General features: G+C 38.7%; 1 protein-coding gene across 1 annotated transcript; it reads right to left on the reverse strand.

The window, feature by feature from the left end:
* Positions 1 to 15,014: 15,014 nt before the first annotated feature.
* VPS4B (vacuolar protein sorting 4 homolog B) lies at positions 15,015 to 46,269 on the reverse strand. Its single transcript, XM_036876719.2, has 11 exons — positions 46,035 to 46,269; positions 36,864 to 36,975; positions 33,280 to 33,436; positions 30,517 to 30,584; positions 27,143 to 27,262; positions 23,631 to 23,787; positions 23,146 to 23,294; positions 22,559 to 22,640; positions 20,975 to 21,194; positions 18,495 to 18,635; positions 15,015 to 17,068 (listed from the first exon to the last, which is right to left on the reverse strand). Exons 1-11 carry the CDS (start codon positions 46,059 to 46,061, stop codon positions 16,967 to 16,969), a joined length of 1,335 nt encoding a protein of 444 aa, XP_036732614.1. The 5' UTR covers positions 46,062 to 46,269; the 3' UTR covers positions 15,015 to 16,966.
* Between the last annotated feature and the right edge of the window lie 14,679 nt (positions 46,270 to 60,948).

Raw genomic sequence — 60,948 nt, forward strand, 5'->3', positions numbered from 1 at the left:
CGGCCTCAGAGCGGGGCGCTTTTCCGCACCGTCCCCCGGAGCCTCCCGGGCGCAGGCGCGTGGCCCCACGGCGCCACCTGCAGCCCCTGTGGCAGGCGCCCCGTGCTGGCGCGGGTGCTGCTTAGGACCGCGGGGCGCAGGTTTCCAGCCCTGCCCGGCCGCACGCGGGGCTTGGGGCCTGCGAGTCCGGCTGGTCGCCGCGCGGCCGCCGGAGCTGTCGGGAGCATCCGGGGGCGCCGCCATCGCTGGTGCGGGCGCCCCAACCCTGCTGCAGGGTGGAGGGCCCAGGGTCGGGCTCTGAAATGCCGGGCTCGGGAAACGGTCACGGCCTAGCCTCGCTTTTCAGAACACCGGGAAAGCCTTACGTGGAGTTTTAAGAAAATCACTCGAGTAATTTAATTTCGTGGAGTTCGAAGTTCATCTTTACCACGGCATAGTTTTTTGTTTCTTTTTTTTAACCGCTTTACTGAGATCTAATGCATAGCCCATACAATTCATTGATTTAAAATGCATAATTGGTTTTTGGTAGTCACAGAATTGTGCTACCATCACCACATTTAAAACATTTTGTTATCCTCCCCACCCTCCCAAAAAAATCCTGTAGCGATTAGCAGTTACTCCCCTTTCTTCTCCACGTGCCTCCCCGCATCCGCAAGCCCTAGGCAATTACCTATCCTATCTCTAGGGACCTGCATATTGTGGGTGTCTCATATAAACAGAATTATACAAAAGTAACCTTTTGTTTGGCTTCTTTCATTTGCATAATGTTTTCAAGGTTCGTGCTGTGCAGGTGTATTAGTACTTCATTCTTTTTATCACCAAGTTATATTCTACTGTGGATATACCACATTTCATGTATGGATTCTTCAATTGATGGACATTTAGGTTATTTCCATTTTGCAGCTGTTAAGAAGTATGCTGCTGTGAACATTCATGTACAAGGTTTTGTGAGGACATATGTTTTCATTTCTTAGGTATGTACCTATGAGTGGAATTGCTGGATCTTAGAGTAACTATGTTTAACCGTAACTGCCAAACTGTTTTGGCAAAGCAGCTGCACCATTTTACATTCCCACCAACCATGTATGCTCTCCACACCTTCACCAACATTTATCACCAGCTTTTTAATGATAGCCCTTTTGTGGGTGTGAATGACATTTCATTGTGGTTTTCATTTGCACAAGGTACATTTTTTTTTTCTGTGTTTCCTTTTTGTTGTGTTTTTAGAAATACTAAAGAGCTTGGAGCAAAGGAATTGATCCAAGTTCTTCTTCTTTCTTAACTTATAGCCCAGAATTAGCCCAATGGGGAAGCTTCGAGGGCATAGTCCCCAAGACTTCTGGCACTAGTTGCAAGTTTGAGAGACTCCCAAACCACCGTCAGTTTTGATAATTCTCTAGAAGGGACTCACAGAACTCAACTGAGTGTCATTATACTCATGGCTATGGTTTAAGGCCAAGTCAGCTCAGGGAAAATGTAAGTAGGGCAAAGTCTGGAGGGCTCCTAACACAAAGCCACTGTTGTTGTCTCCCATGGAGTCAGGACGTGCGGCCCTCTGTGACAGTATTCATTGAGTATTGCCAACCCGGGAAGTTCACCAGGGAATCTCATCTGACCTTCAGAGTTTTTGCTGGGACTCCATTATATAGGCATGATTGATTGACTGCTCATGTGGGCGAAGTCTGTCTCCAGGTCAGCTGATAATGCATGTTACAAAATTTTCACCTAAATCACCTGGTTGGTCTTTCTGGCACGGCCAGCCCCCACCTTAAAATCCAGTCTGGCCAGCCCTCATCTAAACAAAAACACCCCTAACATAGATGACTTCCCATAAGACCAAACCTTCTCTTTGGGCAAGACCAAATTCTTTACTCCACAGGCCACCACCTGGCCTCTATCCAAAGCTCTCCAACAGCAAAACAAACATATACCTAACATCTGGAGGAGGAAATGTGGGGTAAGGCTCTTGACTCAATTTTCCAATACTTTGGCCCATCAATATCAGCACTGCAGTTCTACCAACAAGACAATGCCAGTATCACACCATTTTGTATATGGGTAGCAGACATCACTGGAAAATGAGGGGTCAAAAGACAGTGGCTCATTACTAGAGTTTCACTCAGTCATCAACCAGCTCATCATCATACCATAAAACCAAAATGTCTCCCAAAGCAGTGCCACTCAGGTGTGCAGATTTCCATTCAACTCCCACCAATTTCCCAGAACAGGAGTGTCTTCGCCCTTTTAGGCAGCTGATAGAATGGAGCTCTCTGAAGAAATAATATCCACTCTTGCTCTGAGCCTCCCTCAAGGCATCAATGTAATATTGGATTTTCCTTGCTGCACAACCCATTTATTCAGTCTTCTGCCCTCAGCTGCTTTTCCTCCTTCTCTGTTGATGATTCATTTTTACTAGAACTTTCCTGTTGGTAGAGATGTTTGGTTCAGCCTAGAACTAAGCTGTTCCAGATTTCCAGCTCTAATCCTAGTCTAGCCAATGCCTCCCCCTCAATCCACTCCCATTCATATTCGGCAGGAAAACATAGGTACACAACTAGTGGGCTTTCTCAACCACTAGGTTATACAACCACACTCACTATCAATCCCAGTTTTGCCACTTGAAGGCATACTCCACCTCATCTGCCTTCAGGAATTCTGGTATAAAGGTTTCGAAGAACAGTTACAGTTTCTTACTTAGGAATCATTCCTGATTCCAGCACCTGCAGTTGATGCCCTCCCTGGCCCCTGGAACCACTGCATCAGGGAGAGAAGCTGAGGCAATGTGGAGGAAAAGAGAAAATGTAGCCATACCACCACTTGGATCCTCAGTGTGCACACCAGGATACCTGCTTCCTGGTGCCAGTCACCTGCAGACCCTACAAGGACATTCTTCTGATGAAGAGAGATATAACTTACTTTAATGTAGCCCTTGAATCTCCATAGTGATTTCCACAGAGCCATGCCCTCTACAGGCATCCCTTCCGCAGGCCAGTTTCCCATTGTTCTTTACCTAATCATGTGGCCAGGACATTAGCCCCTTCCCATGAATTGGTTCAAAACCCAAACGTAGGGGCTCACAGCATGTGATTCAGCCCACTGAGCTGATTTTTTTTAACCTTCTTCAATCAGAGTAGTCACTTTGCAAACACCAGGCCATGCATACACCTTGAAACTGGCATCCATAATTCAAGCCACTCTTTTTGGCCAGTAGAAAGCTGATCATAGGGCACTGCCTGAGTGGCACAGGTGCAGCAATTTCTCAGATTCCAAAGCTGGCCCTAGGGGAAAAAAATTTGATCTGCTTGTGAAATGTGTACCTCTCTGCAATCCCCTAGTAGCATGTTCCTGCAAAACCAGTCCTGTTGTACGATGGAATTCTGCTGGCATTGCTCCTTCATTGGAGTGTTTCTCTAACATCATCCAAGATGTGTATGTCAGGTTTCAAGATTGTTTAATGTCTTTCAGTCATCAGGGCAGTTTCAGGTAATGTCCAATAGCAAGCTAGTAATTGCCTCTTTAATGAAAATTCTCTGGCCACTGATAGGTGGTGCTCACAGTACTGCCGTGAGCCCCAGTCTGAGTGGGATTCCAGGACCATAAGTGTTTTTATGGACAGGATCTAGCAACATTTCCAGATGTGGAATATGCGCTCTGCCAAATTCAATTAACCAACCAGACACTAGTGTTATAACATGTTTTGTCCACTAGGTATTCTATACAGGTTTAAAATTAACCACCTGTGTGGGGCTGGCCAATGTTCTTGGTTCTCATCTAGCATGGCCAATCGATATTGCCCCAAGAACAGGTTTTATCTGCCTTCTGTTTTACAATACTAGGCAGGGGAATCTTTCCCCCATCAGACACAAAATCCATCCCCATGTACATTCGCATAAAGGAGACCCAAGCACTTCACACAGAGTCTATTCAAACATTCCAGTTTTCATTCAAACTTTCACCTTAATCCCAACATTTCAGCTCTGTATCCTCCCAGTTTAACTGTAGTTCCTGTTAGGACTGTAGTCCCTGTAAGAGGTTTTAAAACCACCTAAATGTCCATCAGTGGATGAATGGGTAAAGAAAATGTGATACACACACACACACACACACACACACACACACACACACACACACACGGAATATTAACCAGCCTTTTAAAATAAGGAAATCCTGCCATTTGTGATAATATAAATGTATCTGGAGGGCATTATCCTAAGTGAATATGAAAATATTTCACAGAAATACTGTGACACAGAAAGACAAACATTGCATGATCTCACTAAGATGTTGAATAAGAAAAAAAGAATTATGGTTTCCAGGGGCTGGTGGTGAGAAGGACATGGAGAGTTCTTGTTTAATGGCTACAGTTTCAGTTTTGCAAAATGGTATTTTGGAGATGAAGGTGGTGATGGTTGTGCCCAAATAATATGAATGTATTTAATTAATACCACTGAATTGTACACTTAAAAATGATGAAGATAGAAAGTTTTATGTTATGTGTTATCACAATAAAAATAATTGCGGAAAAAGGTCAATTCTCCCCAAATTAATGCACTCCCTACCAAAGTCCTAGCAAGATTTTTAAAATAGATATGGACAAGATTATTCTAAAATTTATACATAAAGGCAAAGAAACTAGAATAACTAAAACATCTTTTTTTAAAGAATGAAGTGGGAAGAATCAGTCTACCTGATAAGAAGACTTACTATATAGATGCAGCAATGAAGACCGTGTGGTATTGGCAAAGAGACAGGTACATTGATCAGTAGAACCCAGAAACAGACACACAAAAACACCCAACTGAATTTTGACAAAGGCACAAAAGCAGTTTAATGAAGGAAATGCAGCCTCTTCAAGAAATGGTGTGGGGGGTAATTGGACATCCACAGACAAAAACAAAAAACAAAAAATGAACCTCAACCTGAAATTTACATCTTCTACAAAAATTAACTCGGATGGTATGATGGTTCATTTTCTGTCAACTTGACTGAACCATGGAGTGTCTAGCTATTTGGTCAAACATTCTGGGTTTTTCTCTGAGAATGTTAACAAGCCTTCAATCAGTGGACTGACTAAAGCAGGCTGCCCTCTTCGATGTGGGTGGTCCTATTCTTTCCGTCGAAGGCCTGAATAGAACCAACGGCTGACTGTTCAGCAAGAGACAGTGATTCCTATCTGATGGCATTTGAACTGGAACCAGATTTTTTTCTTGCCCTTGGATCTCAGTTGAAATATATTGCCTGCTCCGGGGTCTGCAGCTTGCCAACCCACCCTACAGATCTCGGGACTTGTCAGCCTCCATGATCATGTTGAGCCAATTCCTTCTAATAAATCTCTGTACATGTATCTTCTTTTGGTTTTGTTTCTCTGAAGAACCTAATACAGGAGTCCTGGATTTAAATGTAAAACTACAAACTCTTTAGAGAAAACATAGGATTTTAAAAGAATGAAGACTAGTCAGTCAGTGGGCAAAAAATCAGGTCACTTATTTATAAAAGGAATCAGACTGCTTTCAGATTTCTCCATGGTGACATTCAACATAAAAGAACTATGATACATCTATAAGATCATCAAGAAAGGAATGTTGAAACAAGGTTTTAGATTCAGCGAATCTGTATTTCACCCATTTAATATGTAATAAGGAAGCAAATACTTTCCCCGTGAGTGCTTCTTGAATAAAGTATTAAGGCTATTGTCTTAGTCTGTTTGGGCTGCTATAACAGAATACCATAGGAGGGGTGACTTATACACCCCAGAAATTTATTTCTCACAGTCCTGGGGCCTGGGGAGTCCCAAATCAAGGCACTGGCAGATGGGGTGTTCTGTGGGAGCCCGTGCCTTTTCACTGTCTTCACATGGTGGAATGGAGAAGGGAGCTCAGTGGGTCTCTTTTATAAGAGCACTAATACCATCCATGAAACCAAAGTCACCTCTCAAAGGGCCCACCTCCAAAAACCATCATTCGGGGCAGTGGGATTTAATACAGGAATTTGGGGGACACATTCAGTATATAGCAACTATGGAAGGAACTCCACCCAGCCAAAACATGATGGGAAAAATATAGTAAGATGACCGTCTTTGGAAACTTGAGAAATGAATATATTTAGTCGAAGAACAAAGACTAAAACAAACGTAAGGTCTAAGATTAAAAATGATACATGAATGTTACATACCTTAACAGTGTAAAAATAATAAAAGAAACATATTTTGGGAGGGGAAGGAGGAAAACCTGGAAGTCAGTGACTTATACTAATTGTTTCATTTGTAACTGAAGTCCAAGGATACTAAAGTTGACAAATCAAGTAATAAATATAGCCATTTAATTTCATGAAAGTAAACATTAATATATTACTGACTCAAATCAGGGGAATTGGGAAAGAAAAGGACGTTTGCAAATGTCATTGCTTATGGTAAAGGACTAAGATACTCTCAAGGGAAGTAGAGGGATAAGGGTAACTAGAGGCAAACACAGCAATACATCGTTTCCTAATGAGAGTCATAAAAACAGGAAGCGGGAACACAAGGCCGGCCCTCCACGGATGGCTGACCGCATCTCTCCGGCCTTCCACAGTGCGTGCTGAGTCTCAAGCATTCCCAGTGTCAGCAGGGATGACTGGCACCCACCAGGCAGTACTTGCCTTCACTCTTAGCTAACCCAGCGCTTCTCGAACTGTGTGGAATATCCAGCTTCCTTTTATATTTCCTTTTGGTTGCAAACCAATTAGAAAAATGAAATGAAACCAGACCTAACCAAATACATGCAAAATATAAGCTTTAATGATTCAAGTCAGGAGACTTAAAAATGTATTTTAATAATCTGGAAAAAAGAGAAGAATGACAAAACTGTGTATGCTCTTCATTGAAACCATGCACAGAAGTGATTAATACAATAATTATTTTTGTAGGGAACTATAACTTCCAAAGTTGGCTCCCATGACATCCCCAATCCCATGTGCTCTTTTCTAAAATGATCTTGACACTCTTTCCAATGAGTGGTGGGGACTGTGTCCCCTCCCCTTCAACCTGGGTGGTCCTTTGCGACTGCTTTGACCACTGGGCAGAAATGACACTGTAGGACTTATAATAGGTTCCAATAGGCCATATAGCTTCTCCCTGGTTTTCTTGGGACATTTAACCTGAAACTGAGTCTGGGTAAACTCAAGCAGTCTGTGGTGATGTCCATGTGAAGAACTGAGGCCTCCAGCCCAGTCACAGTCAGCTCCCAGCCCATAGTAACACCAACTTGCCAGCCATGTGAGTGAACTATTTAAAAAATCCACCCTGTATACCCCAGGGACACCCCATGGAGCAGAGATGAACCACCCATGTTGAGCCTGCCAAAATTGCAGATTCTGACATCTGCCCAGTTCTGTTCCCCCCACTTCTGTTCACAGGTATTGATCTATATCAAACATCTTGCTCCCCAAACTCCTCTGGTTGGCTAGTGAAAAACCCAGCTTGTAACACCTATCACCCAACTCTTATCCTGACAGATTCCCTTCTTAGGTATTATGAAATGTAATTTGTGCTTTCTTCAAATTCTAGCATTTGAATTATACCAAAGCTGATGAAATAAAGCTGGCTAGATTTCAGACCCCCAACACATTTTAGACTACAGAAAAAGCTGACTTTTGGTATAAGTCAAGAACCACTTAGGAAACCCCGAATGATGACTTCGTTGTCACTGGCAGTACTATGCCTGCACATCAGTTGGAGCTCTTTTCTCAAAAGCTGTAAAGTATGTGAAGTGTGCCTATGAATTTGATAGGTTTACAAAGAAAAACCTAGTCAACCAAAGGTAACACTACTTGCAATAACTCCACCTGTGCTTCCAGTCCACAAAACACTGCATGACAAAACAAGGGCGAAGAGACCACGGCACTTGACTCAGGAGTAAAGTTTAAGGAGATGCCAAGAAAATACAGAAATCAAGCTATACAATAGTTTAAGACAGTATTTTTAAAAAATCAAAATTAATGCAAAAAACCCATAATGAAAAAAAAATCCAAAATTGTTTTGAAGATGGTCTTGACATGACTGACTGAGCATGTATGTAATGGGATTACCTCCCTATTGCCATCACTCTAAAGCAGGCTATCATCTCATTCGTGGTCTATATAAATTGTTGATTATGTTTTTTTCTGATTCTGAAAATAACAAATATACTTCATATCCATTAGGGTGGCTACAAAAAAAAACCTACACAAAACAAAAATGGGAAATAACAAGTGTTGGTGAGGATGTGGAGAGATTGGAACCCTCATGAATTGCTGAGGGAAATGCAAAATAGTGCCATCCCTGTGGAAAACAATTTGGTGCTTTCTCAAAAAGTTACGCACAGAATTACGTGACCCAGCACTTCCATTCCTAGGTGTAGTCCCCCAAAACACTGAAAGCAGAGACTTGTACACCTATGTTCATAGCAGTATTATTCATAATAGCCCAAAGGTGTAAATGACCCAAATGTCCATTAAGAGATGAAAGGATAAACAAAATATGAAATTCAGCTTGAAAAAAATTAAGTTCTTATATGTGCCATAACATGGATGAAACTTGAAGGCATTTTGCCAAGTGAAATAAGCTGCCTACAAAAAAGACAAATATCCATTTATATGAGGTATATATAGAACAGACAAATTCCTAGAGGAACAAAGAATAGTGGTTGCAGGGCTGGTGGGGTGGGGAGTTATTTAATGGGCAGAGACTATCTAGATTGATGAAAGTTCTGGAAATGGATAGTGATGATGGCTCTACACTGTGAACATATTTCATGCTGCTGAATTACACACTTGTAAATAGGAAAAAGGTAAATTTTGTTATGTATATTTTACCAAAAAAATGATCACAAATACCTGCTTCATAAACTTAGGAAATAAGAACATGAAGAAAAACATTTTAATTAGTAATAATTCTCATTCAGAGTTTTAGCTCTACACTTTCCTCACAGTCTTGTCATGACCTTACCAACAGTGGCAGGGTTATTAAGACAGTTTTCTGTGTATTTTTTCCTCCATTGTGTGTGAAGGTGGCTGGCTCTCCTTGCACTGTGTAAACAGGCTAAATAATAATCACCCATAAAATATTTTCCTTTCTTCCTACTCCCCTCAACAAATCCTAATGTCTCATTATTGAAGAGATTAAGCAAAAGACCTCTGAGAGCAGCAGCAGGACTTTGTAGACCACAGGGAGCGAGGCGGATTTCTCACATCACTCTTCCCAGTGGCCAAACCTCAGACGGTAGGGCACCAAGGTTTCCAGCCTTGGCTAGATTCTCAGCTTTCCTGACATGGACAGGGGGCTGAAGAACACTGATGGCCTTGAACGATAGAAATGTCAGTGACAGATGAAGCACTAGAGATTTATCTCCTGTTCTGAGGGCCCCACAAGCCTCAGACCTCAGTACAATCCCTTGAGGAAGAGGTATAATAAAGACTAACTGTAGCTTTCCTGACAGCAGATTTCGATTTGACTTAATGATAATGTAGAAACATGGTTATTTCTGCCTACTGGAGTTTATGAACTGAAATTTAAGACTTGTCATCATTTGAGTGCCCATAATTCTAACACAACCTCAATTCTTAGAATTGTCAAAGGGCTTTCTCTACTTTTTACTCAAACCAATAGGAGCATGAGAACTGTTCTTAGAGGAAAGGTGTGTGTGTGTGTATACTTTTAGTAATATTCTAGAAATATCACCTTGGGACTAAGAGCTGTTAATAGACCGCCATTCTGGTCGGCTGGTGCTGTGCCCACACACTTGTTAATCACCCTGTACACTGTCATGTGGCTGCTACCAAGTTCTTCCATTTTCAATGTTTTTACTTAATAATCCAGAGCTCTTTTGCATGACAATACTTTTTCATGTTTTAATACTGAATTTCTAAAGGCTCCTATAAGTCAGTGGATTCTTAAAAGGAATTTATAGCCTAAGACATATGTTGCAATTAAGAACCCAAAAAGCCTTTTACTATTGTATGTCTTAAGCCATAAATCATTCCTTTAAGAATCCAATGACAGCTTTACAGAGGCCTTTGGGAAAACAGGATATAAGTCTTACAGTTCAGGCAACTTTCCAAGACACAACCACAGCCCATCAAGGAATACCTACATTCAAATGTCCTGCTTTCACAGCCAGAATAGCATTCAGTGGCATATGAGGACAGCTCCATGACCTTGTTCATACATTACTTTATGGGTCTGTGTGAACTGCTTGGGAAATATTGTTAGTCACAGATTGTACCACCATGTGTTTTTTAAACTGGCTCCAAATTTCACTGCCTCAAGAATAATTTTTAATCCTTCAGTCTTTTTTATTTAGTCACATTTGCTTCAGATGAGGTGTGTGTGTATATGTACAATTTCAGAGTAAGTTGTGGGCATCACAGCACTCCATCTCATCTACATATGGGCGTATTTCAGGGTGGGTCACCTAAAAATGAGGCCAACACACACCAATACAACCACACCACCACTGTCACACCAAGACAGCAACAACTCTACTTGCTATCTAGTTCACATTCCTATTCTTTAATTATCTAATTATCTAATTGTTTTATAGCTTTTTCTCAAACCAGTATCCAATCCAGGTTCAGATATTGCATTGAGTTATTGGGTATGTGTCTTCACTTTCTTTCAATCTAGAAGAGTCCCTCCACCTGTTTTTTGTTTAGTGACATAGACTTTTTGGAGACCAGGCCTAGTAGATGCCAGTTTCTCTTGACTGGTTCCTTACCCTGTTGTTTCTGTCCCAACTTCTAAGGCCCAGCAGCAGTTAGGTCTATGACGACTGGATTCAGATGACACATTTCTGGCAGAAACACCTTGTGTGTTCTGTACTGCATCCCGCCAGGCAGCGCACACTTCATGCCGTGCCTTGAAAGGGATGCTGTTTGGTTTCCTGGCTAACGTGGCGACAACGTTCTCCATCGCAAAGATCACGTTCCCCTCCGCAACATGTAATCTGGGAGCTGCACTTTGAAATGTTGGAAGATTGTTACCAACAATTCTTCCCATTCCTGTTTGCATATGCCACTCCTCTCTTCAAGAGGTAGAATCGATTTTTCATCCCTTGATTCTGGACTGGCTGTGTAACTTGGTTTGTCTCATATAATGTGGCGAAAGTGGTATTTCCTTATTTCTGGGCCTGGGCCCTGAGTGGCTTTAAAACATCTCTTTTTGCCCTCCTGGGAATGATCCACCAAGTAAAGAAACTCAGGCTGGACTACTGATGAGCGAGAGCCCCACGTGGAGGCCCAGTCAGCCCAGCCAGAGACACCAGACATGTGAATGAAGCCATCTTGGACTCTTCAGCCCTGTTACGCCACTGCAGCCAACATCACGTGCAGCGGAGGTAAGCCCTCTCCACTGCAGAGTCAGGAGAAGTAATAAATGGTGCCCAAAGTCACTATGGTTTTGAGTGAGTTGCTACAGAGACAGATCCCATGTAAATATTTTTTCACTCAACAGTTTTAGCATCCACTGATGATGCTTGTCTGGATCAATCATTTCACAGAGGTTGGCACACGATAGTTAAATTCTGTCATTCTCTCTCCATTTGTTGGCTGGCATTCTATTGCTGAGAGAGACAGAAACAGGGAAGAATTGGGAGGGAGAAGAACAAAAAAGAGGTAGAGAAAAGAGGGAAGGAGAGGGAGACAAAAAGGCAGACATGCACATGCCAATTTTCCCTCAAGTAGGTATAAACTACTGTTCATTCCAATAGTATGGATCCTGCTCTTTGCCTACTAAATTTCCTTACCTTCACATACAAAAACTTGGTGAATCTGTGAATTCAGCGACATAATTTGGCACCCTGCAGGATCAAACACTGAGTTTCACTTCTGATTACTTTAGTCCTTTGGATGGAAGAAATCTTTCCATGTTGTCATGGAAGATCTATGGGTTTCCATTCTGCCTTGACTCCCACCCTAGCAGTCCTTTAAGTTCTCACGGTTTCATTTTGGTTGGCAGCAGCCGCAAAGTAGTTCTCCAGGGTCTTGTCCTCACTGGGCACTTCATCCCAGGTGGCCGCAGACAGTAATGTAATTAGCTGTCTCACCACGAGCTACCAGATTCCCAGTCTGATGTTGCCGATACTGCTATGATCCAGTTTTTGCTGTCCTGCCATCTTTGTGGTGATCAAGAATGAAGGGCCTGGAGAGCAGCACCCGACAAGCCAAGGCTGGTCAAGGGTCTAGGTGACGGCTGCCAAGTGAAGAAGAGAAAGAGGCTGTCCCCACTTTGGATCCTGTAGTGCGAGGCCACAGCTCTCCCCAAGCCAGGAAGGCAGTGTGGACGAACAGCACTCCCCTGAGGTACATCTGTTTGATGAGTATCTTTGTTGTCCTGGTTTTTCTCTTTCTCCTTAAAACCTTTTGTTATTTTATGGGGTTCCAGAGAAGACAAATTCTTGTGATCAGCTGTCAATCTGTAATTCTTCCTTAAAACCTTTTTCTTATTTAATTAGTGGAAATTAAAATAATTAAAGATAAAAACAAAGAAAATATTAAACAAGTATCCATACTTCTATCACCCAGACTTAGCCACTAATTCCTTGGTGTACTTGGTTTCATTCCTAATTTTCTTTTTCTTTTTTAAGAAGTAAAAAATTGGTGGTGGGGGGAGAGGCAAAAATTATACATGCTTATTGCAAAGTATTGAAACTTAGAAAAAAGTACAAAGATTCTTTTACTCAATAAATGTTTATTGAGCACCCATCAGGTACCAGGCACTGTTCCAGATGCTGGAGATACAGCAGAGAAAAAAACAGGCAAGAAAATAACAATTCTCATGGAACACATGCATTAGTTGGATAAACTAAGAAAAATAGCAAATTATGCAGTTTGTTAGATGAGAAATGCTACAGAGAAAAATAATGCAGGGAATGGGTATAAGGAGCATGAGGAGGGACTGTAATTTTAAGGACGATGACCAGGGAAGGTCTCATTGAAAAGGTATGGTCTGAGAATGTACATGAAGGAGATGAAGGAAGGAGGTACAGGAAGTTAAAAAAAAATCAACCCTAATCTCACTACCCACAAGTAACATAATGAAAATGAAAGATGGAAATAATTCTAGATACCTTTTTATGTATATGTGCACGTATCCGGATGAATGGTTATGGATGAGTGGACAGAAAGATACAGCTAGGAGAAATATATTGTTATAAAAATGGACTCAAATGACAGAAGTTTTTCTTTTTTATCATAAATTATCTATTGAGGAACTATTTTTGTTTCTGGGCATATATACATACATATATGTATATCAATCATTATCTCATCCAGTTCTGGATTTGGGATTGCACTGAATCTAGGATCAGTTTCGTTTGAATTGGTGTTTTTGATAAAGAATGAGTCTTCCGACTCACAAACAGGGCCCATCTCTACTTATTCAAGTCTTCTTTAGTTTGTTTTGGTAATGTTTCATAGTTTTAAATTTGGAGGTCTTATACATCTTTCATATGTAGAGGTATTGGGTATTTTCTGATGCTACTGTAATTGGCAGTATTTTCATAATTTCAATTTCAAATTGTTTGATATAGAAACAGTAATTCTTATTAATCTTGTATTCTATCCTGTAACCCTGGTGAATTCAGATTTATTGTAAGTTTATATTAATTTGGATTTTCTATATAGACAATTATCATCTGAGAATAAGAATTTTGTTTCTTCCTTTCTAATTCCTCAACTTATTTAGTTTTCCAGCACTTGCTAGAATCTCTTACATGAAGTTGAAAAGAAGTGGTGCTAGCAGGCATCCTTGTCTTTTTCCTGATCTCCGAAGAGTGAATTTTCAATGATTCACAATTAAGTATGGTGTTTGCTTTTTTATTTTGGTAGATGCTCTTTATATTAAATTAAGCTCCCTTCCATTCCTAGTTTTGTTTTTTTTTAAATCTAAGTAGGTGATGGATTTTACCAAATGCTTTTTATGACTATAACTTTTCTCCTTTATTTCTATAAGTATGGTAAATAACATTAATTTTTCAATTTTAAACTAGAGTCCTTGTGTTGACTGCACCATGTTAACAGAACTTTTTGTGGTGTAAATACTCCCACCATGGCAGATTTCATGTCACTGACCTCACAGTTGGGAAGAGATGTGCACACCTGATTCTTGTGAGCAGCTCTGGCACATCTCTGATTTTGGTCCCCAGTAGCCAAGAATGAGATTTATCACAACTTCCCTAGACCAGCAAGAACAAAGCCACTTCAACTTATCTATTTTAGGTAACGTCTCACAGATTATCCAGTAAGTAGATAAAAATGAGCTATAACTCCCTTATTTTTTTTCAAGCCTTTTAAAAGTACCTACTAGTGTCCAGCACTATTGCTAACTGCAAGGGAAAAGGTTACTCTCTGAGGTACAATCTGAATGATCCAGATGAGAGTCATGAAATGTGCTAGAAACTTGGAGAAAAACCTTAAGACAGTAGTAGCAACTTAGTGGTAATGAAACTCGCTGTCACAGTATGGGGATAGTTTAGGAATTCTTCTTGGAAGAGAGTATATGGGTCATGAATTAAGTCTTAATGGAAATGAGATTTTGACTAGCAGAGAAAAGAAGAAAGGACAGTGTACTATAGTAACAGAATGACATAAATGAACATGTGAAGGTAGGAAAGCAAGCACATGGCATAGCTGAGAGCTCACAAAGTTGAGATATCAGTGTCCGTGTTGGGCTCTCCATGTAGCTTCATTTGCAGCACTGCCAAGCAACAGCTCTTACAGCCACAATGTCAGGGAGGTATGCTCGATTTCTTAACTACCCAGGTGGCACGCAGCTAAATGGTACTTCCTATTAACACACGCATTCTGCTTTTTCTTCATGTAAAGCCAGTGAACACAAAAGTCAATTTTCTATTAAAGTACTTCATAATGAAGGTCCTTATAGAGTTTTCAGACTGAGACAAAAAATATTCCTAAATATCCAGGATATCATAGAGATGCTCAAGTAGGCTGGGAAAACATCTCCCCAAAATTTCATAATGGTCCAGACAAACAGAGCCTGAACATTCAGTTTCCTCTGAGTATTTTATTTGTTCATTAAAAAACGCATGGGAAATGGCCTATTCAAGAATAAATCTAATACTTTTAGATTCTAGAAATGTAGAAAATATAATGTAAATATTGGAGCTAGGCTAGAAATGACATGGATATGGAGATATAGTTCTCAAAGCACATTAAGAATTAAGTGTGATGAAGTATTCACTTATTTTTAATGCTATTCTTACATACTATGTGGTTATGTGATTAAATTAAGTAAAGCACTTCCTCAGAACAAATTCTACATTTACAAAGAATTCTGGATTTCAACTATTATATAATTATAATAGCATAATTATGTTAATTCTCCTAATTATATAATTAATAGCAATACTATATAATTCTGAGCTGATGAAGTATACAGATTATCTTGTAAGACATCCACAAAATATTAGTGTTGGTCTGCCAAGTTAATTTCCAACTCCCACATAAAAGCTGAGCAACAGAATTTTCATGTATACATTTTAATTAATAATTTTAACGATGTCTTTGTATCTAATCAACTTAGATAGTATTTTCTCCTATACAGAAGATTCCCAAATAAGAAGAACAGACAGGATATAGCCAATAGTAGGTTATATATCAATTTACTTCACACAAGAACAGTGTATTTCAGGCCTATGATTTCCATTTGTTATTAACAAAAATAATCTGTACAGAACCCAAAGGCAACCACATAGCAATCATGTAAAATGTGCAAATGTATTTTAAAATGCAAATTCTACAGCATTTGCAAGGTAGAACTGTACACTAATTCAGTCACCTACCTCACTCTAGCTTACTTAGTAATAACCCTTTGCATACACAGCCAATGCAAATGCACAAGGCACAACTTTGTGTTGCTGCTTAAGTATGTAACATACACCCTCAGATTATTTGAAGATATTAAAAATAACGTAATATCATGTTTGTATTTTATTAATGATACATCAGCTCATTTCTAAAGCTTCATGAAGCATTACACTGATAAACATATGTGTGGCCAGGACAAACTGTTCCTTGAACTTAAAAGGAAAAAGACAAGACCCTTGCTATCCTATACTAAAAAAATTATATATATATATATATATATATATGTACACATACACCTAAAAGAAATTTTCCATAATCCAAAACAAGGCCATTCCTTTAATAAAGGTTCCCATTACAGTATTTTATGACAGTTACTTAAAAGTACATATTTATTTACCATCTGTTTTGGTCAATCTCACTACGAAAAGACACTGAAATAGACAATTTTCTTCTCCAAGATAAACACAATGCTAAATTTAGAAAGTCTTTCTCTTCAGATTGCACAGTGAAAGGTATTATTTAGTTAAATATAAAAGGTTGCTGTCTTTAAAGAAATTATTTAAACCTACATGGAGAAAATTGTCAACCTATCCAAAATCAATGAGAGCCTTGGCTAGAAAATAATTAAAAATCTGTCAAGCCCAATCACAGTGCTCTTTGCTGTTTTACTGCCCATCCCTGAGAATAAAGATTCTATTATTTTTAATTTTTTAGTAAACTAAATAAATTTTACACGGATGATATCGATGCTTAATTTTAAAATATGAGTATGCCCTATTTCACTTCAGTTAAAAAAAAAGAAAAAAATGAATGCTCTTTGCAAAGACCAAAGATTCAAATGCAATTTAAAACGCTTGTATCTTAATCAACTTTAATCCTCTTTTTACTGGGTAATTTCTATTTTTTGCCATTCATGTATCACTCATTTCCTTACAATCCAGTATCTTGTAATTGTTGTTAACAGGAGCATTTAATTGGTAATGGAGCAAAAGTAGATATAAAGGTACTCTGAAATGAGATCTATTATTTCTCTGTGGTTAAGAGTTTTGCTGGAAATAATCTGAACGCCATCCAAGAAAGGCAGAAATACCTACAAAAGAAAGATAATGTCTTCCTTGCTGTCTTTGGTCTAGCCTTCTTGGCCAAAATCTTCTGTAAACTTCTTTAACTTCAGCAGGTCGTGCTCATTGACTGTGGGTTTTGTGTTAGACAGTGACCGTAACATATCCGACTGTCAGGCAAAAAGAAGGGGGGAGTATTAGTAATAAATTTAATTAAATTAAAAAATCACTGCATTATCATCATGATTATTACTTTCATCTAAGGTTAAATCTGAGTATTTGTAATGTGTCATAAGCTACCAACAATAAACTCTCTTGTTCTTTCTAAAGGACATCTTCCATCATGTTATTCCTTTGCACAGCAACTTTCAACTGCTTGTTTGCCTTGTCCTAATCACAACCTTCAGTGGCTCCCCATTACCTATCAGAGGTATAATTCGCTTAGCCTGAGGATCAAGGCCCTCTGAAGAATGCACCTCATCTCTTTCTGAAATTATCTGTTTTTTCTTAAACAAGAGGGTAGTTCACCAAGTGCAATCTAAAATATAGTGATTCACTTATGTGAAACAGAATGCCATTTAATTACAATCGAACAGAATTTTTAACTATTAGTTAAAATTGAGATAAAAATGGTAAGAGAATATGTTAATATCAGTGATTCATTAAAAAATTAACTTCTGGGCTATGTCTCCTGTAAAATGGTATGAAAATTGTCAAAAGAACCAAACCTTTAAACATATATCAAGGATTGAAACAAAAAAGCATTTCTGAATAACTTCTCAGATAAGCCTTATGGTTAATTAACACATATATCAATATTTACATGTACATACATGTCTATATATCTATGTCTACATATCACGTAAAAGTTCCTCTTCTGGAAGTTACCGTTAATTGTGACATAAATCTCTTTGAAAATCTGTAACTGAAGCAGAAGACTTTAAAAACTGAGTGTTCATCAATAAGAAAGCAAACATAATATATGTACCTTTACAATCTCAGTAAGTTCCCTAAAAATAATATACCTTATGAAGTTTTATAATTTTAATTCTTTCAATATAAACTATAGAAATGTAATTTTTATAATAAAAATTGTTTCCAAACTTCTATTTTTAAAGCATTGCATTATTGAAACCTTCTAGAAAGCCTTGAGGAGTAAAAAAGAAAACCATAATGAATACTAAGATACATGCATTAGGATATCTAGGTATTTTACAAAATCTCAAATACAGGGAAAAAATTTTCACCAATCTTACTTTTTAATTAAGTCGACAATAATTTATATAATACATATGAACATTTTGGTAATATTATCTTAGATAGAAGAACTTTAAAGGTCAGAAACCTGTGTGTTTTTGAAAAATAGCTTTTCCACTGGGAATTAGATTTTCCTCAAAGGTCCAAGATAATATTTCAAATATTTAAAAAAAAATTTCAATTATTGCTTACAACTTTTTAAGTGAGTAGTTAGTATTACATAAACATATCTGATCATACCAACATCTTCTAGTTCATCTTACATAAGTGAAAATTTTTTTTCTCTGTTACAAAGTATAATGTTTAAAAATCTTTCTTAAAGCAAACAAAACGTCAAACCATGCAAACAACTGGCTCCAAAAGTTTATCCCCTGGGACATCCATCCATGTCATTTCAATGGCACCAGGGTCACCGGGAGAACACGGCATTAGCAGATCATCTACCATCCTGTTAGGATCAGCTCGTGAAGGTCCACGAACCTGGAATAAATAGTAATCTGAAATATTTATTTGAACAAATTAAATAAACATTATGATTTAGGCCATTATCAGAAAATTTGAAGATGTAATACCATGTTATGTTTTGTTAAAATTCAGAAATATTACTCTTTCTGAAAAGAGTAATATACATAAAAAAGTGGTTGTCACCTCTGGGTTATGGGATAGATTTTGCCTGATCTTTCCTCCTCGATGTTTTTCTAAAGTATTTTGAAATTTCCTACAATAAATTACTAACATGGTCACAAGGAGAAAATGAGTTAAAAAAAAAAAAAAGAGAATAGCTACATGTGGCTAAGATCTCTCTTTTTTCTCTAATGCTTATGAAGTGGTCTTAGAGACCAAAAGCAGATATACTCAGAATTCTCTCAAGTTCTCTCTTTTTCAAAGCTGAGAAACTTCTATATTAGGAAGACTTGTTAGTGAGAAATTACTAAATCTTTCTGTCTCTTTCAACAAAAACTCATCAAATTTAAGTACAAAATTAAATCCTAACTGTAATTTCAGTGCTATTTTATGATTCACAACTGATTTAAAATAAAGTTTTAAAACAACCAGAAAAAGAACCTTTGTGACAGAGTCATATGTAAATATGTAGATGGCAACAAATCTGTATCAAATTGGGGTCTGATTTCCTATTTGTTTAAATATTTATTTACAATGATCAATCTTAAATATGTCAGGATTGGGATAGATGCAGAGAAACATTCTCACTTTATTTATTATATGTATTTTATTGTCTGTCCTTTCTCACAATAATTTCAGCCACAGGGATTTTTGTGTTTTTTGACTATTGTATTTTCTGACTTAACTCTGGGTCCACATTAGTACTTTATAGTGATTTGATTATTAAATAAACAAGCAAATTTTTCTTGCTAATTGGAATAACTAGCCCTAAAAAAAGGAGTACAGGATGGAGTCATAGAGAGAGCTACTGCAGCTGGTGATACAGGTCTCATGTGAACACTGACTTGTCAGCTTCATGTTTATCCTCCTCACACACACCTGGCTCCAGGGTCAGAAGAGCCAGCTCAGGCAGTAATATGGAGAATGAATAAAAAGTTCTGGGTAGGAGAGGACTAAGTTCCTAAAAGCCAACAGTGTCTAACCAGCAAAGAGAATTTAAAGAAACTACAGTGGCTGTGGCATAGCTTGATCCTGAGCCTACTGTAACTATATTTCCGTCAGTAATGAAGTGGCTGAAGCCGTGGAGGGAAGTAGTATTTACCAGGCCAGTCAGGTACCATGATAGGTGTTTTATGACTATTACTTCATTTCATTCTCACAAGAGCACTTCAAAGTAGTGCTTTCACCCTGACTTCAGAGATGATAAAAATGAGCCTTAAATAAATTTTGCTCAAGGAGATATAACAAGTAGACTGTGGAATCAGGCTTCACATTCAGGTTTTAATTCAAGCTCATCATTTAAAATATTTTATTGTGCTATATAATAGACATACACATGTAACATAGTCATGATATATTACTCTTGTCATATTTTTCTGTATTAAGTTTGCTAATGGTTTTTCAGAATTTTCAACATCTGTGTTCTTGAGTAATATTGGATATTGCTGTTCTCAGTAAAAGGTCTGGTCAAAATTATCTACTCCATTGTTACTTAAATTGGATATCCTAAGACCAGTCTTTTTATTACAAGACTCCATCTTAACCATAGAAACTCAACTCATTCATTCAGACAAAACAATGCACAGGATAGGCAGGGGAGCAAAACAGCTGACATTTCTGATTCTGAAATACATCTTACCCAGAGAAAAATGACACCTCTGTGCCTCTCTAGTTGTATGTTGGCAAACTGTGCTAGCATTCCTCATTTAATCATGTTAACACCTAAATCTCAGATCAATGATCAATAGGTGGCTATATGCACCTCTTGCAGAGTTTTTGAAAGGGCTAAATCAACCAGTAAAATAAAGGAGAGAACACAGCACCAGGCATACGAATATTTAAACAGTATTAGCTATTATTATTTTTACTTTGCTAATGAGGTAAAAATCCACCAGATTCTGCTCAAGGATACTCTAATTACATCAGATGTAACTATATATTTAAGTCTCTATACTTATATCAAAATAAATACTTCAAAATAAGTACTTTCCATTGCACAGAAAATTCAAAGATTAACAGTAGCTATTAATAAACTGGGGGAGAACTTATTTTCAATGAAATGGAAATACGTCTATTCTATAAATTCACTTATTTGAAACTGAAACCTTCTTAAAATTCTTAGAAAGGCAAATCAATGATGGTCTTGAAACCTGATTTTTAAAATATATGGCAGGATGGATACAAAAGTTCCTTACCTTTTTAAAATGAGTAGCTGACTGTACTTTCCTCACAGGTTGCATAAGTGCATCACGCACAATGACACTTATGTCTGCCCCCGAATAACCATCAGTTTTCTTCCCAAGGTCTCGGAAGTCTGTTTCTGTGAGGTTGTTCTGGGTGGTCCCTAAATGCAACTTAAACATTGCTGCTCGGGCATGGGCCTCAGGCAGAGGAATATAAATTCGCTTCTCAAATCTTAAAATGAAAGAAAATTACATTAAAATTATTACTAAATATATTTTCAATAGAAAATTGGGATTTTTCAAGAGAAACAAGATACTTAGATATTCTCATTTATACAAAGTTGAGTAAATAAAATGGGCCCCTATGTGTCAGACTTTAAAGTTTACATTTAAGTTAAATAAAGGGAAAAATAACCAGAACAAGTAATTCTACCCTATGATGAACACTTTAACAAAAGTAAACCCCAAATAGCCAGGGGACCAGTGTGGACCGGTTCATCTTTTTCACACGGCTTCTGGGTTATTTTGGCCATAAGGTTTGTTATGTCTAGAATTCATGACATGGCATGCCCTACAGGATTAGAGTTTCCCATACCCTATGCTCTGAACTCCTGCCTGATCAAGGGATAAATATGATTAGCCATATGAAATAAGAAATGACAAAATAATTCTCTGAATTCGAAACAGTAAAGTTACCCAAAGTCTTATATAGCATAAACATACACTAAATTCCCACTCTACTATAATGGGTATATTCAGAACAAGTAATTCTACCATACGATAAACGAGCACTGCTTTAGTGACAGTAATTCTGCTTGCCTTCTCAGAATTCCAGTATTTGGAGAGGGGAAGGAAGCAACGAGACAATTTACAGTGGTTGCGAAGTCATTTTTCCCTCCAGGTAACTCTCTCTGGCAGTGGGAAGAATTTTAAAAGCTTCCATTATCTCTAGAGATGGGTTCAGAATTAGGCCTTTTCCCAAAATTAATTAGTACATTTCCTTTCTTGGTACTAGATGGTAATCTAGTATTCTAGCAAATTACCAAGTGAATGGGATAAAAGTAGCAAAAAAACACTAGTAATTTTTTCTATGAAAACTTGGATGAATGGACTAGGGAACTATGAAGAAGTGAAAAGTAATGAGTCTGTATGCCTTCCCTCAAGCTCAAGTTTCAGATTCAATTAAAAAATTATAGACATGACTTGTTTAACTGAAAATATATCATGGCTATCATACTTTAACTTGTATAAATATCATTTTGCTAAAATTCTATATGAAGATTTTCATTGAAGTATCAAGCTGTATTTGTAAATTTCTGAAGCATCAGTGCCCACTATACTTAATCAGAACTAAAGGTAAGCATTAAGTAGTAGATTTTCCAACGTGAAAGATTCCAGTATGTAGAAATCTTCTACAGCAGGCAAACCAACATCTGCCTCTCTTCCCCCAAGGCAGGGGGTGTATCTGGATTAGGGCACACTAAGAAAAAATTCTGAAAAGTTATCACAATGTTTCTTCACTACACAAAAGGGGGGATTTTGTTCACTTGTTGTATATGTAGTTAGGAAATAAAATTATGTACTGTATCATCATACCTTCTCCTAATGGCAGAATCCAGAACCCAGGGTATATTTGTAGCTCCCAGAACCAAAATTCCATCATTGTCCACACCAACCCCTGTATAAAGTAAGTAGTATTTTTAATAATTTGTCATTTTAGTGTTCTTTAAACCTTTTCTGTATGTTGTTAAGGATGTGGTGCTTTAATGTTAAAGTGGCTCATCTTGAGAGCCTCTATGGAAAAAACTGTACTTAATCAAATATATTATTAAAATACAATGCAAATATTCCCAAGAATCAAATCTGCTAGACTGTGGACAAATACTATTAATATTCTTTTCAAAATATTTCTTGGGATGATTTCATTTGATGTCTACATGTGCCTTTTATTGATATTGTTCCTAGTATGTTATAGGTGAATACATGAATCTTTTTACTATTTATACCAAGTCCTATAATATAACATTTTATAATGTATGCATTTAGAAGATAATCAAGAATGAAATACGGCATAAACCCTTTATCTGTTAGAATAAGAAATCTTGCTTGAATTTTTTTTCCATTATTGTTATAACAACAGTTCTACAATAAATAGAAATTGTTTTAAAAATCTTTAACACTACCTTGCATTTGAACTAGGAACTCTGTCTTAATTCTACGTGCAGCTTCACTTTCATTGTCACTTCTTGAACCACACAAAGAATCGATTTCATCAATGAAGATAATGGAAGGTTTATTCTCTCTGGCAAGTTGGAATAAGTTCTTAACTAGCCTAAAAATAAACAAAAGCTTTCAGTTACCAAAGAAAACAGTAAATGACACATGACATAATGAAAAGACTAAAACAAAACAATATACAATATTGCAGGAACTCTATAAATTAATAAGTCCAATCATGTTTTGATTTGGAAAATAAGAATGCTACATTTGGCTAATTCACTTTGTGGTTTATTGAACTACTTGTAAACACTATCGTTTGCCTACAAAATAAATTCCAAACTAGGGACTAATTTGACAAGAAATGAACACTCATATATGTTAATTCTCTGAAGTCTGTTCATAGACTGATATAAGCAAATGAAAAAAAAAAAATCAATTCACTACTTACTTTTCACTTTCACCCAGCCACTTGGACACAAGGTCAGAGGAAGATATTGAAAAAAATGTCGAGTTGTTTGCTTCCGTTGCTACAGCTTTGGCCAAGTAGGACTTTCCTGTCCCAGGGGGACCAAACAGCAGGATTCCCCTCCAAGGTGTTCTCTTTCCTAAAATTTGAATTAGAAAAATAACATAAGAATTTCAAAACTGTTGATTGCAGTTACCAGAGGTATCATCACACTGGAGTATACTGTGAAGCCATTAGCAGAATTGAAAAGAAGTTTTAATCAATCTAAGGTAACATATCTTAAATGTGATTTTTTTTCCCTTGAGGCTACTTTGTCAAAAACTATTTACACAGATATAATCCTTTTAACAGGAAATTCATTTGCTTGCTCCCTCATTCATTCAACCACTATGTATTGAAACCACAATGTGCAGACAAGAGAACCATGTATACAAAAGGATCTCTGCCCTCCATGGGCATACAGTCTAGTGGGGGAAAAAGAACTCAGTTACAAGGCACTACCTTATCATCGAGTACACGTAATGCTTATTAGGAGAAATTATTTCCATAGAAGGGCAGCTGGAAATATTTTCTTTTACATATTTATGACTTTTGAAGGAGTGAAACTAACAGTAGTTGACCCTTTGCAAAGTTCTATTCAATTCTTAATTCCACAAGGAAGCATGCAGTTTATTGTTACATGCAGCATACTGTTACTCAAATGGCTGGGTCATGATTAGGGGGCTCTGCCCTAAATCTGAGTTTTGCGAAAATATAACAAATGACCAAATCAACTCTTCGTAGCTCTATTTTCTTAATGAGAAATTATAATGCTGCCCAAGATAAACCAGACTAGGTTACACCTGTTAATGAAATATCAAATATATATTTAAAAAACTGCTAAGTGCAAACTGAGGCTGGGTATATGGTGTTTGCATAAGAATGATATGCAGATGACTAATGACAAAACTAAGTATTGTTATGAAAGCCTCAACTTTAACTTGATTTCTGTTTGTTATTTTAAATGTCTGCAATTGTAAGTCACTGCTCCCTTATGTGTGGTACATACCATTGGTGGCATATGAAGTGTTATTAGGTGGTATACAAATGCTTTTTATTTAAATATTTTTAAAATGTTATTAGAAAGTCACTAGTTTTCCATTTACTGTAGACACAAAGCAATCTTTTACAATAAAATTATTACATAAAAATAAATACGATGACTTGAAAATTCAAATATGGGCAAAACCACCTATGGTGTTACGCTTCAAGAGAATGACTGCCTTTGGGGAGGAAAGAAGCAGAAAGGGACTTCTGGATTGCTGGTAAAACTTCTTGATTTGGGTGATGATTACAGAGGCACACTTGCTCTGTATAATTTAGGAAGCTGAACAGTTATGAGATCTTGCATATCTCTGTATATTTGTTATACTTTAATAAAAAGTTTGATATGAAAGTGAGTGATTTAAAGAATAATATTTTAAAAATAAATAATGATACACATACATAGAAAAATTCATGAAGATGATGTGTTAAGAGATCATGTTTGGGAAACACTGGTATAAGTAATACAACATAAAAATGAAATCAACCATATTTTTGTACTTATAGGCTTATGATGTCAACCTTTATACTGCTTCATATTCCTGCAGGTAGGTTGTAAGTCATATGTCAAAGTGAGATGGACATCAGGTGGCCGCGGTTTCTTCGGCTCTTCACTGTTCTACATGACATCACTGTCTAGACCTATTCAGTTTGACACGGCCATCACAAGCCTCTTCTCTAGATAAACCAGCTTGTTTTTAAAAGGAAAAACCTCTGTTCCACAGACTGTGGGTACAGCGAAACCACAAACACAGGCTATCAGTGACAAAAAGGACAATGTGAAAAGAATGTTTGGCACAAATGACCTCCTGATGGAGCTATAATTACAGCCATACCCAGATGGGGGGTTAGTAATATTGTCCTCACACTGAGAACGAGCTGTCCCTCTGCTACTAGAGGATAGGTACTTCATCTGCATTCTTACTCCTCTTTTTAAGAAGTGGAAATAACTCTTCATATGGCCACCGCAAAAACTTCAGATGAAAGTTCAAAGGAAAAGTAACAATCACCCACAGTGTCATCTCCTAGGCATATATTAACATTTGTATGTCAATCCTTCTATATTTCTCAGCACACCCATTTATTTAACAAATGGAAGTTCAGATTATACATATTCTATAACTTCCTTTTTGATCTTTACAATGTATGTGCACATTCTTCCATGTCAATTATAAAGTAGATCCAGACTTTTTATGTCAGTATACACTATATTTTAATGAGCACACAGTATTCCACTGCATGTCAGTGATTTACCCTACGGCTTACTAGTTGACATTCATTTCAGGTTGTTTTGCCATACATATATGTGATATAATGAGTAATAAGAAATACATATTTGGTCACTTTTATGACCAAATATGTATTTCCTGTGTATATTTGGTCTTCATCCATAGTTCCTGAAAACACTTAAGAGTCTTAAAGGTGAAAGAGGTATTTTTTCACGTTAGAGAGACTTCTGGACCCCCACCCAACGGCAGGGGCTCAAGGCTGAATCAGCCAATGGCCAATAACTTAGTCAATCATCACTAGGCAATGAAGCCCTCACCAAACCCCCCAGCGGAGCTTTATCTTCTCTCCACTCTGCTCTGCCTGGCCCGACCCTGCTTCTCAGTCCGAGAGTGTCCCTGCTGGAGGAACCAGAACACCTCTACGTGCCACCGAGCCAGGCCCCAAGCTCCATCAGGATAGAAGCTTCTTTATTTGGGACCTTGACCTATGTCTCCCTTTGGCTGGCTGTTAACTTGTACCCTTTAAAAACTGGTAAACCTAAGTGTTTTCCTGAGTCCTGTGAGCAGCTCCAGCAGATTAATCAAACCTAAAGTGGGGTGTGTGGAAACCTCCAATCTGTAGCCAGTGGGTCAGAAGCACAGGGAACTGCCTGGGGCTTGCAACCAGAGTGTGGAGTGGGGGTGGAGGGCAGTCTTGGAGGACAAAGCCCTTAGCCTGGGGAATCTGGTGCTGTCTCTGAGTAGGTAACATCAAAACTGAGTTGAGTTCTCTAACATCTTGCTGGTGTTTGAGAATTGCTTGGTGTTAAGCATGTGTGGGAAGACCCCTCCCACATACTTACGCACGTTGGATCGGATCTGGGAACCGGAGTGGAGTTATACTACTATTACTGCTGTGCATAATATTGTTACTGTTATACATATATGTAGAGAAAAAAATACACTACAGCATTTGGTGTCAAATGAATTGGAATTACAGTACACTACATATATTATGTAGATATGAAATAAGTATCTCTGTGTAAAGGTGTTTCACCTCTGTAACACTTAAAACAATTTAAGGTTATAACTCCTATAGCAGAATTTATTTAAGATTATTATAATACAGAAGCAAGAATTCATATTTACCTCAATCATCTGCATTTTTTTAGTATCATCAGAAAATTATTTAAGTCATCTCACCTGTAAAAAGATGAGGGAATTTAATAGGTAATATCACAGCTTCTTTAAGTGCTTCTTTGGCTCCTTCAAGACCAGCAACATCGCTCCATTTCACATTTGGTCGTTCTATAACAATGGCACCTACAAAAAATTACGTCACCTTTAAATTAAGAAAGAGTATTCTATTAAATTTAGAAGACAACATGAAATATTGATGTTAAAGACATTGTAAAATTGTCTGGGAATGTTTATCATCTAAAAAGCCTTTTAAAAATTGTGTGATGCGGAAGCAGCTGTCAGAGAGAAGCCAGCAGGTGTCAGGAAACTGGGGCAGGCGGCTAGATAACCTAGGTAAGTCACCTAACTCTTCTGTTTCCACTTCCTTTTTGTGAAATGAAAATAATACCATCGCCCAAACTACTTAAGACAGGCTAGTATAAGGATCAAATGGCATAATGACTATCAGAGTGCTTGGAAAAGCGCCAAACATTACATTAGGTGGTTATAATGTTTGAATACACTGGCTCTGGAGTATCAAAAGTATTTTTTCAATGGGAATGATCTACTATTATCTCCTTTTAACCAGAGAAATGGTGATCTAATGCTCTCCTTAACCACAGAAAGAAAATATCATTAACAACTTTAACTGGACACAGACGGATGGACAAAAAGATAGAAGGGAGAAGGGAAAGTGATGATGGAGTACAGAAAGAAAATGTACTCTTGTAGAACTGCAATGCTTTCCTGAGACTTGCCAAATTTTCTATTTGGCTTCTAAATAGATCTATTTACAATTTCTGTGCATTAACAAAGTTTTTTATATGATTTAGTTTTTGAATTGTATATTCAAAAGCCATCATAACAGTTGCAGCAAGAGAGCAAAAAATTTATTTTAATATAGCTTACTGGCAAAACTTTCTAGTTTTCTTTTATCAAAAGCCTTTCCAGTTTTCTAGTACACAGAACTGTTAAACTATAAACGACAAAGCAGGCTGTTCTAAGGTGATGTGAAATTGTTTTAAGTATAACAAAACACTGCTACTTACACAATCTACTGATTATCTTTAAAATTAATTTTATGGGTATTTCTTGCTAGGAAAGATCATCTATTATTTTAAGAGTAGTTATATACCCTGCAACTTACTTCCCTTAATTATGAAAATCTCTAGCTACAGATTAAAATTAAATGAAATCATAAACACTTTACATTCTTAAAGTTCAGACTAAGTATAATTTAGAAAAAAAGCCAATTCACTCTTTCTTTTCTATGTTCCAATCAGATTAGTAACCCTTCATGAGAAAACATTTACATCATTTGATAGGATTTTGTGTTAGTTAGATGAAAGAAAATTTACTTTATATATAAGCATTATCTGGTTAACTACAGGTTTTTGCAATGAATCTTCTAAATATGCCGTAATTTATCTTCACATTTAGCTAATACTTTTTAAAGTTTAAAGATGACTTTGGAATGTTTAGTGATAAAAGATTACTTAGATAATAACACTAATTACTAGACATCAGTAAATCGTTTGTAAACTTAAAATAGAGAAGAGGTATTATCAGAAAATAACACCAAATAATTTGATTATTTCCAATTACATAAACTCATCCAGTCTTTGATTATGCTATTTATTATACTTATATGTTATTTAGCCTTAGATAGCCACTGAATACCAAAATTACTTAACAGAAAATTCAAATCATAAACTCTAACTTGAATAACCAAATATTACTCCTAATGTCATAACCCTTAGAGAAGTAAAAGTTAAAATACTGTTTCAGGAAAATGATGATTCAAAAAAGGATATTATACAATGAAATCCATCAGCAAACTCTTCAATTAATAAATGGAAAAAAGGATTCAGATTAAAAGGCTTTTCATATTCTACTTCATTCTGAAATCCCAAATAAATTCCCTCATTAAATATTATAAGCATTTTTTTTTTATAAATCTTTGGTCCTTATCATTATTGATTTTCAAAGAAAAATCCTATATTAAAAATTGGGCTGTATATTTTTCAAAATCAAAGATATAATCCAATTTTTACTTTGGGGAAGTGCAGAGAGGGTGAAGAAAATCAAAAGAACAAACAGAAAAGAGCTTTTTGCCTTGCAACTGAAATTAAGGCCCTTGGTACTATCACTGGGGTTACCCAACAAAACCTTACTGAGCTCCAAGTGTGCGCCCACACTGCTCCGGGGAGGCAATGATGGTGTGGTAGTGGAAACTCAGTTTCTGACTTGGAACTATATACACAATTGAAGTCCTTGGCCTATAAAAATATCCTCATTAACTGTAGTGTTTTCAAGATAATATCTTTATAGTATTCTCCTTTACATTCCAGTGAGGTTGTAAATTTAACACTTGGTAATATTACCAAAATGAAGAGACTAGAACAACAAGGTTAAAGGTCTAGCGAGCTGGGTATATTCATCACTCACTAATCAAGGCTGCCCTGACATAATGGAAATCCTCCCCTATTAATGCAGTCTATTCAGCAATATTCAAATTAGCATAATACACAAAATTCACCTTGAAAAATCATGAGCTAACATATCAAAGAACAATCAAGTCTCAGTGACTAAAGATGCCAGCATTAAATGGATGTCTTTTTGGATACACAGAGCTGCCATTTATTGAGTCCCTAAAATTTGTCAGATATAATAATTAGGCAGTTTTTACTTTGCCATTCATCATTTATGGCCCTGGGAGGAAGGTATTATTAATTTCCATTTTAGAGCTGGAGTCTTTGAGAAGTTGGGGAACTTGACCAAGATTAGGCAGCTTTTAAGTAGTGGAGTGGAATCCAGACCTGAATGCAACCAAAATCAATGCTCTCTCCATGATGCCACTATACTCAGGGAGAAGAAACCAACGGCTTCCACAGGTATGGAAAGTAAAGAGAGAAAGCTGGAAGAGATACGTAAATGGCAACATTGAGATAGGATAAAAAGATGAGGACGAACAGGAAACACAAAGTAAACCATCAATGAATAAGCTACAGCAATAAAAGCCAAGTGTGAGTCCTAATTCATTCTATTCCTCTGGCAGTTCAGGATTTTCAGCACCACCAGACTTCGTAGCATGCTAATAGTATAAATGCTACATTCTCCAAAAGGGAGCACGTAAGACAAAAAGGAAAAAGACTGACAAGTTTCTAAAGGCAGATATAAAACCAATAATATTCATACTGCAAGGAAAAAAACCCAACCTATTAGAAATCCTGTACAACAAATCCTATGAAAATATGTCTAAACAAAGCCAGTATGTGACCACTGGGAACCAAAGACAGCTTGTGAACCTCTTTAAACACAGGGAAAAGAAACCAACAATTCACTATGATTTAAAAAAAAAATAAGACAGTAAATTTAAAAATGAAATCTAAAGCAACCTTGAAGTTGATTCTGTAGTTTCTTTTTCTCAGGATCATCAGATTCTCCTTCCCCATCACTGTCATTCCTAATAAAAAGAATTTAATATATTCAAGTGATCATTCATTGCTATTAAATAAGGCAAAAAATGAAGAAAAGATTAACCTGAAAGATTTTTAAGTGGCAAAATAAGATGTTTGTATTAAAATTATGCTTATTACTTTTAAGAATTTATTAAATGAAGTAGTAAGCAGACATACTATCCATCTGTATGGAATCACAACAAGAAAGGGGCAAAAGACCAGAATGAAGCCAGGACTTAGTTCTCAATTCCCATGACACCTCGGTATATATGAATTGATAAATGCACGCTCCACATCCACTTCACAGAAGATTTAAGATGCATTACAGGAGAGCTGTAAATAACAATAAAAACATCGGGAACAGGCAAACTACATTAGAAAAAGCCATAACTAGGAGGAAAAACCCCAGAATATTACATCAGGTACAAAGATCGATAACCCTTGGTCTGGGGATTCCAAAGGACGAATGAAGCTTCTGATGAAAACAAATTGAATCCAAAGAACAAGGAAGGAGGTCAGCTCAGACATTTCATACTCAGCCATTTATTTGGAGGAAGTAATTTAAAGTAAGTTCAAGAAGCTGACCATAAGGATAATCATGCCCACACTGTTCCCAAGTATGTTTGCCCAATTATAGGGATTAGCATCTGATAGAATACACTACAATCTTTAAAAATGATGTTACAGAAAGTTTATTGGGAAGATGTTTATAATACAATGTTGAGTGAAAAAGCAAAAAAATACAGCTTTACAACATTTTTTCCATGTAGGATATAAAGGGGGATAAAAAAGCTTGACAGGTTTTATCCCCAAAGGTGCTTTGGTTATCACAGGATGGCAGGTACGGGTGAGGCAGAGACTGCACCCTGACTCCCCTGACGCTCACTCCAACCTCCTACACTCCCTTCTTGTCCAGTAAAGACTCTATTTAAAAAAAATACCGAGCCACCCCGGGCTCCCTTGCAGCTAGGGCTCACAAGACATCAAAGTTCTTCCAGGAGGCAGAAGCAAGCGAGGTGGGGGCTGCACGCAAGAGCAGGCTGCTGGCACAAGCACTGGCTTTGCTGAGGGGGCTGCAGCAGAGGTCCTACTGCCCACTCCCTGGCTTCGCAGGGGCTTGGCAGGGTAGCTGGTGGAAATGGGATCCCTATCAGAACAACCCCAGTGGAGAAACTGCATTCAAGTTGGATTCCCCAGCCCCTCAAATCTGTATGTAAGGTAATACCCTGTAATAAGTCCCTTTTTGCTTAAATTACCCAAATTGGGTCATGCTGTTCAATATAGAAGAAGTGGCATCAGCCTGTAGGCAACCATCTCAGGAAAGGCGACTTCGGTGTCTCCAAGCAAGACCAGAAGAGCCTCAACTCACAGGGAGGAAGCAAACATTTCTGCAGGCAGGGGAGTCTCAGGGAGAGTCGGGGGTCTGAGCACTAGAAGTCAACTGAATTCCTCCCAGTAGTTGCATTTCAACTTTGGAGTCCCTGTCTTCCAAGAAATGCCCCAACTTTCATAGAAGAAACCTGATGAGGTTGAATCTGGTGCGAATTTGTTATGTCAATCCTGTAGGTGCAGAAGATAAAATATTCTTCAGTGTTACAGGAACTTCCTGTTCCTTGACCATGTCTTCAACAGAGAATATAAAACCTTGAGCGTATCATGTTCTTCAGAATCTCCCATGTAGAGGCAGTCAGCTCTACTTCTTATATTTCTCATGTCCTTCAAAATGGCCTGGGTGGTGGCCACAGAGCCCCCAAAGCACTGCCTTCAGGGCACCCCACTCACAGGGGCCACAGAGGATTTACCCAAGTAACTGAGTTCCACGATATGAGTATCGCATTCTGTAAAGCCAAGCAGAACTGCTTGCCTTTCAGATCCAACCAGAAAACCCCATCCCAGAGTCTCCTTTCCCTAAGAGTATATTATCACCCAGAATGGTCAGAGGCTGTGAGTAGAATACGTCCCACTGCTTAACAGAGAGTCTGAGACACACATATTAGGTGATGAATAAGTAAATTCTGCATCTGTAAGTGATGTATCCTCCATCTAGGAAGGTATTTCAAAATTGGGTTTTAATGTTTACAAATTATGCTGCATTGCTTTCTTTACAATGGCAAAATAAAAGCAAATGCAATGGAAACCCACATCCAAAAACTTCACAGGAGATCCTAAAACGTATTTATATTACTGGAGTTATTTTTCATTTTGTCCATGTGCTTATTAGTACCAAGAGTCAATACTGCTAGTCAAAGATTTAATTCACAGATCACACCTATAATTTTAAACTTCAATACTACATAATGGTCAGGGTAAAGAACCAAGTGCCTCTTCTACAAATGCTTTTTCCTACTACTACCAAGAGGTCAGAAAGGGTTGTATAAGGTGTCATCCAAGCTTGGTAAACTAGGGGTCAGCAAACCTTCTCTGTGAAAGACCAGACAGTGAACATTTTAGGTTTTGTGAGTCACAGTCTCTGTCAAAACTACTTCACTTTGTTGGTATAGAACAAAAGCAGCCCAGACAGTAGGTAAGCGCCTGAGACTATGCTCCAATAAAACTTTAAGACAGGAAGCAGAACAGATTTGGCCTATGACTCTGGCTTGCCAACACCTAGTTTGAACAAAAGAAATTTACTTCACATATTAAATTCAATTTTATCTTTTAATTAGGTAACAGTAAAATCTACCACTCTAAAATACATACCCCTTCTCATCAGCTGGACTTGGCTGTCCTTCTTTCACCGGCTTCTGTGGTGTTTTCTCTTTCTTTTTCAGATATTCCTTTAGTTTTTCTGCTCTATCAAGATACTCTGTACACTTCGCTCTGATACTCTGCTTGGCTTTATCAACCTGTGTTTCATCTATTGAAGGGAAATAAGAGATTTTCTGTAAGTATTCTATATAGGCAGGTTTAAACTTAGATATGCTTTTTAAAAAAATTTTTTATTAAGGTATGATTGATATACACTCTTATGAAGGTTTCACATGAAAAAACAATGTGGTCACTACATTTACCCAAATTATCAAGTCCCCACCCATGCCCCAATGCAGTCACTGTTCATCAGTGCAGCAAGATGCCACAGATCCACTATGTGCCTTCTCTGTGCTACACTGTTCCCCCCGTGATCCCCCACACCATGTGTACTAAACATAACACCCCTCAATCCCCTTCTCCCTCCCTCCCCACCCGCCCTCCCACACCCCTCCCCTTTGGTAACCACTAGTTCATTCTTAGAGTCTCTTGAGTCTGCTGCTATTTTGTTCCTTCAGTTTTGCTTCATTGTTATACTCCACAAATGAGGAAAATCATTTGGCATTTGTCTTTCTCCTCCTGGCTTATTTCACTGAGCATAATGTCCTCCAGCTCCATCTATGTTGTTGCAAATGGTAAGATTTGTTTCGTTCTTATGGCTGAGTAGTATTCCATTGTATATATGTACCACCTCTTCTTTATCCATTCATCTACTGATGGACACTTAGGTTGCTTCCATATCTTGGCTATTGTAAATAGTGCTGCGATAAACATAGGGGTGCATCTGTCTTTTTGAATCTGAGAAGTTGTACTCTTTGGGTAAATTCCAAGGAGTGGGATTCCCGGTCAAATGGTACTTCTATTTTTAGTTTTTTAAGGAACCTCCATACTGCCTTCCACAATGGTTGAACTAGCTTACATTCCCACCAGCAGTGTAGGAGGGTTCCCCTTTCTCCACATCCTTGCCAGCATTTGTTGTTCTTTGTCTTTTTGATGCTGGCCATCCTTACTGGTACGAGTTGATATCTCACTGTGGTTTTAATTTGCATTTCTCTAATGATTAGTGATGTGGAGCATCTTTTTCATATGTCTGTTGGCCATCTGAATTTCTTCTTTGGAGAACTGTCTCTTCATATCCTCTGCCCATCTGTTAATCGGGTTATTTGCTTTTTGGGTGTTGAGGCGTGTAAGTTCTTTATATATTTTGGATGTTAACCCCTTGTTGGATATGTCATTTATAAATACATTCTCCCATAGTGTAGGATGCCTTTTTGTTTTGTTGATGGTGTCCTTTGTCATGCAAAAACTTTTTAGTTTGATGTGGTCCCACGAGTTCATTTTTGCTTTTGTTTCCCTTGCTCAAGGAGATGCATTCAGGAAGAAGTTGCTCACGCTTATATTCACGAGATGTTTGCCTATGTTGTCTTCTAAGAGTTTTATGGTTTCATGACTTACATTCAAGTCTTTAATCCATTTTGAGTTTACTTTTCTGTATGGGGTTAAACAATAATCCAGTTTCATTCTCTTGCATGTACCTGTCCAGTTTTGCCAACACCAGCTGTTGAAGAGGCTATCATTTCCCCATCCATATATCCATGGCTCCTTTATTGTATATTAATTGACCATATATGGTTGGGTTTATATCAGGGCTCTCTAGTCTGTTCCATTGGTTGATGGGTCTGTTCTTGTGCCAGTACCAAATTGTCTTGATTACTGTGGCTTTGTAGTAGAGCTTGAAGTTGGGGAGCATAATGCCCCCAGCTTTATTCTTTCTTCTCAGAATTGCTTTGTCTATTCAAGGTCTTTGTGGTTCCATATGAATTTTAGAACAATTTTCTCTAGTTCGTTGAAGAATGCTGTTGGTATTTTGACAGGAATTGTATAGAATCTACAGATTGCTTTGGGCAGGATGGCCATTTTGACAATATTAATTCTTCCTATCCATGAGCATGGGATGAGTTTCCATTTATTGGTATCTTCAATTTCTCTCATGAGTGTCTTGTAGTTTTCAGGGTATAGGTCTTTCACTTCCTTGGTTAGGTTTATTCCTAGGTATTTTATTCTTTTTAATGCAACTGTGAATGGAATTGTTTTCCTGATTTCTCTCTCTGCTAGGTCTTGTTAGCGTATAGGAATGCCACAGATTTCTGTGTATTAGCTTTGTATCCTGTAACTTTGCTGAATTCAGATATTAGATCTAGTAGTTTTGGAGTGGATTCTTTTGGGTTTTTTATGTACAGTATCATGTCATCTGCAAACAGGGACAGTTTAACTTCTTCTTGCCAATCTCGATGCCTTTTATTTCTTGGTGTTGTCTGATCGCCGTGGCTAGGACCTCCAGTACTATGCTGAATAGAAGTGGGGAAAGTGGGCATCCTTGTCTTGTTCCTGATCTTAAAGGAAAAGCTTTAAGCTTCTAGATATGCTTTTTAAATGAGGAAAATTTATTTTGGGGGAGGGAGAAAGATCATTTTTAGGTCATAACCAAGGGTTATTAATTTTTTCTACTACTTCCTCCAGTAGAGTTGGAGGCCAACAGTGGGTTTCAGTCAGAAAGAGATCTGAAAAGACACTAGATAAATTCATGTTAAGTAATGGAAAACATTATTTAATATTCCATGCATTTCATACTCTTCCCTTTTACTTTGTGCAGATAGCTGAAAATTGCTTGTCTCATTCAAAACCAATTACAAGACAAACCTAAGTAAAGCAATACTAAACATTTCCATTAACGTCTACATAAGCTTTATTTCAGAGTATAAAAAGTGATAGAAATCCCGTGTATTATGTATATTACCAGCATAGTAATTTTACTACATACAGGCCTCCATGAGGGCTTTGTCAAAAGCAGACTTCAGCAATATATGCAGTGCCTGGGAATATCTCCATGTATCTTATACATTATGACGCATTCTTAGTTTTGCCTTAATTTGACAGAAAACCTCAAAATTCAATAAGGAAGCTCAAAGGAGAGTCCTAAATTATCAGGCTAGATTTTTCATTTAAAAGTAACTTTAAGTTTGCCAGAAATGTAATTTTTTATTGTCTTATTTCATGTGTGTTCAGCAATAGGTTTAAGACCCAAGAAGGCAAGGGTTTTTATCCATTTTTTCCCTCACTGTTGTGTCTCAGTGCCTAGAATAGTTACCGGCATACAGTAAACATGCAATACATATTTGGAATATATATGAATAAAACGTCTCCCAACCTATTTTAAAAAGAGCATTTTCAGAAGATGCTTAGAACATAAGCAGGCTCAGATTACATAAACTGGATATATAACCAATAAAATAAAAACTTATTTCCACTCACTGCATGACACTTTACTATGTTTAGGTGAACAAATAGTAACTATGATACCTGGGCACATTTGTTAACTGGGTACTTTAAAATTACTAACAAGCAAGTGGGAAATTGTTTTTCTAAACTGATGGTTTAGAATTTTCTGGCATTGTGTTTCGTATTTCAATTCTTATAATGAAACAGAATAATCTTTCCTTTGGTGTTTTTAAATAAAAAACAAACAATGATCTTACATTTTATTACATGGAGAAAATACTGTACAGCGTGTTGGTAGAGCTGAAGGGCTTCCTCATAGTTCCCAGCTTTGTCTTCCTGGGCTGCTTTGCTAGCAAGATCTATTGCTTTCTGTTTGAAAGGAGGCAAAATCATACCATCAAAATGAAAGCATAAGCATAAGTCTGAAGTAAATCATCATATTAAAAATTTTTTTTAAAATAAAAGCAACCTGAAAACAAATCCATCTTTTCCTAAATCACAATTGTATTTTATTTCAAATTATATGTATTTATAACATGCAAATTATACAGGTAAATACTATCTAAATATTACTTTATCTTGTACCAATCACTAAGATTCTCATATAACATTTACTCAACAAAAGTCAAGCTTAGGCTAGTAAGTAATAATAGGAATAATATGAAAAGTCAAACTAAAAGCATTCAGGGAAATTCTCAAAAATCCGAAGTTGCTATAGCTATAGAATATAACAAGAGTAAAATGTAAATGGAGTAAAATCCCTTCAGAAGCAATGGGGCAATGAAATATCAAGAATCTGAAAAATATCCAAATCTTTTCACTCAGCAATTAACTAAGAGGCTTACTGAGTAATGATAGTAACAAGAGAAGTCTTTAAAAAAAACACCAAAACCTTGAAATTTAAACTTTGAACAGCAAAATGATGCCACAGAACATAATATTATAGGATCATTAAAATAATATTAAGAAACATTTGTAATAATGCGAAAAAAGTTTGTAATGGAAGTTTTTAAAAAGCAAGATACAATTTTTACACATAGCATGAAGTCAAGTATTTGAAATGAGAAAAAAAAGGGAAAGCACAGGATAAAGATGTAAAGGAAATTTAACAGAACTTAACCTTGATAAGAACTAATGTTTTTCATTTCCTGCTTTTTCGTATCTTCTAAAAATGCCCATATTGAACATATAAAACTTTTGTAGTATTAAAAAAAATTCCCAGAAATAAACCCATACAAATATGTCCAGCTGACTTTTGACAATGATACAAAAGCAAGTGAATAGTGAACGGATGGGCTTTTAAAGAAATGGTGTCAAAACAACTGGATAGCCATAAACAACAAACAAAAACAAAAACCCAAAAGAGAATCTCAACTGTCAAGCTAAACTCCACACTTCGTACAAAAACTAACTCATAATAGACGATGGATTTAAATACAAAACATAAAACTTTTATAGTTTTATAGATTTTATATCTCCAGAAAAACAACAAAATCTTCCGTATCTAGGGCTAGGCAAAGAGTACTTGGAGTTGACACCGAAAGCACAATATATAAAAAGAAAAAATGAAAACAGTATGGTATTGGCATAAAAACAGACACACAGATCAAAGGAACAGAACAGAGAACCCAGACAGAAACCCGTGTGTATACGGTCAACTACTTTAACACAAAGGCGCCAAGAATATAGAACGGTGAGAGGACAGTCTCTTCAGTAAATGATGTCTGGGAAAACTGGGAGCCACATGCTAAAGAATGAAACTGGACCACTATCTTACACCATACACAAAAATTAACTGAAAATGGATTAAGATTTGAACCTAAGCCCTGAAACCATAAAACTGCTTGAAGGAAACACACCAAGTAAGCTCCTTGACATTGGCTTTGGCAATTTTTAGGATTTGACAACAAAAGCAAAAACGATCATGTGGGATAACATCAAACTAAAAGGCTTCTGCATAGCAATGAAAACCAGCAGCAAGATGGAAAGGCAACGTGCCATATGGGAGAATATATTTGCAAATCATCTATCTGATAAAGGGTTAATATTCAAAATAGATAAAGAACTCACATGACTCAACAGCAAAAAAAAAATCTGATCAAAAAATGGGCAGAGGATCTGAATATTTTTCCAAAGAAGACAGACATACAGATGGCCAAGAACTACATGAAGAGTGCTCACCATCACTAATCATTGGGGAAATGCAAATCAAACAAGGAGATACATCTAACAAATGTAACAATGTAACAATGCCACATCTGTTAGAATGGCTCTTCTCAAAAAGACAAGAAATAACAAGTGTCAGCGAGGATGTGGACCAAAGTGAACCCTTGTATACTGTTGGTAGGAATGTAAATCAGTGCAACTTCTATGGAAAACACTATGAAGGTTACTAAAAAAATTAGAAATAGAAATCTATTAATCCCACTCCTGGGTATTTATTCAAAGAAAACAAAAACACTAGCTCAAAAAGATACATGAACCCCCTTGTACACTGCAGCATTATTTACCATAGCCAAGATACGGAAACAACCTAAGTGTCCATCAACTGATGAATGGGTAAAGAAAATGTCACACACACACACACACACACACACACACACACACACACACACACACACACAGGAATATTATTCAACCATTAAAAAAAAAAGAAGGCAATAACTTGAATGGACCCTGATGGAATTATGCTAAGTTAAAAAAGTCAGACGGGAAGAGGTACATGATGCCTCTTCAAAATGCCCTATGATCTCACTTACATGTGGAATCTAAAAACAAACAAAACCTAAGTTTAATGATACAGAAAACAGAGTAAGTGGTTGCCAGAGGCAGGGGTGGGCAAAATGGGTGAAGAGGGGTCAGCAGTCAAACTTCCAGCTATAAAATAATTGAGTCATGTGGATGTAATGTACAGCATGGTGGCTATAGTTAATAATAGTGTTCTGCATATTTGACAGTTGTTGAGAGAGTAAACCTTAAAAGTTCTCATCACAAGAAAAATAATTTCTATGACTCTGTATGGTGACAGATGCTGAGTAGGCTTATTGTGGTGATTATCTCACAATAAATACAATTATCATATTGTACACCTGCAACTAATATAATGGTTTATGTCAATTATATCTCAAAAAAAGATAAAGATATACTGGACTTCATACAACTTAAAGTTTTGGTCTGTAAAAGATCCGTTTCAAAAGATGAAAAGATAAGCTACAGACTAGGAGAAACATCTGCCAACCAAATGTTAGAGAAAGGACTAGTAGCTAGACTATAGAAAGAATTCTGAAAACTCAACAGTTTAAAAAGAATCCAAGTAGAAAATGAGCTAACGACATGAACAGACATTTCACCTAAGTGGATACAGAGATGGCAAGTAAGCACACAGTAAGATGTTCTGTTAATCATTAGCCATTAGGGAAATGCAAATTAAATCCACAATAAGAGATCACTACACACCTATAAGAAGTGCTAAAATAAAAATAGTGACAATAATGCCACATTGTGGTGAGCACACAGAGAACTGGAACATACATTGGTACAAGATAAAATGGTATAGCTACTCTGGGAAGCTGGTTTGTTGGTTTTAACAAATCTAAACATCCAATTATCATATGAACCAGTAACTGCACTCCTCGGCATTTAGCCCTGAGAAATGAAGATACAGGTTCACACAAAAACTTGTACATGAAATTCCAGATGTCCTTCAATGATGGCATGGTTAAACAAATTGTGCTATGCCTATACCATGGAGTAATATTCAGTAACCAAAAGGAACGTAACTAATCATACACACAACTTGAAGGCATCTTAGGGAATCATGCTAAGTGAAAAGAATCAATCCCGAACAGCTACATATTTATGATCCCATTTATACAATTTCTCAAAATGAGAAAACTGGAGATGGAGAACAGATTAGTAGTGAAAGGAGACCAGGATGATGGGGGGAAGAGAAAGGTGACTGGTTATAAAAGGGCAACATGAGGGATCTGTGTGGACAGAACTATTCTGTATCATGACTGTGGTAGGGGATACAGAAACTACCCATGCAACAGAACCCTGCACATGTGAGTGTGCACACACACGCTCACACACACACACACAAATACACAGATACATGAGTACAAGTAAAATGGGGAATCTGAGTACGACAGGTGGAAAGTATCAATGTCCACATCTGCGTTGTAATATCGTCTTATAGTGTTATAAGGTGCCACCACTGGGCGGGTAACTGGGTGAAGGGTAAGCTCTCTCTGCATTCTTACAACTGCATGTGAATCTACATTTATCTCAAAATAAAATTTTATTAAAATCTATCTTTAATATTTAAAAATATGCACACACATTAAAGAAGGAGCAAGTACTGTTTACTAAAACATTCCACCTGGATTAATTTATGCAGTAAAATTGCATTCAGCAGAAGTAAGAACTGTGGAAAAAAATGACCATGGTTATACTACATTAAAAATAAGCATATCATTAAGATAAGAAAAAATTACTCAATCTAAAAACCGATCATTTGTAGGAGTACTGAATTTTGAAGCAGGGGCTCATGGACTGCCTGAAGATGGGGTGAAGCAGTGAATGGGAGGAACAGGCCTTCCATCTGTTGCAGCAGGAGGGAAGAAAAGCAGTAGTATGTTTTAGAATTGATGAAATGCAGTAGTACGCATTTCACAGCCTAAACTTAAACCTAAATCTTCAGAAGTCTGGTAAGCTAGGCAGAATATAAAGGGTGGAGTCAGAGCGCACAGTCAACGGGTGGTCTGGTCCACTTGGTCATATAAAAATGGTCCTGGAAGGCTCGGTGTCCAAGCCATGCGGGAGAAACAAGCTCTTTCTTATTCTGGCTCTTATTTTCTTCTCTTATTTTGAATTGCTGTGCCACTCACCTCTTTGCAGTCAGCCCTCTTTCAGGCACCACTTTGTTAAAGAAAAACTCTTAGTATTTAATAATCCAGCTGCAAACGTGCTACCAATGACAGCCTTGCTCTGCTGATGGATATGTCCGTATTTGCATTGTCCAATATGGAAGCTGCTAGCCACATACAGCTTTTGAGCACTCATGGCTAGTGTGACTGAGGAGTGAGTTTTACATTTTATGTATGGACAGTTTTAAATAGCCACATGAAACTACCTGGACAGTACTGGACAGCGCATGCCACATTTTAATCAAAGATGATGATTTGAGGAGATGTGCATCTGTTTTTTCCCCTGTTCAGTTATGTCTCATATGGTTTTGGAATGCCTATTATTCTTCTGGAATATAACTCTCATTGTCCCCATTGCTACCACCCTACTTCAATCCCCTACCACATTTGTCAAAACCACTGCCTAGCCTCTTAAGGGCAGCCTGCTTTCACACTTGACACCCTGAAGTCCATTCAGCAATGAGTGAGCGGCACCCTCTGATGGCTTCCCACCACCAACAATAAAACCCAAATGCTGGGTCACGGTCTTCAAGGCCTTCAGAGGCTTGGGCCCTGGCTCCATCTGGACCTCGCCTGAAACCCTCTCATCCTCCACACTCCAGCAGTCTGTGCACTGCTGATCCCTGCCTAGAACACTCTTTCCCCAGATAGATGTGTGATAGCCTCCTTTCTGGTTATAGTTCACATGCCAAGTCCTCAGGCTTCCCTCCCTCATCTTCTACTTTGAAGACTGCCTGTTGTCATTCACAAGTGGGCACTGAACGGTGTGTTTCCAGCTTTGATGGTTTCAGTAGCAGCTCCTTGAATAAGGCATGATTCCTGTTACCAAAGAGTTTTAAGATCTGTTCCTGTATCGAGACATCAGCAAAAGACAGTCTGAGAAATAAGTGTGAGCTGACCATTCCAGGTAGCAGATGCTGCAGGAGGGAGAAGAGCTGCTCTGGCTACGAGAGGGACACACTCTTGAGCTGGCCCTTGGTGGAGGGAGGGCAGAGGCAGGGGCAGGCACGGAGGCAGGATGGTGCTGACCACATGGTTTGTGCATGTTCTTCTCACAGAGGTTTTGCAGAAGATTCTTATTTCCCAATTGTTTCATAAGTTCATCTTTGCTATGGACATTCTTTTTGGCTTAGCACGGGAAGAAAAGTGGGTGTCATCTACTGGATGCATGAGCCTGGCTAGACCATACATCTGTGCTAAGTCCAATTTCCTCAACAGTTAAAGCTAATATTCCACAGGGTCTACCCGGATCCTTGTTTTTTCTCCTTCTATGAACTCTCCATGGTGCCCATAACCTCTGCTACCATCTGTATGCTAACTCTCAAATCCTATTTCCAGGCCAGCTCTTTCTAGTTCTACACAAATGTATCCTTGTCTAGTTTTACACAAACTGATCACGGGACATTCTCCCTTGATTGCCCCCCCAGTCTCAAACTCAGAAAGTTCAAGATGACCCTGGCCCCAAACACACCCCTCTTGTAATCCCAGAACCAAGCAATTCCTACCGAGAGAGCCAATCTAGGAATGGGGGAGAAAACCCAGAACCCCCCTCTCTTTCTACGAGCAGACCTGAGCCCAACCATTCTTCCTCTTCAGTTTGTCTCTGATCGATCCTTTCTCTGGACCTCACCATCTGCCATTACATAGGACCCTGCCCCTAACTGCTCTCCTGCTTACAAGACAAGTTGCTCCCAGACAAGCTGTCCCCTATAGACAGGACAGTTTCATTCTAAAACAAAAACCTGAGCACTTCACCTTCTATGAATCCCACCTTTGGCAGGATGAGGACCAATCAGCTGTACATGGCACACACCTCTTCTGTGATAGAGCCTGACACCCTCGGTTCCAGTCATACCAAACTACTGGGACAACGCAGATGACTCAGATTTCATGCCTCGGTACACAGTGTCCTCTCCGCCTGAAACACCCTATCTTGTCTCTCTGTAAGACTCAAGCTTCTTTAAGACTCAGCACAGTCACAGACCTCTTGCAGGGGTCCCCTCCCCAACACTGCCAGGTGGCCTAGCCTATGCTTCCTCTAAATTTCTACTGCCTCTTGTACATAATTCCAAAGATCACACAGTTTCTCATTAGTCACTTTATTATTTTCACATGGGAATATAAGCCCTTGGAAATCAAGGATGATGTATTTATTTTATTATTCTCCAAGACTTAGCAAAATGCAGGGCATATTTAGGACTGAGCAAACTTTGAGTTCTATGCATACTGCATTCCTTGCAATTTCTCACAACCCTCTCCAAGGTTTATTACACTTCCAGACTGAGATACATGTTCTTTCCCTGGGCCTAGAATGCACCCCCACTTTCTTGTCTAAGGAGGCTCAACTTTAGAGTGAAAAAAGCACAAACTCGTTAGCACATAAACCTGGACTGAAAACTATCTTCAACACTAATTAACTGTATGTCTTGGGCAAATCATAACCTTATTATAAGCTTTGGTTTCTCACACTGGGAAACTGGAATAACATTCACCTTGAAGAGTTGTTCTGAGGAATAAAAACAGCATTTCAAACAAGAGGCAGACAATTAAGGGTAACTAAGCTCACATCACCTTTTCTGAGGAACATTCCTCATTTATCCTTGAAGAGTTAAGGTAGATAAGCCCTTCCTTTCAGCCTACCCACACTAACTTCTACTACAGCATTAATGCATTATTTTACAATTTTGATTTTTAGTTTTCTGCGTTCCTCCATTCAATTGTAAGCATCTGTCTTACAATAAGGGGAATTTTGCCTTGTTCAGTGAGAAAGTTATTCACCATATGAATATTATTCATCCAAATTTTCAAAGTAGAAGGTTGAAAAGATATTGAGAAAGAGTACCTGTGGTCCAACTGCTGATAAAATTATAACTCAACCTATCTCCGTTTCACACAAGCAACTATGCCTTTAACAAGGGTCAAACTCTGACTCATTAGAAAACACCCAACAATCAACTCAAATACTGATACTCAAACTGATTACAGAATGAAATCGCAAATCTTGCAAAAGAAATCAGTAAGCAGATGAAAATTATATTGAAGAATACCTAAATCACATGCCAAATCTTGGCAATTGAAAAGCTGGTGGCATAAAACAAGACAACTGACAAGCCAACAGGGATAAAGACTGGATGGGCAGTTCAAAAGAAAACACCTTGATACGTAAAGAACACATTTATCAAATAACCAATATTGTTTCCACGTACATTTACCAAAAAGACCCTTTCTGAATGAGACTACAAAAAAAAATGTTAAGTGAAGATTGTTTTATCATAGTTTAATGCAATCTTGTTGGAAAAGATACACAAATCAACACGACTTACTTTTTTAAAATTAAGTATTATTGATATACACTCTTATGAAGGTTTCACAGGACAAACAATGTGGTTACTACATTCACCCATATTATCGATTCCCCCCCATACCCCACTGCAGTCACTGTCCATCAGTGTAGTAAGACACCACAGTGTCACTATTTGCCTTCTCTGTGCTACAGTCATTCCCATGATCCCCCCTCCACACCAAAACATGACTTACTCTGAGAATATATGTCACAGTTGCAATGGCAATATTTTGTGAATGATGTAAGACATTTATTTTCATAATCTTTTGGGTTTTCAAGATAAAAGTCCCAAGCAAGCCCCTCCCCAGGTCCGCAATCATCCTTGGTGCTTGCATGAGGCACTCAATAAATTAATGTTTAACTACTGCAAGACCAAGACAAGGATTCAATATGTTGTCCCAAACTGACCTACTTAACTAGGACTCCTCAAGGTTAAATTACATTCTAAAACCCCACAGAAGCCCCAGACCCATTCTTGGAATGTAAGACATGGTTCTGGAAATTTCTCAAGTAACTCCATTCCACAGAGGTCTAACAATTAGGTCTAAAATCTTGGGATTCCATGATTTATGTACAAAGCATCTTGCTCACTGCAGTAGAGGTGGGGAGATGGAGCAAAGATACCAAGAATATTTCCTGATCTTACATACTACATTCTGGGGGCCACAGGAGGGTGTACAGAAACTCAATTCACGGATTCCTCAGATTCCGACTCACGTTTCTATCACCTGACAGCTCAAACAACAACAAAAAAAGGGCTTAGTTATACCAGCTAGAGAAACTGAGAACTAGGACCACTCTATTTTCAACCGGTCTAGAGCAGTGCTTTGCAAACATTACTTTCTTTCCAATCTTCCTTACACCGATTGGAACGTATGTGCCTCTCGTTTAAAGCTTTGGCTCAAACTCGGCTGGTTTGGAAAGGAAAAAAGAAAGCCTCAACAAGTCAAGAACCCCCAACGCCCGCTAGAAGACTCAGGAGACCCGGGGATCGGGAGGAAAGCCCCGGACTCCCCCCACTGCGGGGTGGCGCGGGCACGGGCCGCCTCGGCCCCGCACCAGGGGCGCGGCCACTTCCTCCCTCGTTCCCGCCCCCCACCCACGCCCCGCGCCTCCCCTCGGCTCCGGCTCTTCACGGGGCGGGCGAAGAGCGATACCTGGAGATTGGGCGAACTGGATGCCATGGCTGAGATCCGAGGCGGTTCCCCGTGAAGGAACGAGGGCAAAGGAGGCCAACCGCTGGACGAGTCGCCCCCGGTGTTTCCTCAAACGTGCGCAGGCTGGTAGCTCTCGGACCGCAAGCGGCGGCCTCCCTCCTGGAATCTGTTCCAAAGCAGCACAGCGACCAGCAGCCTCCAGACCCTCTTCCCCAAACTTCCGCAATCCCGAAACCCTCCGGGCTCTCGCCCCGCCTCTCGCCTCGGCACTTCCGCTGGCGTCATCAACCCGCGCGCCACCCAGTCCCCAGTCATCCCGGTCTCGCCTGCTCCCCTGGCATCGCGAGGCCCAGAGAGAGAGGTCACTGAAGCCCGCCGAGGCCTGGCGGAAGTCAGGCGAGGCGCAGGCGCACTGCGGCTTCCGGCCTAGGGGCTGGGTATCCATCCGGATAGAGGACGCATTCCATTTTTTGTTGTTTTTTTTTTCCTCAAATGTCTTATACATTGAGAAGGGTTTGGGCTCTGGCTCCATTCACTCCACATCATTAAGCGTTCTCTGTCGCTCTATGGCGTTTGAGTGAAAAAAAAGCTTTCCTGCCTCTAAGCTCCACCGGTTGGGGACTTGAGAGGCTGTCACGGTGCCTCCATTCACCCCGCATCCCCCTTCATCAAAGGGGTAATTGTAGTGCCTCCTGAAGGTTGTGAAGAATGCACGACGAGGCTCACAGCACAGTGCCTGGCGAACAGTAAGACCTCAGTATGCGTTAGTCATGGCTCACGCTTTACGCTCTATCCAACAAGCGTTTTTCAGGGGTCAATGTCATGGCCGAGGAGTCCCTGCTAACGTTAAATAAAAAACAAGTACTGGTGCTGCCCTTGAGGAGCTTACAGTCTCATGGGGAGCAGGCCTCTGAACACAAGTCCTGTGAAACAGGCCGATCAGATACGTGTAGTAGCTACGAGAGGCGAAGTGGTTTATGTGAGATCACCCAAGTCATGGATGAGTGGCAGAATGAAAATAAGATCTTTCTTCAGCCTTTCTGTTTGCAGCCATAGTCCTCTTCGTCTTTCACAGTTAAGCTTCTCAAAGGAAAGTAAAACAGATGTCTCATCACTCCACCATTTTATTTCCCACTCACTCCCAAATTCTTTCCAGTCCTCTGGTGTCTCCTAAATAAAGTGCTTCCTGCCCCTCCCCTCCTTGCTCGGGTCAACTCCCCAGTCTTTGAAATCTCATTGGCATACTGTCCTAGTATTCTTTCTACATCTCCCTCACCATCTCCCCTTCTTATTCTTCTCTACATGCAGAACTTCCTCAAGAGCCTGATATTCTCTCTCACTACTCCATCTCTACTCATCTAAGCCCTCTCCTGAGCTTCAGAGAGCAACAGGAGAGAAACGGCTTCAATCCTGCCCAGGCTTTAGAACCACCTCCCAGAGATCTACAAAAACCACGGGGTTTTCCCACAAGAAAAACTGAACACCCTCTGAACACCAAGTCCACTAGACAGTAGGAAACTATGAAGATGAGTAAGAGATGGTTTTTGCCATTTAGCAGTTTACAGTTTAGAGGAAGACAAACAATTAACAGTAAAAAGAGAACTCATTTAGCTACTTATTGAATACCACCACATGCCAGGCTGTTTTTTTAGATGCCGGATATTAACTAAACAGTCAAAAATCCTTCTTTTATCACCAATAACAAGTCCTGCTCATGTGTCCCTAATTTGCAACGAGGAGGATAACATCAGTGGTATATTCCAAATTTCATACACTCGGTCTAGTCATGAGAAAAATACCAGAAAAACACAAATTGAGGGTTTTTCTAATTCTTTAAAATACCTAATCAGTGCTCTTCAAAAATGACAGTATGAAAGACAAGAAGACAAGAGAAACTGTCACAGATTGCGAGAAATTAAGGAGCCACAACAACTACCATCAGTATGGGAGTCTGGATGGATCCTGGAACAAGAAGACATTAGTTGCAGAACTGATAAAAATCCAAATAAAGTCCGTGTTTAGCTAATAATATTATACCAATGTTAATTCTTTAGTTTTAATCAATATGCCCGGGTTATTTCTGATGGTATCAGCCAGGAAAGTTGGGTGAAGAGTACATGGCAATTCTCTGTATATATCATTGCAACTCTTTTGTAACTATTTTAAAATAAAAAGGTTTTTGTTGTTAAATTCAGTTCTTGGGAGCTTATATTCTACTGGAATAAAAACTTTTAACCTTTCACATCATGTTAAAAAATGTAAAAGTGTTATACATGCAATGGTTTACAAAGTACTTTCTTTTTAATAATAAGTACATCATCTTATTTCCTATTCTGTGAAGTAGCTCTTAAGTATCCCATTTTTACAAATGAAGGAACTAAACCTTAGGGAGATGGCAGTTCCCCAGTCCTTGCAGCTCTGAAGTGGCAGAGCTGGAGTTTGATCCCAGGTCATCTGACTCCAGATGCAATTTAGGAGATAGACGGTGGCAAGCGCTGGAATTGAGGCAGGTTGCACTGTGGGACCACAGAAGAGACACTCAATTTGGAATGAGTGGTTAGGAATTTCTTAGGGAAAGTGTCACTTAAACTGATGCTTAAATTGTAAAGTGACAGAGGCTAGACTATTTCAGGCAGAAGGAAAAGCATGAATATAGGCATGGGGGAGTGAAATACATGAAATGTCTGAGGGATAGCTGGAACGTAGGAAGCAGGGGGAGCTCTGGGGAAGGAGCCACAGGCAGGAGAGGAGGCTCAAGATGCCCCAGTTGGCACTGCCAGGTGCTCAAGGCTTTGGATGACAGGGAGTATGGACTTTGCTTTTTAGGAAGTAAGGATTCATTGAAAGGATCCCCCCTCCCTCTCTCCTGCCCTCCCTCCCCTTCTCCCTAACTTTCTTCTCTTTAGAAGAAGGTTGACAGTAGAGTCCTGATTTGGTTCAATACTGGTATTATGAAAATCACCTCACTGTTGTTTGAAGACTGAGAGAGGAAACAAGAGGCAGAAGATCAAGTAAGAGGCTACGGCAACAGCATTACATTTTATTAAACAGGGCTAGACAGCACATGCCCCATTCCTGAAGCCCAGCCCATATTTGGACTTTGATCAATACATGCTCTTCCCTCAATTGCTTTCACCAATCCACCTATTAAAATAATACCTATTCTTCAAGTGCTCATTCTGGTGTCAGTTCCTCAAGAAGCCTTCAAAACCTCTCTGAACTTTGGACCTTGAGCTGTCTTAAGATAATCCATGCTAAGTGCTGAATTCAGTGTATGGAGCATAGCAGCTACTCAAAGATTGTTAGCCTCGCCCACTTAGCATTCTTCCTTTTTACACTGTAAAATCACCAGTACATCATCTTATTTCCTCTTACTCATTTTTATAACCCTGTAACCCTTACTCCTCCTATTCACAGAGTATGTGCTTAAATAGCCAAGTTGCATTGAACGAAATGAGGTCTCCCTGCTCCTGATCAAGGGCTTTGAAGATTAAGGAGGTCAGTTGACTTGGCTGATAGATGACATTTGTGGGTTCGGCGTCAATAGGGTCTCTGTCCCGCCATCCAGGATGAACCTTGGATCCATCTCACTCAGACCATCTTAGAGGAAATGCATAATATCAGAGCCCTCCCAGCATCTCCTGCACAGCCACTCATGCCTGCCGAGAAATCGGGTCTCTGCTTTTTGAGTCACCAGCTCCCTCCCAGAACTAGAACATGACTATATGGAAGGCAAAGTCCTGACAGAGCTGATCAGGTGAAAGAAGTGACTCAGGCAAGAGACCTGTTCTCCACATCCAACAGCATCCCTTTCTTAATGTGCACAGTAACCCTGGTAGCCCAGCCCTCTCTCAATTACTGTTTTATTCTCATGAAGCCACAGAGGGCTTCTGGACTGACAAGTAGGTTTGGGAACCAAATTGTCAACATTAGTCACCTCGCGAGGGAGGGTGTGTGAGACTGAAGCACATTTGCTGTTTTTGATTATGTGTGAGCATCTAGGCTGTGAGGCATTAGCAAAGAAGAAAAGATGGGGTGCCTGTCCTCGAGAACTTTGCAGACTAACAGCATCATCCCCCAGACTGCAAATACTTGGAGCACAGATTTAAATCACCTTCCCCACGCCTGCTCAACCTGTCTTTTCCCCGATAGTTGCCTCCAGGAATGCCCCTTGTTCTCTGGTGCAAGACTCAGTATTCTGTGGTGGCTGATCCTCTTCTACTTGTTGAAGGAAGGCAGGAAATCAAATTGATCTCTTCCCAGAATTCCCTTTTTCCTCCCTCTCAGGGAATATCAGGGATGGGCTATATTTTTAGTTTTCTCCCTCTGTCAAGACCCTCAACTTATTTGCTTCCAATTAATTGATCTTTGCCAATACAATAGGAAAAATAGCATTTTATAATCTTAGATATATTCTCTGACCTGTTTACAAATAAAATAACTTGCTTTATAATAATGCAGTATAGGAGTGGGTAGGTTGGGAATGTGTGTGTGTGTGTGTGTGTGTGTGTAGTATGGATGAAACGAGAGTGACTAGGAATTAATGACTTGAGGACTATTGTAGCTGGAAATGGGAGCAGAGTTCATTGAATCTATCTTTCTGTGTATTTGAAATTCCCCACAACAAGAAATTTTTAAAAAATTGTATTTCTATGTTTGTGTTGAACTCTATAAATTGTTCCAATTGCATTCATCTTTTCTTCTTCCTTTTAGTGATTTATTGGAGTCTTTTGATTGTTAGAGAAGTATTACTTTTGTTATATGTGTTGCAAATATGTTTCTACTTTATTCTTTTGGTTATGATATAAGTTTCCACATCATCGCATTTATCATTCTTTTCCTTTTTCTGTTTTGTTATGTTTAGGAAGCTCTCACTCAGCCTTAGATTATTTAAAACAACAATATGCCTGTACCTTCTTCCAGTACTTTCAAGGTTTCATTGCTGCTTTTAAATATTTGCCTTCTCTGAAATTTATTTCTGTGTAATAGTTAAGGTCAGAATATAGATGTGTTGTTTTATTTGTATTTATTTCCATGGGTAGTCAGTTGTCCTAATATTATTTATTCAACATTCATCTCTTCTTCACTTATTTGAAAGACTACTTTTATTATACACCAGTTTCTCACAGGTATTTGTCTGAAATCTTGATTGTGTTTTAACTATTCTTTTCCACCACCTATTCTTTTTTTTTATGTGCTATCATATTCTTTTGTTTGTTTGTTTGTTATCATTAATCTACAATTACATGAAGAACATTATGTTTACTAGGGCCCCCCCTAGTCCCCCCAACAAATCCCATTACAGTCACTGTCCATCAGCGTAGTAAGATGTAGAATCACTGCTTGTCTTCTCTGTCCACCACCTATTCTTATGCCAGAAAAATTGTTATTACAGTAGCTTTATGATACATTTTCGGTATTGTAAGTACTTCAGAAGTACTCGTGGAACTTCCTGATTCAATCTAAGCAGAATGGAAAGCTAGTCATTAGAGGCTCAGGCTGTGGCGTGAGAATGCTCAGTTCAAAGCTTGGCTCTAGCACACATCAGGCAATGCCTTCATCTCTAAGCTCTTGTTGCATCTATAAAATGGGGATGGTCGTACTACCTGTTTACTAGGGCTGTGTCAGAATTAAATGAGCCTGGCATAAAGCAGAATAGCAGATTTGGGCTTGGAACACAGTTAACACTCACAAAATGTTAGTTATCAGTAATTTTCAGGGTAGTTAAGATTTTCTTACATTTACTTTTCCATATCAACTTTAGCGTCATTTTGTCAAGTTCCACCTAAAAAGCTTATGTAGGTGAGGCCCGTAGCGGCCCCCGGCGCGCCGGGCCCGGGTCTTCCCGGAGTCGGGTTGCTTGGGAATGCAGCCCAAAGCGGGTGGTAAACTCCATTTAAGGCTAAATACCGGCACAAGACTGATAGTCAACAAGTACCGTAAGGGAAAGTTGAAAAGGACTTTGAAGAGAGAGTTCAAGAGGGCGTGAAACCGTTAAGAGAACAGCAGCTTCTTGGTCTGTCTGGAAGCACATCAATCAAGACTGCCTGTCCGGCTCCCAAGGGCCGATGCCGGGTTCTTCTTCACAAAGCCGAAGAACGGGCTTCACAGACACTCAAGGTAGGAGAGCAAGGTACAGGCTTTTATCTAGAGATAAAGTGAAAGGACATGGCTAGGAAGAATTAATATTGTCAAAATGCCCATCCTGCCCAAAGCAATCTACAGATTCGATGCAATCCCTATCAAATTACCAACAGCATTCTTCAACGAACTGGAACAAATAGTTCTAAAATTCATATGGAAACACTAAAGACCCTGAATAGCCAAAGCAATCCTGAGAAGGAAGAATAAAATGGGGGGATCTCACTCCTCAACTTCAAGCTCTACTACGAAGCCACAGTATTCAAGACAATTTGGTACTGGCACAAGAACAGAGCCACAGACCAGTGGAACAGAATAGAGACTCCAAACATTAACCCAAATATATGGTCAATGAATATACGATAAAGGAGCCATGGACATGCAATAGGGAAATGACAGCCTCTTCAACAGCTGGTATTGGCAAAACTGGACAGCTACATGTAAGAGAATGAAACGGGACCATTGTCTAACCCCATACACAAAAGTAAATTCGGAATGGATCGAAGACCTGAATGTAAGCCATGAAACCATAAAACTCTTAGAAAAAAAAAACATAGGCTAAAATCTCTTGGACATAAACATGAGTGACTTCTTCATGAACATATCTCCCCAGGTAAGGGAAACAAAAGCAAAAATGAACAAGTGGGAGTATATCAAGCTGAAAAGCTTCTGTACAGCAAAGGACACCATCAGTAGAACGAAAAGGTATCCTACAGTATGGGAGAATATATTCATAAATGAGAGATCCGATAAAGGGTTGATACCTAAAATATATAAAGAGCTCATGCACCTCAACAAACAAAATGCAAACAATCCAATTAAAAAATGGCAGAGGAGCTGAACAGACAGTTCTCCAAAGAAGAAATTCAGATGGCCAACAGACATATGAAAAGATGTTCCACATTGCTAGTCATCAGAAAAATGCCAATTAAAATCACAATGCAATATCACCTCACACCAGTAAGGATCACCACCATCCAAAAGACAAACAACAACAAATGTTGGCTGGAAAGGTTGTGGAGAAACTGGAACCCTCCTATGCTGCTGGTGGGAATGTAAATTAGTTCAACCATTGTGGAAAGCAGTATGGAGGTTCCTCAAAAAGCTCAAAATAGAAATACCATTTGACCCAGGAATCCCACTTCTAGGAATTTACCCTAAGAATGCAGCAGCCCAATTTCAAAAAGACAGATGCACCCCTATGTTTATTGCAGCACTATTTACAATAGCCAAGAAATGGAAGCAACCTAAGTGTCCATCAGTAGATGAATGGATAAAGAAGGTGTGGTACATATACAGAATGGAATATTATTCAGCCATAAGAAGAAAACAAATCCTACCATTTGCAACAACATGGATGGAGCTAGAGGGTATTATGCTCAGTGAAATGAGCCAGGTGGAGAAAGACAAGTTCCAAATGATTTCACTCATATGTGGAATATAAGAAAAAGGAAAAACGGAAGGAACAAAACAGCAGCAGAATCACAGAACCTAAGAAAGAGCTAACAGTTACCAAAGGGAAAGGGACTGGGGAAGATGGTTGGGAAGGGAGGGAGAAGGGGGGAGGGGAAGAAAGGGGTCCTTAGGATTAGCATGTATAATGGGGGCTGGACATGGGGAGGGCTGTGCAACACAGAGAAGACAAGTGGTGATTTTACAGCATCTTACTACACTGATGGACAGTGACTAATGGGGTATGTGGGGGGGGGACTTGGTGAAGGGGGGAACCTAGTAAACATAATGTTCATTATGTAATTGTAGATTAATGATACCAAAAAAAAAAGCTTATGTATTTTGGAATTGAATTGATAGATTACTTAGGGCAGATGGACACCTTTATGGTAATGAATTTCCCTCAGATTTCAGGCATATGGTGTGTCTTTATCCATGTCTTCTGGTATGTGTCTGAGTGGAGTTTTGTTTTGTTTTTTTCTTTAGTTTCTGAACATATTTCTTGGCTTATTTCTGGGTATTTTATGTGTTATTGGTGCTGTGTTTCCTTTTGCATTTACTAGCTGGTTATGGTTTCTGTGTAGGAAACTGTAGGTATGTGTACATTAATTTGGCAGACATGTTATTTCTGATAGATTATCAATATATTCTCTTGGGCTTTCTAGATAAGCAATGAAAACATCTGCAAACAGTGATTTTTCACCTCTTTTCCGTGTAATGCTGACAGTGTCAGGAGTTAGTCATGCTTATCCTCCTCACTTTTAAGCAAATGCTTGTGTGTTTTAGAAACAATCACTGAAGATGTTATTATATATGTTCTCTATTGCTGCATAACAAATTACCACAAACTCAGCAGCTTAAAACAACACACTTTTATTATCTCACCATTTCTGTGGGTCAGAAATCCAGGCATGGCCTAGCTGGGTTTTCTACTCCGGGTCTCACAAGATTGAAATTAAAGATAAAGAAAAGGGCTAAAAATAAGAGCTGTGTTATCTTTTGTACTCCATATGCATATATTTGCATACACATATATGCATATAGGTATATACTTTATCTTTTACAGGACTACAATAAATATTGTATTCATTAAGGTAACAAAAATTTTATTTAAAAAATGGAGTCACTGAAGACAGATGTTTATAAACAAAGGCTTCATTATATATCACTGCCTTGGGAAGTGGTATGGAGAGGAATCACTTGGTTTACAAAGAGGAACCCCGTCTGTATACTTTCGAAATACATATTCTAGCAGCAAATTTGATTTGGACATAGAAGCTTTTATTGCCCACTGCGAGCTCCTTTTCCAGAATGACTCATTCCAGAATGTTGCCTTTTGAACAGGCAAAATCTCTCAAGATTGTTACAAGTAACTCAGCACAAAGATTTGGGGTGGAGCCATTTTTTATCCAAAAATCAACCTCCATTTGCTCCTTGTGGACTGGTTTCAGGAGGATTTAGGAGAATTTAAATTCAATCTCAGAACAGCTTTTAGCACTGGATATCATGTTCTCCCAAATAGCAGCAATGCCATCATCAGGCTAATGACTTTCTAGATTAGCAAAGGAATTTTGCATTTAGTTAGTGAAATGAACATTTTCCCAGGAATTGCAGTCTAAATTAGTTGTTCATTGTCCCATTTGATTGCTAAATCAAGTCAACTCAACAACAAGATTAAGCGAAATAAAATGAATACATCATCAGAGTAGCAATTACGTGTTCTGATAGAGAGGCTCCAGCATGATGTGTTTACTAGAGGTTTTTTTTCTTTTGAAAATAGTTTTAGAAGCTCATTGGTATCAACTTGAAGCAAATCTTTGCTGAGACCTTAAGCATTGCTCCATGTTCCTTTTCTCCTTTTCAAAGTGCATATTCTTAACAGCTGCAGACATTTTAAAAAAGACCTTGGGTTAGAAAAAATAACTTGGCTGTGGTTGTGTGAAGGACACATGGAGAAACCTCATGGTTCAATTACTAGCTGCACATTTAGTGAATAGCATTATGGTAAATATCTGAGTAAAGAATGAAGGTAATATGCCGGGTAGAGGGCGTGTGGGGTCAGGTTTGGGGACCCCTGAGTAAAAGTTCAACCTGACTACCTTAAGATTGAAAATCAATTGGCAACTTTCTTTTTTCTGATTTATTAATATCTCTATTTTGTATTTAAAAACATATCTGAAAATGATGTATTTCAATTGGTGAAATGAAAATCCAAAAAAATGTTTTATTGGAAGCTGCTGTTTCAATGCACCTAAGGTCAATATTTTAACTAGGCAGACTTTTAATATTCCATCCCTACTCATTTGTGATTATGATAGACTTTGGGATCAAAGCATGTGGGATGAAATTCTTATTTATACGTGTAAATAGATGTAAACCCTGGGACACTTAGAAGAGACAATATAATTGGTGATATACCTATGCTTGAAACAATAATACTTTTCACTCAACCAAATGGTGCTGATTGAGCTCCTAGTAGGTATGCAGTGCCTGAATCTGATGTTTAAATGAATCCAAGTAAGCCCAACATGACCCCTTCTCCCAAGAACTCATATGGTTGGAAAAGCAAAGCAAATACAAGCAGAAAGCAGTCCTCATTGGTCAAAATGAATGATAAATACAATGTGTGCTTTGAGAGTTTAAACAAGTGGTGAGAAATGTTGGCTGCAGTGAACATAAAAGAGGCTGGGCCTGAACTGTGCCTGGAAAGGAAACTTCAAATATGATGAAGGCATTTACCTTTGTTCAAATAAAGACACTTTGTGCTACTGAGGAGAGCGGTCCTTTTGTATTATTCAAATTATTATTTCAAAATCAAAGTCTTGGAAACTCAAGCATTTATTCATGATCTTGGCCAAGTTCTACCTTGGAAGCGAAAGAATAGGTTAAAAACCACAGCCAATTCGGTTATTTAATTTCACTGTATTAAAGCTCAAGGTTGCCAAATGATCTCATTACCAAATTATATCCTAAAGTCATGCTGGGAAAACAAGCTATTCTATGCCAGACAAACTACTCTCAAGGGCAACTCCTGGCCAGTGATATTTTTGAAGTTGCAAAATGGCTGTGTTTTTCATTGGAAAATTCCATTCTCTACCCCAGTACTCCTGGAGATTTCCTCAGCTTACCCAGCCGGTGCGATAAAGTGTTGGGCCAAACAGCCGTCACGTAAAAGACACTCAGTAACATGTGAAGGACAGCTGGTAGCGGTCTGAAAATCAATTTTGTGATAGATTTTATTAAGCGGCAACTTGAGTCTTTAAAAATCATATGCCAAAGCAGCAAATGGTAATGTAATGACAAGTGTTTTCCATATATTGTTAGGATCAGGTATTTACAGGTTGTTAAAACACTGTAGTAAGAAATATCATGCTTGGAGAAATTACAAATAAAAGTGAAAAGACTGAAACATTCAGCTTCATTCTTCACGTTTTAGGGCCCATTTTTAAACTGGGAAGACTTTATAGAAGCAAAAGATCCAGATTCCATCTTAAAAGAGAAAGTGTACCACCCCCACCCAGGTAAGGAATAACCCCAAAGAAAATGTTTTTATTGTGCTAGTAAGAAATTCCAGAAAAGGGAGCCCCTAAGGAGGTAGATTAAGGTCAGGGGAAATATATACCTTGGAGAGAGATGAAGCCATTGATTTATTTAGAATTTGGCTCTCTTCAAAGACCGGGGAGTGTAAAGCATCATGTAATTGATCCAAGTGGACAACATGTCAATCAACAAATCTAAATTGAATTGACTATTATGTGAAAGGCATCTAACCTCCCAAGCTCCTTCTAAATTGCCAGAATGAAAAAGGCCTGCATTGTCCATTGATTGCATAACTAATAGGTATTACAATACAAACACACTTTTGAAGTGCCAACAGCATGTTGTCATTTTATTGTGCTGTGTCTGTGGGAAGAGCTCTTTCTGGGCCTGGAGTCTGGATGTCCCAGGTTCTAATCTTGACTCTTCGACTCAACAGCTTTGTGGCCTTTCTTAGAGTTAAGAGAGAGTTTTAGATGAAATGTGGTCTAATTTAATCAGAAGACCCCAGGTCTATACTTAGCTATGCCACTCCCTTGCCTTCTGACCTTTGGAAGATCAGTAGCTTCTATTGTCTTTACTTTGTGAAGAGGTTGAGCTAGATCATCTCTAAAATCTCATGCTGCTTTGAATCAATCCCTCAAAGCAGAGCATAATTGTATTACATGAAATTACAGTGTATGCTTAGAGTTTCATCTTTGCCTCTATGCCAGGTTTTTGAGGCACAGTGGTGTAACAGAAAGTATTAGAGATCTTGAAGTGAGACCCAAGGACATGCACTTAACTGCTGTGAAATTTCATTTTCTTATCTTCAAAACTGGACTAATAATTCTTACTTTACAAGGTTACTGCAAAGATGAGAGAGAACTACAATGTCCGGCCCATTGTGGACATTCAATAACTGCTGGTGCGTTTTATTTTTACCTCTATGGACTACCTGATGCCAGGGTATAGCATTATTCCCATGGGAAAATAAAATAGGGTTTATAACGATCCACAGTCTCTAGGGCATTGCTTTGGCAGATCAGAATAATGCTGTCTTTTGTAATGTAGATGGTGATCAGGTCTAACATCTTAGGAGGACTTACTAATGGACTCCGGTAGGAGTCCATTATTTTACAAAGATATTGGATGTTACCCTTGTAACGTCTTTCACTCAGATCTTACAATTACTTCTGTCTCTTAATGCCCATGGATGGTTTCTGCAGGCAGGTAGGCCAGCTCCTGCTGACCCCAAGTTAACTTGAGGGCTACAGTGTAGGCTGGGGGCAACTTCTTCCTACCTTGGCTTTTCCTCAATCATTCCTTCAGGTTTCTCTTTCTCGTCAGCATCCTTCGCACCTTGCCTTCCCACTGCTCCATGCTTCTGCACTTTTGCTACATCTGGCTACAGGTGGGTGCTTCTTCTTTCTTTCAAACAAACACGGAACATCATTCAGGTTTCTGCCAACCTCGGCCACTTCCCGTCACTTTGTCTGCACCAACAGTGATCATTATAAGATGCAAAGTTAGAAACCCTTTAAATTTTACACAGCTGTGCTTGATTCCGGAATCAACTCTGAACTAATTACTTTATCCCACTTGTGAGCACCTGTCTCATTGTTCTTGGACCTGGGACTGTCGTTGGCATTCGCAGGGGAGCACTGACTGGGAGCGTTTCCAGCTTCGGTGTTCCACTGGCAGCTCCTTGAATATGGCATGATCCCTGTTCCCAAAGAGTTTACTATCTGTTCCTGCAACGAGACATCAGCAAGAGACAGTCCTGAGAAGCAGGCGTGAGCTGAGCGTTACAGGTAGCAAATGCTGCAGGAGGGAGAAGAGCTGCTCTGACTACTGAGAGGGACACACTCTTGAGCTGGCCCTTGGTGGAGGGAGGGCAGAGGCCAGACCAGGTGTGGAGGCAGGATGGTGCTGACCACGTGGTTTCTGCATGGTCTTCTCAGAGAGGTTTTGCAGAAGATTCTTATCTCCTAATTGGTTCATAAGTTCATCTTTGCTGTGGACATTGATTTTAGCTTAGCACAGGGAAGAAAAGTGGGTGTCATCTATTAGATGCATGAGCTTGGCCAGACCACATATCTGTGCTAAGTCCAATTTCTTCAACAGTTAAAGCCAAAGTCAAGTGTTAGTGTGCCAATTAAGATGGAACTTAATTGTAGTGGGAGGGAGCAAGCCCTTGAAAACTGTGAGATGCCACCTTTCCCTCTGCACATAAATACATACATGACAGGTGGGCTTGCATCATACTTATCTCAATAGCTTATTAATTTGTGTTAGAACTTATTCACAAATAAATTAATGTATTTATGTGAACAAATCCAAATGTAGTAGATCTATAGATTTCTGAGATCTTTGTTATTTCTGAAACATTTCTGTGATAAAGTGAAATAATTTGAAAAGTAATTTTAAAGAAATCTTGTCAAATGCATAATCACATAAAGCAGAAGACTGTGTCTGGGGTTTTGGTGGCCCAGCTTCCAAATGACCTTCTCTTGTCTAGGGGGCCCCAGTGGTTTAGTATCCTTATGTGGCTAAAACGAAGTCCCACAACTAGGTGGCTTCAGACCATTCTGGAGGCTCTAAGTCCCAAATCAGTGTTGGCAGAGCCACACTCCCTCTGCAGGCCTAGGTGAGGGTCCTTCCTTGCTTCTCCTAGATTCTGGTGGTTGCCTGTAACCCTAGGTGTTCCCCTGGTTTGTAGACAAGTCACGCTAATCTCTGCCTCTGGCCCCATTGTGTCCTTCTTGTGTCTGAGCCTCTGTGTCCACAGTTCCCTTTCTTTACAAGGACATGAGCCACTTAGGATACAGGGCTAACCGGAATCAAGTATGCCTTCACCTGAATTTGATTAGATCTGCAGAGACCCTATTTTCAAATAAGGTCACTTTTATGGGTACTGGGGTTAGAACTTGAATGTATCTATTTTTGGAGGGCACAATTCAACCTATAATACCCAGATTGTCCAAGCAGAAGAGAGAGGCTGGGTCTCAGTGTGGAGGCCAGGGTAGAGAGAGGGCGGAGGGGGCAGTCTGCCTGGTGGACAGAGCATGAACTCACAGCTTCAGCCTGAGCACTCTTGTCTGAGCTTTTGAATCCTGAGCAAGTGGCCCAAAGCCTTAGGAGCAGTGAGGTCTGACTCCATAGCCAGCAGTGAAGTGGGTGGCCCTGTGTGTGGCCATGGCCAGTGGCAGGCCAGTGGTGTGTGGGGAGGTTTCTGGCCTCCTTTTATTCCTGCTTAATTTCTGAACTTGATTCTCTTACTTTCCCTTCATTTCTACAATTGACCTAACATCGTTTCACCAAATTCCCTCTCCTTTGTTCAAGTTAAACAAAGTCAGTTCTTGTTTGCAAGCAAGAACTCTGAGTAATGGCGTTATCAGGTTAAACTAATTTGTATCCAAATATTACTAGAAGGTTCCAAGGGGAAGCAGAACCCAAGCACAATTAGCCTCAAGAGAGTAATGCCATTAAGAACATTAATTATGACAGGACATTAAATATTAACTACAAAGTCACCCTTTTGTTGTAAATATTTTATACAAATGACAAAAGACAAAGCTCCTTTATAAATGAAATAGTTACATCAGGAAATTTTGGGATTTCACTCTTCTATATCTAGAGACAGAGAAGAGGAATCAGATTATTTTAAAATGTGTAATTCAAAGGGGATTGGAAAAAAAAATCAAGAGTTCAAATATTGCTCCTTTTAATTATTGCTGGCTATTAGAATTGTTCCTTAATGTCAGATCCATCTTCAGATTTTAAAGGAATTCTTCCACTCCAT

Source organism: Manis pentadactyla, chromosome 6, assembly GCF_030020395.1.
Source record: "Manis pentadactyla isolate mManPen7 chromosome 6, mManPen7.hap1, whole genome shotgun sequence".
Lineage (NCBI taxonomy): Eukaryota > Metazoa > Chordata > Mammalia > Pholidota > Manidae > Manis > Manis pentadactyla.

What these genes read in the sequence shown, in the direction of transcription:
- VPS4B (XM_036876719.2), bottom strand. Translation starts at nt 46,061, where the DNA reads ATGGCATCCAGTTCGCCCAATCTCCAG. An exon ending in AGTCCAGCTGATGAGAAGGG is followed by an intron (nt 30,585 to 33,279) that starts GTATGTATTTTA and finishes TCTTTTTATTAG; the next exon opens with GAATGACAGTGATGGGGAAG. An exon ending in TGGCTGGGTGAAAGTGAAAA is followed by an intron (nt 23,295 to 23,630) that starts GTAAGTAGTGAA and finishes GTTTATTTTTAG; the next exon opens with GCTAGTTAAGAACTTATTCC.